The sequence below is a fragment of the Rhea pennata genome, chromosome 1 (assembly GCF_028389875.1).
Source record: "Rhea pennata isolate bPtePen1 chromosome 1, bPtePen1.pri, whole genome shotgun sequence".
NCBI lineage: Eukaryota > Metazoa > Chordata > Aves > Rheiformes > Rheidae > Rhea > Rhea pennata.
This window is the reverse complement of record NC_084663.1, coordinates 186,811,406-186,883,494: the sequence shown is the minus strand read 5'-3', so window position 1 is coordinate 186,883,494 and position 72,089 is coordinate 186,811,406. Positions and strand designations below refer to the sequence as shown.

The following is a 72,089-nucleotide window of genomic DNA, read 5'->3' as shown; positions in this document are numbered from 1 at the left end:
AAAAACAGAGCAAGTCAAGAGATAATAAATTAAAGTGAGATTCTTCTCAGCAATGTAGCACCTTCTTAGCCAGTAGATCTTCTGCGTAAGTGTCCTTGGAGCCTCTTTAGGCTGCTAGTGGAAGGTGACATGCTGCTTGACATCCTTTGTCCTATGGAGCCAAAACAAATAAGAGACTGAAGCAAATTCAAACAAGCTAATGAAACCATAGCAAAGTCAATGGCTTTATACAAGTGTCACTGAGGTTACAGCCTGGAAGCGGCACAGTTCTGCCAGTATAGAACCAACACATTTTAGTACAGTATCTGGCATAAAAGAAGGGGGGGAAAAATGCTGTAATCTAATTTTTACTATCTCAGGGTGAGTTTCATGGACCGCTGATTTTGAAAGCTGTATACATTTGTGAGAAGTGAGTTATGGAGAAGGATGAGTGTGTTCATAACTGAGCACAATAGATAGGTTTTGAGAAACAAAAGATGTGATCCCACAGTGCATGAAGTAGAGCAATTTTAATACATAGAAAGTGTTGGAAGGATAAACCCTAAAGAGAAATGGTTTAGTGAGTTACAATAAAACATTTTCCAAGATTAACTAATTAAAGACTATTATTACAGAAGTTTCGTCTTCTCTACTGTGAAATTTATACCACTTTAACATCTAAAAGGAACAGACGTAGAAAGTAGAAGATGTCTACAACCTGTCAGAGTAATTTTAGCAATTTTAGAAAAATCTGTGCATGTGAGAGGTCCCATTAAAGTTCTAATCAGTCCCTTCAAGCATACATTTTTCTAGTGCATAACACATTTTGTGTGTGGAATGCCAGCACCCAACCCACATTTTTTCCACTCGGTGGGTGTTGCCTGGGAGTATTCTCTCAGGAAGTCTAGCACTGCGGATCCAGCATGTACCAGAAATCCCCTCAATCTCAGTGCCCTACTCGAGCTTCGTGCCTTCCATCCTCTGTTATTGTGTTTCTCCAGTTCTTTGTACTCCTGCGCCTTTATCTTGTTAGCCAACTCACTCTATCTGCCCACGGGATTCTCCATTTGATGAAAACCTCCTGCATGCTGTTTTTTCTGGTCTCAGCGCTCGCCCGCTCTCAGACATGTAGACATAATATGGTCTGAGAAGATCAATTTCTTCTTTGAGGTCCAATCTTATCTCCCAGACAGTGGTTTACACAGTAGATTCCTTGGGGAATTTTCCTCTTCACACATGGAGCCATTCCCTCGGCCAAAAGCTAATGAATATGGAACATCTCCAAACTGCACCATGAAGGCAGACGGGAAGGATGCACTCTTGCATGCTCAAAAATCTACTTTGAAGCAAAGAGAGAAGTGTTATGCTGATGCAGCTTTTCTCCCAATGGGGTGAAATATTCCACTTCCTTGATGAGCACGTTATACAGACACTTTGAACTCTTTTTTGTTCAATATTCAATGATGAAGCAGGGCAATTTATAGCTGAAGTCTGAGGTTCTGTTTCTCCCTCAACAACATCATCCTGTTATCACCAGATCCTTGGCACTGTTCCTGTTGTGGGAGGTGTTAATGACACTTTGACTAGCAGTACCAGAAATACAAGTGAATAATTCACTGGACTCAGGGGAGGAGAAGTGAAGAGGGGATACAATGATTTGGCCTGGCTCGGGGTGGCTTTCTCTGCTCTACCGAGACATCTGCACTTTCTGTTGGCCCCCCTACGCCTTTGGGAGGTCAGTGGTGGTTACCAGACTCCAGTTGCTCATGACTCTTTCCCACATGTCCTTGCAGTTGTACCAGGGAAGCCAGTGCCCAGCGTTTTGCAGAAAGCAGCTTGAGCTAGAAAGTTCAGGCCCAGGCCAGACACAGATCTCTTCCAATTTGGAAACATCCACGTCTGGGATTTGATTAAGGGTCATTTCTTGTTATTAGCCTTCCACAGCTGTACTGATATTTGCTTGGAGATAAGCTGGCTCCCTCCTCCAAGCTGCAGGGCCAGGGGCGCAGCTCACTGATCGGCACACTGGCTCAGCGGTGGTCTCTGCCTGGGTCTGGAGGCCAAAGTGGGCAGATTCTGCTGCTACTGGCACAGTGCTGTCCCACCAAGGACCAGGTAGGTTCTGATGGCACCCAGGGCCATCAGCAGCCCCATCAGGAACCTTCATTGCACATGAACCAGAGCCATTACCTGCCAGCCATATTAGCTTACCTTGCCTGTTTACACAAGCCCTATAGCTGCTTTTCATGCTACACCCTCCTTTTACACTTATGAGCATAAAACCAGCTGTCCTCTCTTCCTGATGTGGAGCTGCTCGGTGGCAGGTGGCTCTCACCATTCCCCACTGGACAGAGATACTGAGACATAACTTGTGCAGCGCTCCAACTTCTAATGCAATTAGCTATTTTTTCATTTCTTCCTCTTCCTACCTATCTCTGCATACCCCACAGCCTGAGCCCCAAATTCTCCCTCAAGCCACTGGAGCTATCCCTCATCCTAGATAATGTGCCTATTTCCCCAAGAGTTCAATTGCAGAGATAATTTTTTCACAGTTTTCCTCTAGAGGGACCCTTACCTTGATTTCAGTTTTATTAATTCTGATTAAAACACATTTAAGTATAAATAAGCCTCACTAAAGACAAACTGCTAACCCTGAAGAGATAGTTGTATACTAACAGTTCCTAGCACAGACTGCGTTAAAATCGAGGGGAGTGCTGGGTCTGTGAGAAGTCAAGATAGGACCACTTTAGTGCAATTACTAAGTTTTACTGAACCATGCAAAGCAAAAATATTAGTGTGTTTAGTCTTAAATGTAATTAAATGTTTCAGTAGCAAATTAAGTGAAGAAAACAAATCAACCACATGTTTTCAGATACTGGGTACATAAATATTAAATAATTATAAAAGGCATATGAAGAGAAAAATGCAAACATTATGCAGATTTTAATTTCCTCAATTATTCCTAATTCCCCCTGAGCCCTACATTAATTCTTAGTGATTGCAGACAGACTAATCACTCAAAGCAGGACACCATTTAATAAGATGCAGCAGCTCAAACACAGAGTTTGTCACTGGCCCCATGCTGGCACTGTCAGTACAACAGCGCTGTCTTCTAGATCAAGATCCTTTTAGCTGCCAAGACCTGTGGTTAAAGACTTGCGTGTACACATGTACGTAGGTGATGTGCTTTTTACGTTCTCTGCTGTCTATCTGAGAAGATCTATCCATCAACATCTGCCTCCTAAAGCCTACAGAGATCTATTTATGTAACTCCCTCTCTGGAGGAAAGGTGCTGGGAAAGCGGCCAACAATAAATGGAGTGGGTGTGGGAAAATGAAAAATAAGCAAGCAGAAATACTACATAAAAGAATGACCATATGGTTTAAGCCACAAGCTATATAAGTCACAGCCATAAAGTTGTGTCTGATAACAGATCTAGCAGAGTAGGTGTGTAGGGCCAGAAGGTCCATGGAAGGGGTACTGGTGGGTGTCAGGTGTGGAGCAAGGATGCAGGCTAGTGCTCTGCTAAGCACTAAAAGAGCCAGAGCCATCCTATAGGCAACTCTGCCTTTTCCATGCCTGCCACAGATCACCTTTGCTGATCACCAGACATCATCCTAAAGCCAGCATCTGCGATGGCATCAGTTCACTGGCCACAGTTCAGAAAAAGAAAACAACTATTCAAACCTATATACTGTTCCACTTCGAGGACTCTACCATTTGAGTAGACCAAAATGTTGAATCTAGATCAGGAAATCATGCACTCTCCTGCCTTGCTCAGGCTCTTCTTAAGACCACTTCAACAATCTCTAAAGCAGCACCACAAGCAGATAAAAAGCAAATCTAGTGTATAACTTCTCCTTAATACTCCCCTCTCATTCCATATCTAATAATACACAAAGTGGCACAGCCTGTAATGGCTACAACTATGTTTCAAAAAGCAAATGACGATCTTTTGTTCGAGAGCTTCAAAGCAGCCTGCTATCTTAGCTCACACCAGCAGGAGACGTGTAGGAAATGCTCCAGCTCACTTCTTACATGGCTCTGCTAGGGTAGACCATACCTAGTGTTTAACATCTGGCATGAGCACTGCATTGCATTTCAGCTGGGTGGAAAATACTCAGTAGAAACTAAAGCAGGAATAAGGGCAGACTGTAGCAATAATATCTGGAGTGGAGATTGGCCAGGGTGGTGCAACCAATCACCTCAGAAAAAGGGTGTATGTTGTCACTTCTCAACCTGCATGCAAAGGAAAGCGTGTGAATTCACTCATTCTTAAACCAGGCACCTTATTTCATTACTTTTAATATGCCAATCCTCTAGCTTGGCAGTGAGAGAAGACTCCACGGATGACAACCTTTAGTCAAGGAAGTCACTTGCTTCTAAGGACAAAGAACTTTTTTTTAGCCAGGACAAGGAGCTGAGATACTATTAAAATCCCCCTGGCCCGCCGGCTGGCAAGGGAGCTCAGATCTAGACACTGCCTCAGGTCAGGATGAATCCCACGTCTTCCTGGCTGAGCACTGCTCCGAAGCTCTCATCCTGTGATGTGGAAAGGCTCCAGTTGTGTGGGCCTCTCTCTCGCACAAGGTATCTTTTTATCATCCCACGCCGCATTACAAAACAAAGCCGCAACACTGCCGTATCCCTCAGCCCACAGAACTGAATCAGAGTTGAAAAAGCCCCTCCAAAAATTCACCTCGACCCACCAGGAGCACTCCGTCCACACAGCTCAAGCAAGAACCTCTGCAGGAACCCCCTGGCTTGGGAGCAGTCATGAAGATGAGAACAAATTTCATCAGATATCCTGGCATGTTTGGGAATAAAGTTTGAAAAGGAGAAAACGGGAGACTTTTTGTTTGCATGTGTTTGTGTGGGGAGGAACAGAATGTATTAGCAAGCCATTTATCCTCCAAAAGCTTCCTATGGCAACTAGCAACCAGATAGTTTGGCAGATGATAACGAAATGCGCACAGGGCAGATAGGACTCAAGGGCACTGTTATATGTACAGCACAGTTCAGTGCTGTCTGCGGAGCGGTACCACGTTGAAAAGGAATGAAGAAGCTGAAGAAATAGCTTGCTGAGCTGAGAAAAGGGGTGACAGGCAAAACAACTGCCGCTTTACAAAAGGCCGTTTTTTCTCCTGCCACACTCACAAGCGAGCTTTATAACTGACTGAAGCAATAGCAGCAATTTTTAAAGCAGGCAGTTTTGCTCCTTGCAAAGATGTATCAGAGGATGAAAGTCTAGGTTTGACACAACAATTATATATGATAGTCAAACCAACACTCCCCAGTGCGTTTTGTGCAAGCCATCTTTTCCTTTCATTTATCCTCTTTTTGCTAGCAGGGAAGACTTACTATATGCAGGATTAAGTGCAATTTTGCAGGATGTTTTTTCAGCAGGAAATGGAAATTTTAGTTACAGTTGTTCTGTTCTGTTTTTCCTCTAAACGAGATTCTTTTTCTTCCAGAAAAAATTTTGAGAAGAAATTCCTTAAACACTAAGCATTTTAGTGTTTTTGGTCCAAATCCAGCTCAAATTCAGTGTGCTCTCAGTACTGTCCTCTCTGAGTAGAGCTACCCTATTTCAAACTACCTCTCCCCTGGTGTGGGGTGGCTCCCTATGTAAGGAGATGCTGAGGCACCCCAGGAGCTGTGGTGTAACTGTGGTGGGTGTCCTACCCCTGGTGGAGAACAGAGATAGCCTCAGCACAATACTTTCAGCAGTACCATAATTCCCATGAGGCACCAATATGCCTTGCTGGAAACCAGATCAGTCCTTTGCAGCTGAAAATATTCACATTTTGATTTTTCACACCTACTGATGTTCTCTAGAGGGGAATAAGGTGCAGGTGGAGAAGAGAAAAAAAACAGCCCTTTTGCAGCTACATCCGTGGACACATCTGCCTGGTGTAATGCAGTGCAATAGTGAAGCTCTTCAAGCCGGAGTGTCTGGAAGCATGGGCTTGTTTTTCTAAGGTCATCTCCAGGAGGGCAGAGGATGATTTGTTCCCAGGGAAGATGTTCCCTGATGACCTCTAGGGTGCTGGGGTAGGAAATGGGTGGTTGTTTGGGACTGGTTGCAAGGGCCACCAGAGAACAACCGAGAAGGACCATCAGCCTTCCCCCTGTTGCAAGATTACCTTTCCCTTCCTCTCCATTTTCCTGTGCTCATCCAATACTCCTGGTGAAAACCTATGTCACCCGGTTGGGATTTCTATGCAGACTGTAGTTGAGGTCCCAGCACACAGCTCGCCTCGAGGGTAAGAGGCTGCAGACAGTTCATTGCTCTGCAAACATACTCTGTTGAATCAGGAGGCACAAGATCAGGACATCTGGCCTAGGGTCCTATCCATGGCAGCTGAGCATTTTACCTTTCCGTCACAAGATTCTGTTTTCTGTGCCAAGACTATGTCAAATGTCATGTCAGGCCTTTAAAACCTCCTTTTAAAGTTTTCCTTTCAAAAAGAAAAAGTGCTGTTTATAGGACGTAGGAAGCTACAGGCTGCTGTCTGGTTTGATGTGTGTGTATTTTAAAAAATGAATGAAAAATGTTCTGGATGGATACAGCGTAACAATATGTAAGCCTGAGGCATCAGATGGTTAGAAAGCTGTATTCAGTGTGTGCACAGATGTAATTCACTGTAAGGAATCTGTGACACTACGCAGCAGTTCAAAGTAGCAGGCTGGTACTAATTACTATGCTCTTAATGACTTCATCCATCAAACCATAACATGTTCTGTAATTATACAGCACAGCCATATGACAACCAAATGCCTAGCCACTATTTCATAGGAGATGGTTACACAGCAAAATTCCCCTTTGATTACAAGCAGAAAACTTGAAAAATACTTGCATTTAAGTCATATGAGCCCCCAAAATTACTTTATTTTACCTTTTATGAGGAGAAAAGGTAAAATACCCTATCAATAGTCTGTGAGCAGTGAAGTTTCGTACAGATAAGGCAGGGAGGATCTGGTGGGATTCACCACTTTTTGTATGGATCTGGATGGAGCATATCTGTCCACATCCCACTTCTCAGACCACTTAAGAAGCTCTGTACTGGGGACATGCCTTGAACTAAGCGAATTGTGCCCTTTCCACGGGGACAGTTCAGTGTTGGGAATAGCATCAAATGGCCATCAGAGGACCTTCCTCATGTGGACAATGGCCTCAGGCAGACAATGGCCTCAGCAATGTTAGAGGCTGCAGTAGGGGTCTGACCTTGTTTGAAGAGAAGGAGCACATATCACAGAGCACATGGCACATTTCGCCAGCCTGTGTCCACCAGCATGGCTCAGGGCTCGAGCAAGAACATCTCCTAGTTAAAGAATAGCTGGCCTAGCGGGAGCAAGCAAGAAGAAAAAACATATGAGAAAGCAAAGGAAAATATTTGGAAGAGTTCACAGCCATGGAAGAGTCCCTGTTACATAAAGGCACGTCTGTAAGATCGATCAAATTCAAGCCTTGTTTTACATGTTATCTTGGAGTCCATGCTGAAGGTTATCGCTTACTTAGCAGCCTCTACAAACAGTTACTGACCATTTCAGTTTTGTCACTTCCTAGCTACAGATAACCCAATGTGTGGTGTTTTGCCTTCATTGCCTCTCAGCAATGCTATATAGCTGGTCATGAAACTGTCAGCATTTAGGGAATGTCAGCAGAACGCAGAAGCAGCTTCTGGGTTTCAGTCCTGATTTTGTTATCCATGGCCTGGGCTTTCTTTTCTAAAGAGGCACCAGAAGCTCTGGGGTGAAGAGCGGGGTTTGCACCCTGCTCTGGGGTACAGCTGTACTCCAACGGCATGTCAGTCTCTAGGACAAGGAGGAAGGTTGCGTGTGAATGAGACCCAACTTCCCCTCAATGCAAGCAGGGTTTTCCTAGGATCTGGGCACTCTCACTAGTCGCATCACCCCCATTCGTGCAGGCAAAGCCCATTTTTAGCTCTTTCTAAGACAAACGCATATACCACATCTACCATCAGCAACTACCCTCCTCCCTCAGCAAAACAGCACACTCCACTGCACACACTTCTCCCCTTGGGGAGAGGGTGTGAGATTAAATTCTGCGGCAGATGTTATTCACACTGCTTTGTGAACTACAGAAAGATTTGCTGGTGCTGGGGCAGACTTGGCATCTGGCCCCAAGTTTTTTCCAGCTTTTTCTTCATTCCCCACCAGAAATCCAGTCCCTTCATCACTTCCACTCACTCTGTGACACCATGTTCAGTGGTATAGTATAAATGGAGTAAATACAGTTTATCAACTTACCATTCAATACTGACTTCACCCATTTCCCATACACATCAAAAAAGGTAAGTTTCCCACGTTTTCATTTACTATTTCAAAGCTGCTTTTTCTTCCAGAATTGCCGCAGAGGGTGTTGCACAGGAACCTGAACAATAAAACTATAGATAAAATAGAACATATCAGGACAAACTATATATTCCCAAGCTAATAAACCGTGAAGCTAACATTGTACAGATATCCTGCAACAGACACCTGCAAGCATTAGAGCTGATTGCTGGCTGGCTGAGTTATGCTGTGGTGGGTCCGGATGCTCGAAGCTTTCCTGGTCCTGAACTGGTTACAGCAAAGCGGAGGTTTCGTTCCCTCTTTGAAAGCCTAACTCGCATACCAAAATTAGGGGGCTAATCTCCCTAGAGTTTCCTTGTAGAGTTGAATGCTCAAAACACCAACTGGCTGAATCTACTACTGGTTTTATGTGCCACTACACGATTGACTGTGGGTATGTTTTGGTGTGTGTGTGCATGTTTGCAAGATGCACAGTGTATCTGGTGAAAAATGCTTTTTACATTGACTTTTACTTAATAGCATGAGAAAACCACAGCTTCAGAAAAAAATGGTCAGAAGCAGACCAGGACGTATCAGACAGGTTCTTATATCCCACCTCAGTGGAAAAATTACTGAACTTTAACGACCAGGTCCTTTCCCTAGTTTGGGAAAGATGCAATGTCTGGGAAGGGCCTGATGCAGCCCCAGTCAGGCAAACTGAATGTATATGCCCTGGAAAGCATTTGAAAATGCTGCTGTCTCGCAGGATTGCTTAGTCTTCAGCAGAATTTATGCCACATGTTAGCAGTGTCCTCCAGCATGACACCACTTCAAGGAATTTTATCAGTGAATTGCCATCTTTGCCAGCCTGCAAGTTTTTACATGGATATTGATGACATTTTAGCAACTTGACCCCAAGACCTGCACTCCTTATTCAGAAATGCAAATTACTTCTCCTACAGAAACAACCAAAACCTCCTAACAGTTTAAAATACAGTTTAAAATAGTGCTTTACTCCAAGAAACAAAAGCAAACATTGTTTTGTTTTAGAGAAGGACAAAACGTACAATGCTTGTTACCATTAGCACTTCCTAACTCTTAAGACTATTTCACAATTCAACTATCGACATAAAACTTGCAGTTTATAAGCATCAAAACAATAATTTTTAAGTGCCTTTTTTCCTAGCTAGTAATGTTAACAGTTTGTCTGAATAAACACCCAGGAAATTCCTTTACTGTGTCCCTACAATGACACCATCCTCGCTGTTATTCGAAAACATTCTCCATTGCCTGTAATAGTCGTTTGTCATTTTCCAGAAGTGCCAACAGCTGAGATTTTTTTGCCGAGTGGAATGAGGTCTAATACTCACCTCTGTGGCATTTCTATGCTGTCTGTAACATAATGCCTTCAGAGGGCTGTTGCCAGGGTTTTTTCTCCTATCTCCAAGCGGCTGCTGGCGGCAAGACCTACAGGGCCCCTCAAAGCATCTTAGAGATGGAGATCTTGATCCCTGTCAGGATGGTTGCACATCCCAGGGCCTCGTCTTCATCTCCTGTTTACCAAGTATTTTCTGTGGTCTCAGGGTGCTCGAGTTCCTGGAATTCAGTTACCAGAAATGGCTCATAACATTTGGGTTTGTTTATAAAGACTAGGGCCACTGTGTGGTTCATTTCTGGCTCCTCTGGGTAAAACACATGGTTCAGAAGGACATGTGGCAACACAGGAATCTCCTGGAGCTGCTGAGAAGGTTTGGTAGTGAAATGCCATCTCACAAATATTTCCTTCTTTTTACCAGATGATTCTCCCCAAGCAGTGCCCTACACGGAACAGGGCATTCCTTGAGCCCCATCTTCTGCTGGGCCATCAAGTGTTCATTTCTTTCTCTAGATGGACATCTGTGTCTCAGCAACTTCTCATCCCTATAGCCACAAAGCTTCCTTACAAGGGACTTCGCCAGCACTTTAAATGACTGAAGGCAGCAGATTTTATCCCTCTATTTGCACATCTGTTGGTTTGCAGAGAAAGGTCAATATATAAGCTCAGAAGGCACCAGGTCCACCTAAAGGAGATAAAGCTGTTAAGAAGCTCCATGGTCTCACTCCGATAAGGCACAAAGAGCTGCCATCTAACACTGGGCCACTAGCTTAGTCACCACAGCAAGGTGCCATGCTGCCACCCAAGGGGACAGCAGCTCTGAAAGGAAAGCAACAAATCATCTTTGCAGTAAATGCATAAGGACTTGAAAAGACAGTGGTAAACACCAGCTTGTAGGAGTAAAGCCTTTGAGAAAACTGCACCAGTTAGTATCTCTAACTTGAAGAAGTTCACTCTCAAACTGGGATTTTTCTCAAGTCTGTCCTCAGCTTACCCCTTTTTGGACTCTACATTTGAACATCAGCAAGCGAGTGCAGGGGTACATTGGCTTAACACAGGATCTCTGCTCTCTGTGGCACCTCAACAGCTCCATTCATCATCCCTGTCAGCTTGCACCAAGTCAGCACAGCCAAGCACCCATTGAAAAAGGACTTGTGCACTCTGGCATGAAAGATGATTGCCAAGACCAAGCCTTCTACTAGTCACTGGGTTGCACTTTGTATTGTGCCATGTGATTTCTTTTTTGCCTGTAAGGCCTTGCCACACTATTCAAAGTTATATTCCACTGCCATCTCTTTTACTGAGCCTGGCTGCATGCATGAGCTGCCTTTTGCATTCCTAGACTTTGTCCCTTGAAGAAAGACCTTGCAGGTTGTTCAAGTGCTCCAGGCTTTTTGGACTGTCTCTGCCAATTGCTCTCTACGGAACCATTTTGTGCCTCCTGCCTTTAACTCAACCAGAATTGTCTGGGCTTCCTTTAAGTCCACTGCAAATCTCATTTTCTAATAAATGAACAGAAAGAGGAAAGTGTTCAGACAAGGTTCCTCTAGATAAACATTCATTATTGCTCCCATTCAGAAAGGTTCAGTTAAAATTAAGAGTTTTTCAGGGTTTTGTTTGATAGGGTTTGGGTTTGTTTATTTTCTAATCATTAATCTAAGATAGTCAGGCCCTCTATCCACAAGCAAAGCAGCACATGACACTCCTGAGACTGCTGCTCTCCACCATAGTTTTCCATCTGAAAACAGGAGACAAAGAGTTTCAAAGAGGAGAATACTGCTGGGAAAGCACTAAGACAAAAAAAAAAGGAGGACAAGGGACAACTGGAAAAAATTACTTCACCCTGGATGCTGCATGTGTCATGTTCTTGGGTCATTGTGGCATTTCCCTATTCCATATAATTACAGCAATGCGGAGGCAGCGCAGAAAGTGGAGGGGGGGGGGGAATAGACAAATCTGTAACATGAGGCGCAAGTGGCACAGATATCGCCATCAGACCAGAGGGCATGGATGACACCTGCCACGGTGGCCAGGGGGCTAGTTCATGCCTGAGGAGCTGACTCCTGTTCCCCTGGATCTGCCTCACTGCCGCTGCCGCTTGGCCTTCACCAGAAGTGGGGCTCCTCTTGTTAGAGAGGCTCAAATAACATCAAGAAACCACCTCACAGCACAGCCCCTTGTTCTCATGGTACTTTACACCCTCATGGGAAGGTCCTGGGACTGGGCACTGGGGGGAGGGAGAGGGGTTGCCAGCCCATATGAGGCCTTAAATGTAAAGGGCTCTGGTGCAGCCCTTGCCCTGAGCTCCTTGGCTTGTGTTAGATTTCCTGCAGGACTAGAGCCAGAAGAAGGCCCTGAGGGGCAAGGGGATGGTCATGTCATGTTATGCCCCTGCACAGGAGAAGGTTGTGCTCTCCAGAAAGCGTGGAGCCCTCCTGGCAGCCACCAAAGTCAGAGACAGGGGTGTGCAGTGCTCCTCAGGAGCTCACCCTTCTTAAGCCTTGTCAGGAGTCATCACACACAAAACCAAATGCACTGAAACATTTTGCTGCTTTCAGAAACTGCAGCCACACCACTGACACGTAACTCACCTCAGACTTGACCTTTTATTTTCTGGCATCAGCAAAGCACCCATTGCAAAAGGACTTGCGTACTCTGGCCTCAGCATGAAAGGTGATTGCCTTTCCACACTAAAAGCCTATGAGGACACACAGTGTTAGGCATCTCTCTCCACTTCCACTGGTTTCCCCAAGGCAGCTGCAAATATTGGCCTTCAGTTGCCCAGGTTCAAAGCAAATGAAAGAAACCTTTGGTCAGCAAAAGAGCCAAAAATGCTGGAGCAAATTGGAAGCCAAAGAACTGGACCACGGGTGTAAAACATGACTCTCTAGTGAAACTGGACTTCACTTTTTTTGCTTCCTAAAACAAAGTGTAATTGAAGTGCTCTTATGCTTATAGTAAGGCTTGCAGAAAAGCATCGTGGTATTATGCCAGCCATAAGATTACTTTGGTTTCAACATCATTACCCAAAGGAAAGTTAAACATACGCAGTAAGAGTGCACCATGGGCAAATCGTCCTTTATAAAAAGTCTGTTCCCTAGCTGTCTGTGTGTTATCTTTCCTGCCCTTTAGTAAAGAAGAAAAGGGACCTTGGCACCAGCCACACTGTCTCTAGCATGACAGACCAATGCGCAGGTGATATTTTACTCCGGTTATAAATAAACTTGGCAATTTGTAATTTTGTCTAACATAGGAGGACATGAAAGTATTTTGGAGGAAGTTCTTGGGACACCAAGCAATGATATCATAGTTTTAGGAGAGGAATGGGTTTAGCTCCTTGCATTTAAATACTAAAAACAGTAGGCTTTTGCTTCACTTGAAGCAGGGCAAGCCTTCAACATCAGATTAACAACAGGCACAATTGCATATATATGCATGTAATTATATAGACTTCACATGCTCACTTGATGGAACAAGCTTGTGCTTAGCGTAATGTAGGTATCAAGGGTTATAACCCTGCATGTCTCCCAGCCTCCACTGAAATTATTTTTTAAAACAGCAAACAAGCACCTCATAGTATTTAGGAAGTTTTGCAGTTCAGTATATGGCTTGGTTAAAGTTTTGCTTATCACCTGTCATAGCTGTATCAATAAGCAGCATGCTGCCACCAGAAGCAATTGGCTCCACGAAACAATATAGCACAGCACATGCAGTTTATGGGGTCAGCTGCTTGAACAAGGCCACGTATCACTCACTTCCCACAGAGCCAAAAGATGAAAACCACGTGGAAGGAAATATACAGGCAGTCCTGTCCAAGCCATGGTGGTCACAAGTCTTGTCTGAGCTGCCAGGTGACAATAAGCACCAGGAGAAGCCAAACCTTCTCCTCACCAGGAGTCAACAGCCAGGAAGCTTCGGGTGGATGATGGTTGTTGCAGATTTGTAAGAAGGGGAAAAGCAAGGCCATGCAGGTACTGGAGGAGCGAGTCTCGCTCTTCAGGCAGCTTGTCCCTACCATGTCACCACCACAGTCTTCCACCCAAAGACCACCACATCCTCCTAACTTTTCTGAAGTAACTGCCATCCATGTCGTGTGCCCACTAAACTAGCAATAGGAGCAAAGAATTATTTTAAACTGGTAATGCTGAAGAACAGGAAATTCAGAAGCTAGACATTGAAATCTGAGGTTGCTGCCCTTTGTAGTCAGTGGTGGGAAACTGATGTATCGCTCTAGATGTGACTTGTCTTAGATATGTACTTATTGGTGAGATGAACACTAGAGCTAGGGTAGATGAATCCTACCCAAGCCTCTGAATACCAGAAGACACTTAGCCACCTCTCTTGCTTCCCATGGCTTGAAGTCTTTCATGCAGTCAGAAGTCATTCTTGGCTCTCGGAACAGTCCCTCTTTCTGTGCCCTCCCAACACACAGGCATCGCCTTTCTGCCCCCTCCTTTGGAGACTCTAAGCTTTTAGCAGTTTTTATAGACCCATGGCTAGAAGGAATTGTTGACCTAGTGTTCCCCATTTCTAAAGGTCCAAACGATATTAAAAGGAACATAATGAGTGTCCTGCATATTAGAAAATGGCTTATTTCAGTGTATTTGTCATGGTAAATGGTATCATCCAGCAGAGAGGAAATGAGGCTGGAGATCAGCAGATTTGAACTCCACAATTAGTTTACTACGTGATCTTTATTGAACACCCTCAACACTGGAGCCCAGTTTCCTTGTCTATAAACTGCAAATCATGACTTCAAGTGTTTAAAATGCTTTGAAAGCTATTAATAAAAGGTGATATAAGGGAAGTGTTATTATTTCCAAATCAACGTCATTTTTTTCTCTAAACAGTTCTTTAACAAATTTGTTGGACTTCATTCAGAATGGGTCACTAGTGAACTAACTATGCAAACCTCTTATCACTGGATAAGAATGCTGCAAGGAACCTATTGCATTAAAATATATCAGGGGAATTTTTTTTTCTGACTCTGTTACTTATGAAAGACCATGGGGTGGGGTGGATCTGAGGAGAAACAAAGATAGAAAGTGATCGTGAAATGATAATATTCTTTCTGAATAGAAGAAGTAGCACTACGGCATTTCACTTATTCTTGGCTCAGGGCAAATGCAGATTCAGAAGAACTGTGAACCACAGGGAGTTGATTTGTTTTTGAAAATTTTAAAACCCTTGCCTGGAAATAACTTTTTTTTTCATTTGGGGTTTTTCTTTTTGGCATTAACTTTGTCTCATATTTAGTGCCAAGATGGAATTTATTACTGATGGATCTCAATTCCGGCTCCTTGTGGTTTACATGTGTAACACCTAAGTGAGGAACTGTGTGCTGTGAATAATGTCTGGTGAATGCCAACTGACTTCAGAAAGGGTGACTTGGAATTTTTCAAGTTCAGTCTTTTCATTCTTTTTACAGTTCTCTGTTCTCATCTCCTCCCCCTCAGCATATTTCCTGTTTCCTCATCCTGTAATAGTTATGTACACTTAAATGGTGGATCAAACACCTTTTGAGCTGTTGTTGTCAAGTTTTATTAACATTTCCCATGTCGTTTCCTGTTTTCATACTGATACCTCAGCAAAGGCCTACATGAGTGAGCAACATGTCTGGTCAATACCTATTCTGAACTGCTGGGAGATCATGCTCTTCACAGAGCATTAACCATCCTAAAGATATTAAAGCAATGTTGTTGCAGCCATAAACTTAGGAGACATTAAAGGAATCATTTAACCTACCAACGGAGTTCAGCCAGCTTTTAGGGAAATGCAATAAACTTTAAATATAGTAAGGCTACAGGGACTTAGGACAGGGAGTAGCAAAGACTGCTACATGTACCTGAAAGTGCAGGGGGATTTGTACCTTGGCAGAAAGTCTTTTCCCAACCCAAGGTAGGCACGATGCATCTCACACTCTGCATTTGTGGAAAATGACATCTCATTACTCCAGGCCACAGGATCCCAGTTCCAAGTCCCATTCCTAAGGTTACGGCTCCAACAATGCCTTGTCCCAAAGCACACTGAAGCACTTCTTTAGGCAGTAAAGAAGTTAGGAAAACAAGTAAAATTGCCATGGATTTCAAAGTAGCAGCAACCGCAGAAGCAAGTCTTCTGCTTGCAGTGTAAAGGTCTATTAATATAATATTTAGTATTCAAGATGCCCTACTCTATAGCAGTATAAAGCTGTAGGAAAACTGAATAATTAAGTCAGTAACAAACAGTGACTTAATGCGAGAGCTGGGAACCTCATCCTGGTCTCTGGAGGTTGCTACAGTGATCTCACATGTAATCTCCCTGATAAATACAGCAATATTTTTCTACCAAAATGTGAATTATGTGTGTCAGCAGGAAGGAAGAGATCAAGTGCTTCATGTTAGCTAGCAATACTAAAAGCAGTGGACGCATCAAGGCACATTCAGAATATATCTGACAGTGATTGAAAGCAGTAGGAGAAAGCGTACATTCTCCCACATCAAGCTTCAACAGGGTTTGAGGGAAAGGACTGGAGCTTTAAATGGTTTAAGGCTTAAAAAGAAGCCAAATCACAAGAGAAGGAGGTTTCAGATCCAGTGTGTCTGCCCTTCTAACCAAATGTCTGTGTGAGAAAGGAACAGAGAACTGTGTTTTTCACAATTGTGTCTTGTGGTGTTTTGCTAACGCAGTTACTTCACAGGATGTTTCATTGTCTTCACTGTGATGATGCACAAAAATACCTTGTAAGCCACTGTGGGCTGCAATATAGTGCTTAGTGGCATGAAACAAATGTTTTTACTTTAAAGACTGGCAGAGTGAAATCAATATCTGAGAGTTTTGCCACCCACTCCCAGCAGGCAGCCTCCTCGGTTCAATAGGATTTTAAAGAAGAAAAAAATATTAAGCCTGCTGCATTCAGGATGGTTTGTTTGACTTCAGGACAAATTTTGAGCCAGATTAGCAGGTGGGGCTGCAGTGTTAGGAAGCAAAAATTCAGCCCCAGGAATTCTCCCTTGCTGTCTACAGCTGTCTAAAAACTCTTAATTTTGGCTCCCCCTTAAGATCTTCTCTGACTTTGTGATATAGTTTGCTTTGAACTTAAAATAATGCCATTCCTAGTCTTTCAAAATTCACAAATCAGGTCTCCTAAATTGTAAGCTTGCTAAAGAAATCCTGGGAGTCAATAATAATCAGGGTCTTTTTTGGTTTCTGCAGTGCTTTCTAAGAGCCTGGGAGGGTAGGAAGAGGACTGCTGGCTTTTCAGGCTCTTCAGGTCAGAAGGCTGTGCTAGAGCCCAGCTACTTTTCCAACAGAGCTGGGGCTGCCATGTAGTCAGGGCTGGGACTGCAAGGGAAAGCAGAAAAGGTTTGGGGGGATAATCATCAAAACACACCCAGAGCTCCACGAAGAGCAGCAACAGCCTTCACTGAAATGAAGATCCAGCATCAGAGGGCAGGAAACTCAGGCCTTGTACTGAAGAGGAAAAGGTTCCTTTGCACTCCCCAACCCGGTGGGCACTAAGATTCATCTGTTCCCCCAGAAACAAGGTCCTGAAACAGTGGTGGCTAGAAATGGGAAAAGGCTGAAGTGCCACAAGCTGGGGCCACATTGCAAGAGGAGGAGCAGACTTGAGGGTTCACATATGTGACCCACCAAGACCTACTTCTACCACCTTTCTGTCTCCACATGTGCAGGGGGTTGTACTTTGGGTCAAAGCAGGCATTTTCTCCGAGGTCACTTTGGAAAGTAAGATTAGAGAGCCCTACTCATGCCAGATTCCCTCTCTAGGCAAAAGCAAAAGGCTCTTGCAGAGGATAGCTTAGCCTGTTGAAGATCCAGAGCTACTTTCAAGGACACATCCTTCTCCCCAGCAACTGGTCCTATGGACGGATGGGTGGATTCCTGCCCACAGCACGCTTGCTGTGCATGACCCTTGTTTACTACAAGGCCTGAGCTGCAGCATCCCCACTTCTTGGAGATCTGTGGAGCTCAGCTGGGGTAGGGTGGGATGCAAGGCAATCTCAGGTCTGAGAGTGAGCTCAAACCTCTGCGTTAATGACCATATCAGCATACTCCACAGCTGCTCTCTTTCAAACGAGCCTGCTGAGAAGAGCCAGCCCTCTTGGAGGAGCAAGGAATGGAGAAGACTGTCCATCACCATCCAGACCCATCCAGATCCATCCACCACCATCGTGACAAATGTGCTTCTCCTGACGCAAATCTGTCATGCAGAAAGCTGCTCTCACAAGCATCCCCATCAGCCCACTGACCCTTTTTTCCACACCATGCCACCAACTCCTGGGGCTTTCTTGGTTCAGGCTGCCCATCTTTGACAGGTCTTTTCCCAGAAGCTGCCCAGCTCAGCACATTCCTGCAGCCACAGGAGCCGGCTCTTGGCCTGGGACAGTACCTCCATGGTGGTGGTGGGGGGGTCACCTCTTGCAGACTTGGGCAGAGCTCTCACTCCTGAGGATTTGAAACTGGGGCAGGGTTTGTCTCAGCTCTCCAATGTCTGCTGCGCTTAGTGTTTTGCAGGGAACCAGTGGTGCGCATCCCAGATTAGCTGCCAGTTTTGCGTGCCTGCCCTTCTCGTCGTTTGTGCCCATGTGTGCTACAGCCTGCTGGAGTTCAGGCCACAAAACGTCCAACCAAACTCTCAGAAAGAGGCAGGATGAGCCCAGGTGCCAAAGTAACACCTGCATGTGAGCAAGCTTGCATTTTTAAGGCAGCTACGCTGTGCAAGGGGAGTCAAAGGTATTGGGGGGGGGGACGCTCTGTGTCCTAAAATGTCAGTAAGTTTTTATACAGCTATTAAAGAGAGACTTTTTGGCTTTGTTACACCTACAGAGTCTTTTACATTGCCTTTTAGGTGACCCAAAAATTCCCCTTAGCACTTTTATCACTCAGCATCACTCCAGAGTTTAGTCAGCCAAACCGTACCCTTTTCCAGTGTTAGATAAACTGCATCTCGAAAACAGCACAGATACACAAATATCACCTCATCCTAGAGCTGAGCCACGTGTAAAATCTCTATGGTGTTTTTCTACAAAGATGAGTAAGATTTTCCTGTGTAATTAATATATAATATCTTTCTGTGTATTTGTGTAAATATTTAGAGCAAAGATACCACTGTAAAGATAACAATTTTCCCAAGCACTTTTTTGCATTCTTTCAAATGTGGTTGTTTTGCTCACAGCTTAATACATTTTAGTCATGTTTTTACATTTGAAGAATATTCACTGAAAATAGAACACTTACTAATAACAGAACCAAACATAAAACTCATAGTAATAAGTAGTAGCATAAAATATCAGGGCTATTATTTATTATTTATTATGCATCAGTACAACATACTATGTAAGAAAATAGAAGGAATTCTCGTACTTATTTATTTATTGCAGTTAAAATGCAAAATTTTGAGTTATTTGTACTTATTTAGCAGTTGCGGAAGATATCATTCACACCTATGACAAATTTTATCACTTCAGGATACGCAGCCCTCTTAAAGACAACAGATCTGTTTCTGCGAGCAAATCTCGCACATTGTGAGGAAGACTGCAAATTCAGGGGCCTCTCTAATAACATGGGGATGAAGAATGATTTGCAAATACGTAAGAAGATAAAGTCCTGCCTGAAAGACGCTTACCTTCCTAACCATTTAAAGCCAGTTTTCTACTGTTCGGTAGCACATTGTCTGCGAGAGCTGCAGAGAGTCAGGAACTCTGTCAGATTTGGATTCAAAGCTTATTTAATAATGCAATAATAACTTATTTAACAATGCAATACTTAGCCCAAAACAATCAGGCAGCCCAAAATATTCAATTTATTGAGCATTTAAAAACTACAAAATATTCAATTTATCAAGCATTTAAAAGCTACAGAGCAAGAAAAGAGTTGGAATACAATAATTTTAAACGCAAGCTCTGGCGGAATAGCGTGCTTTTGAGAAAAAAGCAGAATAAAGTTGCCACTGATCCGTGAACAGCAAACAGGTGGCATAGAAAGACCAGAGTACATAGAAATATGGGTAACCAGCTCGGGCTGTTCCTGCCACTTTTAGGCAGGAGGCCTTCCTCTTCCTCTTCCTCCTCACCACCCGCTTCTTGCCAGCGTCCCCGCTGGAAGTTTTTGCCTTCGAAGCAAGGCTCCTGGCCACCGCAGCAGTGGCAAGGGAAGAAAAACAGCACTGCAGAAAATAAGCATTATCAGGCTAACAGTGCTGGTTTATGTGTGTTTTAGCACGTTTTTAATTAATCCACAGCAGAGCAAAACCTTTCCAGATCTTCCGACCTTGGAAGCAGGGGTTACTCCACCCTTTCCACCACTCTGAGTCTCCTTACCCAGCTCAGGACTGTCCCAACACGAACAAAATGCTTCAAGGAAACCCCAACAGAGTTTAATGGGAAAATCTGCTCGAAGCCAGACCACAATTATTAAACGTTATTATTATCGAGGTCCCTTTTTCGTGTCCCTGAAAATGCACAGAAATGCTCTCCCGATGGGTTGCAGGTGGCGGGGATGAGTCAGGTCAGTAGGTTGGTTTAGGCTCTCTGTAAATTCAGGTTTTACTGCAGATGTGGCGTGTAAATGTTGCTTGTTTATCCTGCAGGCCAGTGGCATCGAATACTAGTTTCTCACGTGTATCCACCGTGCAGCCATCAGCGCCAACAGTTTTGCTTTGCATGGTGCAGGGTACAGCTTTCCATTGCTTTTTTTTTTCCCCTCCAACCAGTACTCACTGGTAATAGTAGCTACTTAAAAATAAGTCTATCATCAGGCGTGGAGTATCCTATCACCTCCAGACCCTGGTTTTCTGTCCAGACACCTCCTGCTGAAATGCTGCTTCACAGCTTCAGAGGAAATGGGAAACTGAACGTGGTCCGTTCTCATCCGAAGCTGAAACACCAGCGGGAAAGGTCTTGTGATGTGAAAAATGATGTTTACAATGCGGTAACAACATTTTCCTGGTGCGAATGGCACCAGTAATCGTAAAAGCAAAGCCCCTCGGCTCGCAGCGCTGGTCCCGGAGGACTATGAGCGCTCAGCGGAGGAACTGGGGTGTAACATATCCCCTGACCTGTACTTGAACCTACCACTTGCTGTTTTCCTCTTATAATCTAAATCTGGAAATGCGCTGTCCGGCCAGTAGCGCGCTACCGAAGCGCTCCGCGAAATGCTCTAGATGCCGTAAAAGCGTGCCCGCGCTCGCCGGCCCGGAGCGAAGCGCCTTGGAAAAAGTAGCGCGGGGCGGCTGGCGGGCGCCCCGGCCGCCGGGGAGCACCCCGGGGTGCCGGCGCACCCCGCGCGGCTTCGGCGCCTGCTGAAGGACGCCGCTAACCTCCCCCCGAAGCTCTCTTGCCGTGCCAGCGGCGAGCGAGGCAGCCGTTTCGCTTTTATTACAAAAAAAAAAAAAAAAAGAGTCCAAATGCCGAGGTTTTCGGGTTTGCCAACAAAATCGGTAGAAAATCTCGGTCCCTGTTACGAGGGTGCAGGGGAGGGCCGGCTCCCGCCGGGAAGGGTGTCAGAAACATGAACCTCTCGAAACGCAGCTTCGCGCTCTAGCTGCGGAACAGCTGTAGCAGCTGGAGCGGCCGCTCAAGGCCCAGGCGCGCCGCTGGGACTTAACTTCGACGGCCGGAGTGCGTGCCCTGACCTAAAGCCTATCGAAATCGGTGTGAGTTTCCCTGTTGGCTTCAGCGATCTCAGGTTGCCTCTCCCAACGAGTAACCGCGGTGCCCGCGGATAAGACAGGTTAGACGCACCCGCGCGGACGTCCGTGATGGTTTAAAGGGCGCTCGCCCGCCTTCGGGCATTTGTGGCTTTCTAGAGAGGGCTGACCCGCTCCACAAGTTGTTGTGGGTTTGCTTCCAGGGTTTTTCCAGTTTCTTAGCAGGAGCCCAACTGGCCATTTTCATTGTCCCAGTAGGAAGGGAGTATTTTTAAGTGTAAAGTTGTTTTTTCTTTTTTTTTTCCCCTCCCCCCAGGCCGTGCATTGCATTGACACTTCAGTAACATCAAACAGCTCCTCATCTCTTTGCAAGTCGTAATGTGTCACTGCAAAAGTTTTCTAGCAGGACCATATCCTCTGCTCACTCTGATGAGAACACTCGATTTTTTAAAGTTATACAGTACACAGGAAAATACAAAGAAGCAAAACCTTCTTTTCCCTTCCCAACGTAACCGTGCATAAACTCAGCTCAGTTTTCCGGGCTTGTCACACGCTCTGGCTTCAGAGCCAGAGCCCTGACCCATTTGGGCACAGGCGGTGGCAGGGTTTGGCACATAGAAATCTAAATTCTCAGGACTATTTTGGGAGTATGCAAAACCCAAATGTAGAGGCCAATTTCAAAAATAGCATCTTCTCTACAATAGTCAATACCGAAACTCCTGATCAAGACAGGGGAATTGCAATGAAACAGATGACTTTTAAGAAGCTGCAGCAGAATACAGAGAATGGCACTTCTGATAGGCTTAATGTCGTTCTTCAGGGGGCTTGTCCAGGCTTCCAGAAGAAGCAAAGAAAGGTGGAAAAATGAACGGGATTTTTTTTTTAATCCTTCTCTGATTATTTCTTTTTAACTTCAGCACATTGCCTGTGGGAACAAATTTGTTCTTTTTCTTTCTTCCCCCCAGTCTAGATGAATGCGCTTCATGTCAGAAGCTGGGAAGAGGTGCAGGTTAGACAGTGGGGATGGTCAAAGAGATGCCCCATGACATCAAAGGGCAGAGACCCATAGGCAGGGATGGCCATCCGGATGGGCAACAGCGAGATGGCTGCCCACCAGAGACCGACCAGGGACGTGCACCTCCTCTGGCAGCACCAGCCTCCCATCAGGCCGGGCAGGAAAGGATGGTAGTCTGGACCGTGCTACAGCAGTTGACTGTACATGGTAGACGCAACCCAACGCCATGTCCAAGAGGCACCAAGTGTCTGCAGGTGAATAAGGACACATCGCGCCAGCTGTGCTCCTGGCAGCAGCCACTGACTGACAAAGGTCCTTTCTCAGCTATGAAGCTGGTATACCTTATGTAAAAAAGGTCTTTTAAAGCAAACTGAAAAGGGGGAAGGAAAATCAAGTTACGTAATGGACTTTTACCCTGAATGCTCCCTTTGACCAAACAGAGAGGAGAGGCAGATAGAAGAGAAAGCAAGTCTAAAAGGAGTCTCAGCAGATGATTTTCTGCTGTCTCAAAACCCCTTGGCATTTCCTGGTACACTGAAGATATCTGAGCACTCATCTCCAGCAGCAGCACGAATACCATGTGTTTCATGCAGGCGTAATGCAAGTGCAGAACGTCGTGATACCAGAGTTGCTCCACCTAGATAATACAAATGATGAGCACTGGTACCCACCCTTCAGAGCAGGTCCTCAGGGCTTGGCAAAGAGGAAACAGGACTTCTGAGGGGACCTGTCTTTTGAAGAAACCAACAAAGAACCATCAGGAGACAAGCAGATCTGCTGTTTTCAGTGAAGCTGAGGGCCAATGCTAGAAGCAAACCTAACTAATAAATCACATACTGTACGAAATTATTAAATCATATACCATACAAAGAACTGTAGATTAAAACATGTCCAGAAACGGTTATTTTCATTACCCACTAAGGACCATCTGTCTAGCAACTGATAGACTTTGAATGTTGTTTCATCAGCACTTGCCAGACTTCTCTTATCAGACCTTTGCTCCTAGGGAACACGAGGCTAAAAGACCCCTCCTATGCTTATGACTTCTTCTTGGATCACAATGAATTCTTTATATTTACAAAATCTTTATTAGCCTCTCGAGGCCCCAGATAAAGACAAAAGACCATAAAAACGTCCATAGGAGGTCAGACCAAAGGTCCCTTTAGCCCAATATCCTGTCTCTAATGTTGGCAATAGCAGATGCCTAGGGAAGAGTACAAGACTAGGGCAAGCATATAATAAAACTGCCCTGATATACTCTTTCAAGCTCCGGTGATTTGCAGGTCAGGGACTTCCTGACCCAGATATGGCATGTTTGTGTTTGAAGATGGAGAAGGATTTGAACCCCCCATCCTAAGCATTTGAACGCTACAGAAAAAATTGCTTAACCCAGCCGAAGGGAGAAATAAATATTCACTATAAACACAAAGCTGGTAGAAGCAAGCTGAAAGAGTGTTTCCCAGCCCGAGACATTGACTCCAAGGGATCAATCAGTGTTCTGGCACTCTGGCGTGTCCTTCTGTCACAGGGACGCCGGGACCGTCCACCCTTCCCGCTCTTCCTGCTCTTCCTTCCAGTTGATCCCCCGTGGGAAAACAGGATGAATAAAGAGCTCTCGGCAACATGTAGGATCAGGGTAGCTTAAAACTTCAACTCAATAATTCAAATAGATATAACAGAATAGTTAAAGGCTCATTTCAGAAGAAGTAGTAGGTGTTTAGTTCGGGCATGAGACCAAAACAGTATCTAATTCTGGAATGTGGTGGGCAAGTAAACTATTTGCTGGCCAGAGTGCACATATCCCTGCTGCCTGAGCAGTAAATGGAAGGAAGTAGTTGTGAGGTTGAAATTAAGGGGTTATCACGGGCCGCCTGACTGCTGGCCAGGGCAACGGGGACGGCCCGTGCACTAGCGAGCGTGCGCTGAATACGAGTCACGCAGCCTCAGCGACATGCTGCTGCACTGCAAGCGGCCGCCTTCGGACCCGGGTTGCGAGGACAGCCACTACAGCCGGGCCCGGTAGCGAGGACAAGAGAAACAAGTCTGGGTCCTCCTACCACAAGAAAGGCTGCACGAACGTCGGCCTGCAACATTTCTGCAGGGGCTCGACATTCGCATAAAAGAGCAACTGCACTTCAGACCTGCTCTGCTCTTCTCTGTCAGCCACCACATCCCCTATTGAAATCATTTCCTGTTTTATTTTTAAGATTGTCACTGTCATAAGCTAATGCTGGCGTGGGGGTGGGGATAGCGGGGTGGTGTCTGCCTGCCTAGCACAAAACCCGTCTGGATGGAGGGGTCAGCCAGCTCCTCGGCCGGCTCCACGGGGAAGGTCACTGGCCAAGAAAACAGAGGTAAGGGTGAAGGGAGGAAGTTGCCGATCCCTTAGTAGCTTCTCTTCATGAAAATCAAGGAAAACCGGGCTGATGGGACACAAGGAGAGAGCCTCATCCAAGGCTTTAATTAAAGCGCTGATGCTTCAGACCCTTGTGGTATCAGCAGATAAATCTGAGGGACGGCAGTACCTGTTTGAGGACGTGGGTCCACGTAAAGGTTATAGAGACACGATATGCAAGTCCACCTTCTAGCAGAAGGAGTCACACCTGAACAGCTGGCCCTTCTCACTACAGTGGGTACAGCAGAAAAAGTCAAAAAAAGGAACTTCAAGATAAAAATGATGCTAAATTATACCAATAATTTAGAACAGTAGCCTTCTTGGTAATATTACTTTTTCCTCTGAGTCCCAGGTTCATGTTCAATTTACATCAGAATAAGCCTGTTGGTCCCTCAGTCTCCCCTGTTTTTTCATTTGCCTTAAAGATGTGAAGCAGGCGGCACGGTTTGACTCAGGTGAGGACGAGATCCAAAGGCAGAACTGAAATGAATAACAAACCAGCTGCTAGAAATGCTTTCTCAGGTTGTGAAGCAAACTCTTCAGTTTCACTAGGGGCCACTGTGCAGCACAGGATCTGCCCTTTCCACAGGCTCTTAAAACAGGCCGGTGTCACGTTGGGTGTAAAACCTGGGGGTTTTATGTTTTGATGCGACAGATTCATTTCCTAAAAGCCAAAGGTTTTCGCTCAAAGAGTCCTTTTCAAAATTCGCCAACAATCTCTTTCCAAAGGCAGAAAAACTGCAAAATTTAGCGCTTTTTTTCTATGCCAGAACTCCAGTAATTTCCATGGCTGCGAATCAGAAATTCTTCATTCTTGTGGCATGTTTTTCACTTTTATGAACACTAATTTCACTGCATTTTTAGAGTGGTGACTTTAGCCACAGCGTGGCTGCTGCCGAGTTCCCACGGCTACCAGTAGGACTTTTATGTGGGAAATCTGTGGGCAGCAGGGAGCCTCCCTGTTTGTATCAATATGAACTTCCCAAGCACATGAGCCTGACATTTTCTCAGCCCAAGAGTCAGAGCACACATGCTCTCACTTAGAGCACTCTTTTCCTGAGCTGAAGGACATGTGTGATCATTTTAGTCTCAACAGTTTTCTAGCAGGCCTCTTGCACACACACACCAAATCCTGAGCAAATGAAAGTTTCTCTTCGGCCAGTCGAAACCCGAGCCCTGCAGACCACCATGTGCCAGCTGTAGGGTGCTGAAGAGCTGAGCAAGCACCAGAAGATGCAAGCTGGGCCCACACTGGCCTGGGCTCTCTCGACTTTGAAGCCCATAGAGGAAACCGAGAATCACAAGGCTGGATCCTCCCTTCCTGATGCCTCAAAGCATCTCTGCATCTGACATACTTTTTGACTTCTGGGGGAGGCCCTGAGCATCCTTCCACCCCACGCTCTCCAAGCAGTGCTGCGGAGGAGCTGGTTTTTCCCTCTCTGCGAGCAGCAGTTGGGCTGTCTGGGCTAGCAGGTCAGCGCCGGCACGGCCGCCTTTCCCAGCCTTTCCTTTGGCAGCTCTGCATTCCAGAGATGGCCAGACACATAAACACATCTTCCGGGCTCACATGCTGGAGCACTTTCTGCAGCTGGATAACAAGGTGAAGAATACATTAAAAACATATATATTGTCTCCTCCAGTTGAAAAAGAAAAAAAAAGATGAATTTTTGTTCTCAGAGCATAAAAATGCAGTGGGAGGGCAACAGACAAATTGTATGGCTTCAGATTTATTAAAGATAATATATTGCAGGGAAAAATCAACTGTGGTGGGACACTGTGTTTATTCAACATTTTGAGGAGACCACATAGCCCACAAAGACGACGAGACCATGCTCAGTGATGGTATCTCACTATAGTTTCCTATTCAAAGAACTGCAACCACAGTAATTGTGAAAAGGCTAAGGTCCATAATCACTAATAATGGACATCCGTACTCAGGAACGTGACACGCTGGGAACCAAGGGGGCAGAAACCCTCATTCAATTGTTTATGAATTCAGTCAAAAAGGCTGATCTCTTTGTCAAGACGCTTAGACTTTGCGACACTAAGCTTCTTGGGAGTCAGGAAACAAATCTGATCATGTATCAGTAAAGGTACAGAGTGAGACAACAGAGATTGTCCTTCAAATTTACCGTGTATAAGGACGAGCACAAACTGGGAAAAAGTGATCAAGGTCACATTTTCTGCCTCAAAAGATGACATTTTCCTAATGGTCAGATGAGTTTGTTCTAGGCCGTTCTTTAGATATTGTGGTTGGAGTAATTTTAAGACACTCAGCTGAAGCCAAAAGAAAGCTCCAGGCCCCGATCCTTCAAAATGCTCAGGGTTCCCCATTTGCGATCCGAAGCATTCGACCCCTTTGTGGACCCGCACTTCAGCAACCCCCGAGCCTTTCACTCCTCTCACCTGACTGCAGGCAGACCCCACGTTACACTTTTCCAGCCATATTCTTCAATGCCATGGGCATGTCACGTGCCTGTGGTGTGAAGAGGAGTATTGTGAGACATACTGCTCTTTGGCCAGCAGTAACAGTGTCAACATTTCGTTTGGAGGGCCTGAAATGGGAAAGGAAATAAAGAGCTGGAGGGACTTCCACTGCTGTCGCAGGAGGACCTGGGCACGCTGAACACCCACAACCAGGGGCAGCAGGAGGTATAGCCTCCTTGGCCACTTGCTAAGTGGCAACTGTAGAAATACCACAATAATACTACACTAGAAACACTGCATTTAGAAATACTACAATACTGCATTGGCTGTAGCCAACGGGACCTTTTAGGTATGGAAATGCTGGAAAGAGTTCAGCAAAACTCAGACACTGTGGGAAGTGCCATAAAGATTTCTCGTGAAGGATGTATGTCCTTCTCTGATGCCAGGGCTATTTTTGACAACTTTTTTATTAAAAGGTGCATTGAAACATCTGAAATCTCCCTCATTCACGTTACATCAGGCACAAAACCAGTAGTAAATCCCAGGCTTGTTCAGTCGTCCGTGTAAGGCAGAAAGAGAAACATAGAGACAGCACAGCTGGAGCAAAAATTCTGCTGAAAATCTCAGCCAGTGGCTAGCGCAAGAACACCAAAATGGTTTCTCTGCAGCTCTAGCTTAGGTGAGTTTTGTGAGGCGGTTTCAGCACCAGTGTGCGAGCGTCTGTGCATTTCCTCTTCTGAAAGCCGTTGAACGCCCTGGCCAACAGGAGCTGAACGTAACAGAGGTCTCAGAGCCACCGGCGAGCCTAAAAGCTGCATGAAAATCATTGACCAAATACAAGAGAAAAAGCCCATATGCAGCCTCTAAAAGAGCAACACTGTAGCGTGAAACTGTGTATTATGCAGGGAGGGGATGTGAGCGGCAGGCTGGGGAGAGGGGCTAAAAAAGCAGAGACCTGCTGGAGCAAAATGGAAAGCAGCCCAAAAAGGGGGAGACGAGAGGATGGAGGGAAGTAGAGGGTCTGCATCTTTAGTTCCCCTCTGCAAAAACGTGCAAAATCTTTTCAGCATAGAGTCATAGGAAGGGAAAGTGGGTGGTTCGAGAGAGACAGTAAAAATGAGATTAGCTCACCTACCAAATTTTCAGTCAGACTCCACTTATAACCGCTGCCAGGAAGTCTGATTAACAAACCTAAATTTAAATAGAACAAAAAAGAGAATACTATATGGTGTGACTAGTCTGTGAGGAAACCATGAATTTGCTCTTTTGATAACTAAAAGTCCCCCAGCAAGTTTTCCAGAGCAATCGTCTCGATTTCTCTGATTTCCAGGGCAACGTGTCTCGGCTACCTGTGCTGCCGGCGGACGGCGAGTGCGCTGCGCTAGCTGCCCGGACAATTGCATTATTTTGTCAGGCTGGATGAAATTACATTTTGTGAGAATGACAAAATAATTTCCCACATGCTGGTTATCTTTCTGCTTTCTTAGAGGAGACACTGTAAAATTGCTCTGTTCATGGAAGAATGGGCGGTTTTTAGTTACCTACTTGGTAGTGTTTTGTGAATTATGGGTGAAAAACGTTGGTTGCCACTGCCAGCGCGGGACAAATGTTTTGCCAGGCCGTAAGACTGGAGCTGACACCGTTCCTACCCCGAGCACCTTACGGTTCAGCCTGGCGCAGGCATCACGTGCTTGTGTGTCCGCTCTTTGCTGCACAGGACACGGATGCTCCCACAACCAAGCTAGCGCTGTGTCCACTCTGACCTTCCCGAATAGGTGGCAGGACTTTTTTTTTTTTTTTTTTTTTTTTTTTTTTTTCCGCCCTTGGGTATTTCGTACCCACTTACTTCACTGAAGCTGCGAAATAAGACCGAGCACCTCGAGGGCTTTCCGCTGCGGCGGCTGAAACCCGGCTCCCGCGGCGCTCGCGTGGAGCAAGGCTGCAGCCCCGGGCCACGGGCCGGCGGGAGCGGGAGCGGGAACCCTCCCGGCGGATGAGCAAAGGCAGCCGAAGCGAGACCGCCGGCGAAACCCGCCGTGAGTCAGGCTCTGCGCCCCGGGCGCCGCGCGAAACCGCGCAGGAGCAGGGCGGGTCGCGCGAGCGAGCGCCGCGAAAAGCCACCCCAGGCACCGGCTCGGCGGCGCTGCCGTCGTCGAAACGGAAAAGGAAGCGGCAGGGAGAGAGGCTGGTTCCTCCAGGCTCGCGGCGTGTGCCCACTCTGCTCGTAAAGCGCCTTTTGGTGCTCCAGGAATCGGCCCCACGCGTAAGGATTATGCTGCTGGGCAAGGAAAAATACATTCTCCGACGGTATCTGTAACTCAGAGGCGTGACTAGAGTCCTAAACCGCGTATCTTTGCTACCGCACCGCTACGCCTGGCAATTTTTTGAGCAGAACTCGACCACGTGTGGCTTCGTCTGCTTCTATACAGAATCTTTACAAGTCTCGTTTCGTATTAAAAATCGGCAGCCTTTGCGTTTTATCAGATAAAGCCAAAGGAAATTATCGCTCTCCTTCTCGCGTTTCAGAACAAAAGTGTGAGCCTTGGAGCTCTGCGCTGGGCGAAGAATCGGCTGCGGCCTGCTAAACAAGCTGTTGGTACCGAAAAGGTTAACTAATTTGGTTTCCCTGATAAGTTTATCTATGATCAGAACTGAGTCATACAGAAAATACTCCTACAAGATTTGACCTTTTACTTGTATCCCACACTGAGATAATATTATACTTAAAATGGATATCAATAAGAACTTTGTTTTAAAAAAGTATATTTAAAATAAATTACTTTTAAATAACAGAAACTGTTTTCAATTAGCCCTGTTAAAGGAAATCAACTAGAAAGTTATGTATGCTTTTTTATTTTCTTTATATAAATTATACCCAGGAGTCCTATGATAGCAGCACTATACAAACTATGCACTACCTTTATATTTATTTCTTATCAAAATAAACTTAACAAATTAGATTTGTTTTTACAGCACTTTATATCCAATAATGACAATGTTGTATTGGTCCCAGGATAAAAACAATGAAAGTAGCAGCTGAATGGTATTTTTATTAAGAGTTAACAAAAATGTCCTGTGCAAACACAATGTATGAAGAAAATTAATTCCATAACTTCTTATGATGACGGCGTCCTCCTCTTTTTTTTCTTTTTTTTCTCACAATATCAATCTCATTTGGAGAGATCATTTGGAGGGGAAAACTCTAATTTCTAGCATGACTTACTCAGCAAAATGATATGGCTGAACTTCAACACTGCTGACTGCTAGGCTTTAATAGTAGGACCTCGCAAATGTTTTGATAACTTAATACTTTTTTAAAAGAAAACTTGTTTGTTACTGAGCTCAGTAGAAATATAATCTAAAAAATAACAGAGCTAAAGATCCAAAGAGATGTTTCTTCTTTTTTTCCCATATTCCCCATTTCCTCTACCTTGAACTGACTCCTCCATCCTTGTATTTTCAGAGGCCCTTTCCATTGGTGGTAGATTCAAATATCTCCAAGAGATTCACCATAGAAGTCAGAAAGAGTGTACGTTTTTCTCTAGCAGTGGAAAAATGGAGAGGCTAATAGTCTGGGGTTTGTTACCAAAAAGGAGTCCTAATACCAAAACAAAACAAAAAAAATATGTTGTTTAGAACGTGTGGTTTGCTGCTATTAAGTTAACAGTGGAAAATCTCATTACTTTTAAAGTTAATTTTATTTTGTGGTGGGATTGTTCTCTAGGCTGAAGCTGATTCTTTCTTAAACAGAGCCTCTAATCCTACCTTGAACTCTTCTGTACAAGAAGTAACTCTTTGCATAGCTTGGTAGATGCATGTTTTAAGCCAAAGTGCTAAATTAAAGGAAAAAAGGGGCTTTTTCCCCCACAACAGGCACCCATGTGCCATCCTCTCCACCTCTTGCTCTGACCAGAGAAGTTTTGCGGAGAAGATCTTGGATCAAGAGTGCTCTTAGTAGAAGACTGTAAAGGTTTCTAGTTCTGATTTGTTGTCAAGTTTTGGATGCACCTAATCTAACTTGTGCCTTTTAGTTGGGGCTTTTTAATGATTTACAATAACAGACAACCAAATCTGGTATCTGAGGTGAAAATAAGCCCAATGCCAGAGCCTAGCTTACAGTCGGTGTGCTATGTATACATATCCTACTTGCAAATTACCATGATGACTCAACTCTGAAAACTCTGCTGGTTCAAAATACCAAGTAAGATTCAGGGTCGTAAGAGATGTGCTTTCCACCAACAGCCCGATGGCTTTTGCTATGATATATGCTCACCCATGATAAATTCAGTTCTTGTGCAGAGCTGGGCCATTATATTGTAAACTCCACTCAAAATACTCCTCATGTAGCTCGGCTTGTGAGCTGTATTTCAAGATACCTTTGAATCTTCAAACTCAGCCCTTCCCTGGCTCTGTAGTTTCCTAGGCACAGATTTTTTAAGAAAATTTGGTATCAGCTTCCTGAATAAGTAAAATATGCGCACACAGGATCACTGATAATCTCATCTTTCATTTTCTTTTCAACATCTAGTGCTTCTCAATAAAGTTGCCGAAGGCTGAGATCTACCCCTAGAAGCTGACTCACTTAGTCCTAGTACTGCTTAGGCCTTGCATTTTCCATCACAGGATAATTTTGGAACCTCAGAGGCTCAGTCTCTCCATGGTTTTTGGAAACTGGGAAAGGAAAGGGATCGACTATTCAGTAAAAGAAGGAACCCTGACCCATCTGAACCCATAAACACTCAGTAATACCCTGCTAAAAGTATCACTGTCTTGGTGTGATCCATGGGTTCATTCCTAGCCAATTCTACTAAAATTTTACAGAAAGGTAAGGCAGAACAGAGGATCATTCAATGCTTCATTTTAAATACGAGCACCTCGGGAGAAAGGGTCTGCTTTTCGCAAACGCCTGAGCACCTGCAGCTCCCAGAGAAGCCAGCAAGGGCAGCAGGTGTTCAGCATCTCTCAAGTATCAGGCCCTGAACTTAAAACACCTGAATCCTCAGATGACCTTCTAGAGGTGGAGTGAGTGACTCTATCACTTTGGGACTAGACGTTGTTGAGAGCATCACTGGAGATTTAGGAAAGGAGTTCAGAGCTGAAGATGATTAAAAAAAAATATGTACTGACTAGGATTTGGGTTAAGACCTAAATCCCTTGTTTCACAGACGAACAAAAGCTAAATGTGGCTAGCCTGGGATAGAGAAAATTTCATCTCTTGACAGGTGTCTTAAAGTATCAGCTGAGAGAAGAGAGAGAGAGAAAAAGAAAGGAAGAGATAGAGATCTTACTCTGACTGGGGTGATGCTTTAGAGCTAGGGAAGTCATCTGTCCATGGGGTAGTGAAACCAGTCCATTTTTGACATCACCCACAAATGTAACTAAGAAGTGAACTTGCAAAAGGGGATTATTTCTAGCGGTGAGTGAAACCAGCTTGTTCAGTCTGCAGAGCTTTTGTGTTAACTTTCTTATGTTTTGCTTTGTACAGCCCTGTACCCCAGGAGTTTTGCTTTGAGTTTTAGCTTCAAACAAAGCAAAACTGACTGTAAACCACTGAATTTTGACTTTTCAGGTTGAAACTAGATATGGCCCACAAATTTTTAAAAGCCAAAGTGCAGAGCACTGGCAGGCTGGAGTTTAGCTCAGGCCGTTTTCAAGCAGCCCAGTTGTCAGACTGTGGGTCAGAGACGAGCTTTCCTGACGCGCCATGATGCTGAGATCTGGCTCTTCTGTGCAGTCTCCTGTCTGCATGAAACCACTCAAAACCACTCAATTTCATATAGTTTCTTCCAGGAATAATAGGTGATGCCATTCCAGCACTGACTGTCAAATTAAACTAAGGTTAAATTATGCCCAGTGAGTAACTGTTGTTTTTAATGGGTTTGCTTCTAGCTAGTTTCACTAAAGTTGTTACAAAAAGGTAAAGAAATCAAGAGGTAGGGTTAGCACTATTTACTGTTAAAGCTAAAGCCATTTGTTTATCTTTATTTTAACAGGCACGGTTTGTCAGAAGCAGCATGTACAGGGTCCAGCAACATCTTCCTAAAGAAAGCTTTGAAAAAAACAGCTTCTTAAACATGCTTTTACCCTTTATTTTATGCAGATATATTTTCTTAGCAGCCCTTCAGCCCAACGGTTGACGCATTGGATTATAACTCTTACTGGCTACACAAGTCATCTCCGTCTAAACTACAACAGCGCTTATTATCATATTTCCATGGTCATCATTTAACCTTCCACTGTATTAATAACTGTTGCCAATTTTATCTAGCAAGCAAGTTACACACTCTAATTTGACAAAAATACTATGTGCTTATTTTTCTTCCTAACCATCAAAGAAGGTGACTACAACTATTCTAGGTATCAGCATTTTTACCGTGTGATTCACTTATATCGAGCAATCTCTCTAGACCTACGTTCTTCCTTTTTTGAATTTTTACTTAACCAACAGGATCAACAGGTCCCCCTCTCTGTGGGTGGTGATAATGTTAGTACGTTATTGCCCAAATAACCTTTCTCTATAGGGAAAAGCTAACATTAAATTCTTTAAATTTAAACCACATGTATTTTGGTCTCAGAAAACTGTACTCTGTATTAACTCTCTTTTGTTATTAATTTGTATCACTTAAAATAAATAAAAAAAAGAAACCTTCATGAAACCAGTTATGTAGACATCTAAAATTGAGGTATGGTCTATAAGACATCAGAAAACTTAAATAGTAACTAAATATTTTCATTGTAAACACTTTTGAAGCATTAATAGTCATATGGTTCTGCATATATTTGGTGTAGATCTAGCGTTCAATAGCTATTCTCTTTAGCCTGTTTCAGTGAATCTGAGCAATTCACCAAGAGGTTTTTGAACGGTTCTTAACAGTTACCTTCATCTTATCCAACAAAAGGTGTCATTTTTAAGTAGGCTACGTGAGATCTCCACTAAGAAGAACAAATTAGGTGTGGGCTGACCACATAAAATTTCTTCCCGGTACTCTCTAGAAGAGGCCCTGCCACTATATATGTTTTTTGCATATATTACCATAGGGTGACCACAAATATGCAGCTGCCAGTGGAGTAAAAATAATGGTATTTGGGACAAACACTTGGGGACTTCTTGTTCAAACAACAAGAACCACAACTGGGACAAAGTGTAACGCTTTCACAAAACGAAATTGTGCCTCAGTAATATTTTTAACAGAACCACAAATATTAAAAAACAAGCATGCAGATTAACTCTTAAACTTTAATGACATTAAAAATTTGAGGGAGTGTTAACTATACCAAATTTTAGAACAGTGTCTCTAACCTCTAGAAAGGAAAATTTTTATTTGCATAATATTTACATATGGCTCTTAGTCATTACTTTAATCATACATTTCATGTTTCATCACACAGATGTGTTATTAAATACGTACAAAATTGTAAACCTTTATGTTGCAGATTATCTTTTGAACTGTATATTCTAAAGCAAGCACCGTCTCCCAAATGCAAATTCACACTGCCAGTGGTTGGGTTTGGTTTTTAATCTGAGCTGCTGTTGCTAGTTTCCTAAACTGAAATTTTGACTGCTAAGAATACGTTTTGCAGTCTCTCCTCAGGCCAAATGAAGAAAAGACACATCTTCTCCCAGTGTGTGTGGGGGGAGGGTAGGGGGAAGCTGGCTGGGAGTGGAAAATCGTATCAAGAATATCAGTCACCTTAGTGGCTCAAGTAACCTGGGAGATGTTCTGTGGGCTTGGTCACAGATTTCAGGGTGCTTGTGTTGTAGGTCTCCAGGGCTTCCTGTAACAAGCATTTTTTCCCATTCTGCAATCTTTCAGTTAATTCACAATCCATAAACTTTTATCATGTGTTGCAGTATTTGGGAAAAGCATTAAAAATCTCGTTTCTTCTCCCAAACAAGCCACTTCAAGTTCTCTGTAGGAGTCGTCTTCTGCCTTTGCTCAGGCTCGGATTGCCAGTGACCAGTGCAATGGATGAAGCGAAAAGGGTGACTCTTCCTTGTTTCAGACAACCACGGCGGCCGTGCCTTGGGGTGCAGCCTAAAAAATACAGATAGAGACTTAAAAAAAAAAAAAAAAAAAGAAAGAAAAAGAAAAGAAAAAAAGAAAAAGAGTAGCTCAAAACAATTTTTCTGCTTTGTCCACAAACAATAGAATAAATGTCATACACTACTAAGATTTTTGATTGCTCTGTAAGTCCCCCTATCTCATATCTTTTCTGTAACAATTTGATTTGTTTAAACTTTTGCAAAACTAGTCCAAATTTCTATAGACCATAACGCTAGCAATGGACAAAAACAGCTCATGGGAAAGTGTTTTCTGCCTATACAATTCTGATAGATGTCTATGGTAAATTGTATCTAGAATTCCCATCTTCCAACAGCTTTAACTTTATTTTGGGATGAGTTATGTATTTTTTATACATATGTGTGTGTATATATATATATATATATATATATATATATAACAAATTGTTCTTGTTACACAAGATCAGTTCACTATTAGTCAACCCAGCATTGTACAATTCATATATAATTACATTAACTAATATATTCAAGGTTTTTAACTTCCCAAGTATTGTGTTCTTAAAGTTTGTCAAAATAAGTGTTTACTTTGGCTTCTCTTATTCAGTAGACTCTGAAGTATGGACCTGATTCACATAGGTTTGTAATTACTCCAAGTATTTCTCTAATTCCCTGTAGCTGAGTTCTCTGGCACCTCCAGTCATCAGTTTCTTCCATGAAATTAGTTTGCCACGTCATGCCCAAAACTGAGGAATTACGCCTACTTTTGCCAAACTCCGAGCAGCTGGAAACATCAGACCACTACATTTCTGGTGAGAAGCCCCAGTTTTCTGGCCACGGCCTAGATGTATTGTTTCAAAGGAAAAATTTAGTTATTCAGTGCCCAAAATAAACAGGCCCTGCAGTATTATTGCCCAGCCTGTCTTCTTGCCGATCACGGTGCCTACCCTGAGGATTAGCAGCTCCGCACTAATGCACAGGTCCGGTTCAACCACCATAATTCAAAACAGGCTCCTGATGGCATTCTGTTAAACATAGTAACTCTGTACGTGTTAGATACTAAATTACTTTTCTGCCTCTATGTCTTGTTAAACTTAAATAAAACACCTTACATGGACTAACCTTCGCAGCTGTGCTATCTTTAATTTTCTTAAACATCTGCTGAGTATATTATCTTTTACAGTGTTTTTCAATGGCAATATCTGAGGGAGAAATTCAGATGCCTGAGCAAGGGCACCTACAGCCAGCTGGAACACCCCAGCATCCCCAAGGTACCTGCACGGGGCTGGCAGATACAAGGCAGGACTTACGGGAAAACCTGCGCTCTGTGATCCAGCAGCCAGAGGCCAGCTGGGATCCCCAGGGGGTCTAAAACAACTTGGGACATCTATGTTTAGGCACCTGCATTTCCTCTAGAATGAATAAAATAAAATAACAAAACAAAGCAAAAAAAAAAAGGAGGAGGAGGAACAAAACTCGATGTGATTTCACTTAACTAAAAACATTAAAAATACATTGTAAAGACTCCAGGGAATACTTTTCCTTTGATGTGTAAGCTAAATCCCGCATACTTTACTGTATAACAATCTGTTGGAGATGATCACTGCTTGTTGTCTAGGTCTCATAAAAATAAAGAGCATAATTAATTAGATGCAGAATGCTTCTACGCTTTTTCACCTCAGTTTTTAAGACAGCTACATTTTCAAAGTTAAATACTCAGAACATCAGAAAACTAATACAGGCTTCATGCAGACCCAAGACTTCTTCTTTTAACTATTTTGGAGCAAAGTCTTTAATTCAAAGTTTATATACAATTTTTTCTCATTCAGCAACTAAGTTCATGAGAAAAGCGTTACAAAATGTGAATGTAATAACTTACTAAAGCAGATATGGCTGTCTAAAATACAATTATTTTACATTACCTCATTGTCATTAGAATTCTGAAAGATGCAAAATTAATTTTCATTTTGCTGTGTTCCTTGCAGCCAAGCTCTGGAGCCTGTCCTGCTGCCTTTCCTCAAGCAAACATCCCCTTGTTTCCAGTAGGAATTTTGGCTGAGCATCATATCAGAGTAGCAAATGATCCTAAATTTATAGCAGCATTTTTGAGAACGGCCGAGGAGATGATAAACCTCGCTGGGCTAGTCAACCGCAAGATGACCGTGATGAAGATCTGAAAAACATGGGCACAGAACATGGATACATCAGATGAAATATTTCTAGCAAGACGTGGAAGTATTAATGATATATGCAAGGTAATAGTGAACAATACACGCTTCTGCTCGCCTGTGTTTAAAGCAGGTAAATTTAAGTTAAAGAAATGTGGAGGGATGGAAAAATAATCTTCTGAAAGAAAGGTAGGTAAATTTTACTGGTCTAGTCTAGGATACTGGGGCTCAGCCTTCGCAGCTGCGCACCCTTTCAGATTGCAGGGAAAGGGGCCACCAGGGCCACCACAGCCTCCCCAGCCCACAGCCTGCTCCTGGGGTAGGTGACCTTCAGGCAAGGTGTGACCTGGCAGGTCATGCACAGCACCCTGGCCAAAGGTTTAGCACCTGGGCCTTGCATAAATAAAGTCTGAAAAAGATCATCATTATCTCTCCAAATACTTTGTTATGGCAAAAACACAAGGGGGGGGGGGAAGCTGTTTAAGATAAAGGGACAACATTGACACAAGGCTTAGAGTGGTTCTAGATAAATTTGGGCTGAAAGTCAGAAAAATATTTGTAATCAACAGAGCAGTGATAGACTGGAAAAAACTCCCAGTAGGAACAGTGGGGGCAAGCCACTTTCTGCACAGATTTCTCAGCAAGCACATTTTTAAAAGGCAGAAGACTAGACTCAGCAGACAAGCAACAAGTCAGTAGGATCTTGGTTCTTCATTATTCAGCCCTAGCTTTCTCAGTGTGTTTATCCAAAATCAAAAGTAATCGCTTCATATTAAAAGAAGTGGCAGCTAATAAACAGATGTACACTGAAGGGAGACTATAAATATCATAATAGACATTAAAATGGTTGGGATTTCTTTCTGCTCAATTGTTGTTTATGACGGTAGAAAGTGAAATCCTACTTTTTGTTACTTCACAGTAAATCCCAAGCAATTCTGCTGATCTCAATTGCATCAATGAGATTACTTCAAGTTTGTCCTGAAGTAAATGAGATCTGAATTCAACGCCTTCATTCTGTGTGTCCTTCGGAGGAAATAAAGCCCAAAGCCCATCATAAAGATTGATGGTTATCACTGCCTTTATAGTCATGGGGCTTAAATTAGGAGTGGTGAAGATGTCACAGGGAGAAGTGAAAGGCAGGAGACAGCTTTAAATGGACATTGGCTTGCCTTGCCTGTCATCTGCATTTTGCTGGTTATATGGCAGGATTACGTGGTGCACACAGTTTCTTAGAAAACATTCTGCTAGGCTGTGTTTCATGCAAACCAACCAATTTTGTCTTGGTTTTTATTTAGAGTAAGCTATCCTTCAAAAACTGTATTTTAAGCAAACATTTTTTTTTCTCTTTTGTCACAGCCAAATTCTCCAGTTCTAGGACTTAACAATATTTTCCTTTTTCCAGAATGACACCTGCTGGTGGGAGAAGCATGGATGAACTGCAGATATTTTATAGGTTTAGCTGCAGCTAAGCAGACACACTTTCTGAGCATGCTCATCGCCTCTCTCCAGACAGACTGTTGATAATAAAGATTTGGAAACTGTAGAGATACCATAAGTAGCACGTGCTATAAGCGATACAGTTTTCCAGTACAATTTAACATTTTCTCTCACTACATCACCAGACTACTAATACATTGTTTCAGTGTTGGAGACAATATTTTGGGAAGCCCACAACATGGCTATGGCAGATTGAGGTGAAAACCATGAGGAAACACTTCCTATCTTATGCAAAAAGCTGCTGTGCTGCTCCAAACCCTTGAGCGCAAGTAAAACCAGTTACTAATGCTACTATTTGTGCCTAACACCCCAAAAGATTAACAGCGCAGAAGAGAAGTATTGCGTACAGGACCCTGATCCTGTATAGCAGGAGGTAGCTAGGAGAGACAGAACAAGCGGTACCTTGGCCAAAATTGTGACAAATACTCCCCAATATGCCAGGCAGCACTGGGTTCTGTAATAGGCTTCCGTATTGGCAGCATTTCTGCCTCTTGGGTCTTCGGTAGTAGGTTCCCCTCCAGCTGAACTGGAGGCAGACTTGAGCTTTTGATCCTTCCAGTGCATTTACAGCAATATTTCCAAAGGTGACTTTCAGTACCAAGAAAATCCTTGCTGGACATACACAACTTTATTTCCTTTTTCTGAGATCCTAACTAGCCACAGTCTTCTATGAAGGCAAGGTGAAGTGCAGATAGTCAGTGCCCTGAAAATAAGACTAAAGTTAGACTCTGGAAAATCTAAACGTCTGAATTACTGAAGCTACCCTGGGATATTCTTGGAAATGAATGTGTGGTAATTTTAATAAATCAGATTTTGAGAACTGCGTTTTAAATATGATTTGTGAATAAATATTTGTCAAAAAATGTCTAGTTAAAAAGAAAACTACTTAAAATTCAATTCAGAGTTAGAATTCAAAGAATTCTTCTGAATTATTTAAAAGAGCACAAGCAAACATACACATTCAAATATGTTTGACTAAATTATTAATATGTGGTATTGCTATGGCATACCTCACTGCAGCATCAGAGGGCAAAATTTCTTCTTAATTAGAGCATCAGACTGCAATTTAAGAGACTTGGCTTCTATTCCTGGATTTGTTACTGGCCTGCTATATAGCTTTCAGCTGGTAATCTCACATCCCTGTTCCTTCAGCTCTCCCATCTGTGAAAAGATGATATTGGTTCATTACGACTAGTTAGATGACTGGTTTCCAAAGATTGTTTTTATTTTGGTAAAAGTAAACATATGAAAAGTGGGTACATTGCTGTAAACTCAGTGAAAAATGCAAGATACTGGAGGCTGTTTGTTTCAACAGATTGGATCTGGAGAGTTTCTTTAACCACATTTTTTGCAATCTTGACCAAGGCTTAAGTTCCACCTATGGCTGTACATGTTTCTGTTATAGAGTCCTTGTTTTTCATGCATGTAATTATGACTATCAAAACTGAAACCTTCTAATAACCTCAATTTACCATTCTGAATCTTCTTAATAAAGCAATGACTATTTCTGAAGAACACAGTTACACCCTTCACGGTGAGCAAGACCTTAGCCCAGGTTAAGCACTTTGCTTAGAAAACTAGTGAAAAAAAAATGATATAACCCCCAAACCTGTGATAACCTGACCACCCAGGCAAGGTTTGAGCTAGCTGAAAAGCTGAGCAAAGGAGCAAAAAATGTGCTCCTTTGAACAGGTCATTTCCAATGACTGACCATGACTGCATCAGTTCTGTGCTAGAATCCAGCAAAAAGACTCTTCTGCTCGCAAAGTAACGGCCTCACTTTTATTCTCAGATTCCTTTCAGAGGTTAATTTTAGTTTTGAGCTCAGGTTACAGCCAAGCCTTAAATACATGGCTGTTCAATTACTAATGCTACATATGTAAAATGAAGTTCATGCACATGATAGAAACAGCCAGGGGTTCAAATAGGCCTCTGCATGGAGGTACGGGCTCTGACTTTGACCAAATTGTTCCACTTTCTCAACTCTATTCATTGAACTCACATTGCATGGAACAACCTTAGCGTTGGAATTGCTTTCACGTTCCTTTCTTTTTATTTCTTTTTATGGATAGGAATGTTTATGCTTAAAGGTTAAGCATAAACTTAACCTTTATGCTTTATTCACTCAATTAAGAATTATATATGATTGCCATAGACTTGGTCCACTTCCTCTCATTAGGCAGTTACCAGGGAACTGCATTTGGATCTGAACATTCCTGCTATAAAATTTCTAAGCATGCTCATTGCTTTTGGTGCTATATCACTTGCATCATTTCCATCAAGTTCCCCTGTCTCTTCCCTCATCTAACAGTTTATGCCCTATAACTAACTAATTTCAGCTCATCCAAACTCCTTTAGCTGCTTAGCCACACTATGTCCCCAAAGTTCCAGCCTGAAGGAATTCTGGTTTCCGGTGACTTCTTCAGAGACAGCCACAGGCTCTGCAAAAGTGATCTCTAACACAATTAAGCATTACAGTAAACTGCACAAGTCATTTATCCAGAACAAGAAATAACCATACATCATGCCTTCATTTAATTTTCTCATTACTTTTGCACGTGTGTTTTTTCATCTGCCTGATGGACATGCTTTTCTTTCTCCTGTAACCAGCTTTCTATAGCTTTGGTTGATTCTATACTCCAAAGAGTACTTTCTTCCCCCAAAAAAATGTCCTTACCTTGCTTTTATTTGTTTCAAGCATTCTCTGTTTGTCTTGCCCACCTCATTTCTATATTTGTAAGAGACTTTATTGGTACTTATCTTTTGGGGGTTTTTTAGAGCAATTGCTCTCCTTCCAAGCTTAGTCCTTTGCAGAGAAGTTGGAGAAAACTGCTTGTCTCTAGGGTGCTGCAAGTTCTTTGGTCTGCACAGACACACTCCACCCCACATCTCAGTGACCAAGTGCTTGTCCCAGAAAGATGAATGACAGATAATGTTATTCTGTTTTCTGAATGTTGCTTACCTAGCATTGGCCTGAAGAGGTCTGGAAGGCATAAGTTTACAGCCGAGGTAGGGTGCACACTTTTTCAGAGCAATAGAGGTCAGTGCATGCTGGAAACCCCTGGTGTGCAACAGGAGTTGGTGCACTGGTGACACTAGGAACTGAACTGAGGTGTGGGTTGCTGGAGTTCCCCAAAACCTCAACCAACCAATTTATCTATCTGCACTTCTGTTTCTGGGACAAGATCTGAACACTGCCACGAGTAAGGGAAGTTCACTACATTCTTTCTGGGGCAGACAGCGTCCCCATACAGACCATGGTGCAGCAGAGTAGGTTTATAATGCTTTTTTCTTCCCATGTCCTTTAGGAATGGTAGTGGAGTTTGAGTGTGAGATGCAATACAGATACAGTACTACAATAGTTCCCTTGCATGGAGGAAGTGAGAAGGTTCCTGAGCTTTGCATATTTTTGTATTTCCACTTCTTTTATCATCCTAACCACTGCAACCAAACAAGCTGCAGGTAACCCCATACCCACTTGACTAAAGAATGGCAACTTCATTCCCCTTCTCCTCCCCACTTCCCTCCCTTTCTACTTCCCTATTTCTCTCGCCCTCCTTCCCAAGGTGGGGAGGGGGGAGAAAAAAAGAAAAAAAAAAGAAAAAGATGTCTTGGAGAAAAAAGCAAGTAGAAAATAGGAACAGAGAGGGATTTGTGGCCAGTGAATCCAGTCCTACCTGTCCCTGGCAGCCTGTTCATAAACCAATGAGCTCCGTGTTGCTTCTCTGCAACTGCTCTGACAGAGCAGAAAAACAGTCTAATTTCCAACCTAACCTTACTTACGACCAATTTGTTCATGTGCCAACCTTATCACTTAGTGCAAATGGTATTCTCCATCCTTACTGCTTACCCCTTGCTGTATTTATAGAGAACGCACCCCTTCTCAGCTCTCCTCCTGGTTAGTCAAGAATCTTTGCATCCTTTCTTAACAGTCTCTCCACCCTCCCAGTCATCTCAGTAGCTCTTTTCTGTCCCACTTCACTTTCTTAATTCTTCTTTCCTGAAGACAGGTAGCCAGGACTGCACACAATATTCCAAAGAGGTTTCTCCAATGCCTTGAGCAGGTCCTTGTTTCTACTGAAAATAACTCTTCCTAGGATCACAGTTGAGTTTTGATTGCCACATAAAGCTGGTGGCTCATTTCCGCTCCTCAGTAATTTCCAACCAAAGATCCCCAAGTTTGTAGACTGCAGACTGAGGCTAATTGTGTAAGAGTGCACAGCTCTCTGTTACCACATTTTATCTCACGCATGTTCTTACGTTAATGACTTACGTCTACAAGATCATCCAATTCTTTCTGCAAGATATTCAAAGGGGGGAGTTTATTGGTTATATCATCCAACTTTGTTTCACTGAGAAGTCTCTTTAGGGCACTCCAACTTCTTCTGTGAAGGTCTTTAATGAAAATATTTAATTAAATCAGATCCAGGTCTAGTAGAATTTTACTAGTAGCCTCCTTCTTATAGCTCTTTTCCCTTTCAGCACAACACACTAGTATCTGCTCTTTAACCATACACTTATAGTTCTTGTGTTAATCCCCATTTCTCCAATTAAACTAATATCAAATACTTTGCTATACGATAGCAAATTCTTCACTGATATCCAGAGAGATTAGCTTTACAATACGTCCTTTTCTCAGTAAACTAAAGTATGAGATTTGCCCAGCATGATCAAGTATTTTTTTTCAAATTTGATGATTTGAATGTAATTATCTGTTTAGTCTATATACAATTCTTTCTTTCAAAATTTGATGAATAGGCATCTTCTTGTCCATTTGATTTTTGCCTTACCTTCTTACCTTGCGTTTTAGTCATACACTAGCTTTCTCCATACGAGACATTCAAGAATGCAGTCTGACATACCTGTTCTGTCTGAATTCTGAAACAAGTTACCTAACTCCCTCTTAATTGCTTTGAGGTTTGCATCTGCACTGGTTGTAGTAATTTCCTTTTCCATACCTCCAGAAAGCATCCTGACTTTGCCCTGTTCATAGATCTTCATCAGGTTACCCCAGAGGTCTAATATCTTTAATCTTTAATCTTGATCCTCTCTTCACTGCACAGGAGCTTTTCTCTGGACTTCTGAAGAACTTTTTGCTATTTCTTTCAAGCTCCTTTTGGTGATTCTTATTTTACCCCTACGTGCTCAGCCTTCTGAAACACTGCTTTCTTTGCTGGTTCCTCTTTTTCTTCTGTTCTTGTACTGTCTACAGATATCCTTTCTGTGCTGATTACCCACAAAATCAGATCTGGCATCCTTCCCTACTATTTTTTCTTTTGCTTGGGATACAAATTCTCATTAGCTTTTCCATCTGAGAGTTAAAAAAAAATAATCTAAGCCTTCTCCATATTTTAACCTGTTGGCCCCTCAGCCTAGATGACTTACTTCAATAACTAATTCATATAGTTGATCAAAATTTTCCTCTTCAAAATCAGGAACCTCAACTACAGTCCCACTTCTGTTTATTCTTCTGCTTAATGTGAACACACTAGATCTGTGAATAATTGTTTCAAAGTTTTTTTTTTTTTTTTTTATCTTTACTCTTCTATAACAGCCAGAGCACTCATCAAAAGCTAAGTCTAAAGTAAGAGCTGGCACTTGTGGAGTCATTTGGTGAAGAAATAGTCCATCTATCCTGTGTAGGAGGGCCTTTGAGAAATAAGCCTCTACATCTGTACATCTTCCTCCAACTTGTATCTAGGAATCTTAAGTCTCTTATAAAGACATAATTCTTATTTATCACAGAATCACAGAATCGTTGAGGTTGGAAGGGACCTCTGGAGATCATCTAGGCCAACCTCCCTGCTCAGCAGGGTCACCTAGAGCATGTTAGACAGGCTTGCGTCCAGGCGGGCCTTGAAGATCTCCAGAGAAGGAGACTCCACAACCTCTCCGGGAAACCTGGTCCAGTGCTCCGTCACTCTCACAGGGAAGAAATTCCCCCTCACAGTCAGGCGGAACTTCCTGTGCTTCAATTTCTGCCCATTGCCTCTTGTCCTGTCACATGGAACAACTGAAAAGAGTTTAGACCCATCCCCTTGACACCCTCCCTTTAGGTACTTATAGACATTGATAAGATCTCCCCTCAGCCTTCTCTCCTCCAGGCTAAATAGGCCCAGAAGAAATTATTCTTATATTTTCTTATTCTTATATTTATTATTATTATTATTTCTTATAATTTCTTATTTATAAATATTTATTTATCTAATTATTTTTCAGAGATCTATGTTCATGTCTATATGATAAAACTGGACTGAGGTCTACAGCAGCCATCTGTACAGCAGAATCTGTACAGCTCTACAGATTCTCTTTTAACTAACTTTGGGGGAAGTAATACTGACACGGACAAATCTTGTCCTATGCCAGGAATAAATACCAAAACTCTACTTCTTTCTGAGGGAGAATCTGTAATAAACTTTTTTTTTTCTTTTGAGAAAACCAGTATATTAAAATTCCAGCTCACTCCCAAAGCAATTGCCTCACTAGACTGCACAAACTTGAGCTGCTGGACTCCTGGCTGCCAAAATAGCCGGAGAGCTCAAAAAGGCAGCTGCCCAGAAATCAGGAAGCCTAGGAGTTCTGGTTTCCATCTCTGAAGGAAACCAGAAAGGTATGAGCCTCCGCCAGCGTAGCAGAAGGACAGAGGAGGAACCTGGAGAGCCTACTAGTCCACTGCATGGACAAGAAGGGAGCTGGCTAGGCCAACTGGTGAGATGAGCTTACCTACTTTCTTATTTATTACTGCACTGTTTGTCTGAGTGTCTCAGCAGCTTGGTCACCGGAGACCTCAGCAGCTGGCTGGTGGGTGGGCTGCTAGGGACCGAAGCAGCCAGGCTCTCCGCTTGAGTTCCCTCTAAAGTTTCAATGGGGCTGACACATTCCCGGGGAATGGCTAACCCCAGGGAACTGGCATTTTCCAGTCGAACATTGCTCCATCCAAAAATTTTTGCTGAGCTCTTCTTTGTAGTGCAGTAGCATCTCTAGTTACCAACAAAATAGCTAAATCTTTGAAAACATTTGAAATGTGAAACGAGACCAGCATTTCAGCCATCAAATGAGTATTACCTCCAAAGTAGACTCAACAAGAAGTTTGAGGGAATTTTTGTCTCATATAGTTTACTACTACAAATGGTTTATCAGACTTAGTCTGTTCAGACTGCTGTGCTTGTTACATTAACAGAAAAAAAGTTTAATTCTAACAGCATTTTTTTCGTTCGCTATACTCTTACTCACTTCCACTAACACAATATGAAAATGATGAGGGGTTTACAGTAGCATGCTGGAAACTTTCTACTACATTTCAGTCAACCCTAAGGGAAAACACGAACATATACACTACAAATATTACTTGTATTTCCAGGAACACTGTCAAAACTGATCACAAGAAAAATATATGAGCACTAGGAATAAAACTGCTTCATCAACTTCTTCCATTACTCATACCATGGGACAGATGAAAGATCAAAATGAAATGCATAATTTTCAAGAGCCTTTTAAAAATTTGGCTAGAATTCCTGCCTTGTCACTTCTGTGAGCCACACAGAGTGGCACATGGTCCTTCCAGAAGCAAAACAACACTGCCTAAAGCAAAGTAGCAAAACGGTTCAGGATTAAGCCGAAAGACTGAATTGTTTAATCAAGAGCAAACCACATCATTGTACTTTGCTTATACATCTGCAAACAGAATAGTAAATGGTGAAACAGAAAACTCTCCTTGTGGTTTTGTGTATATCATCCTTGCACTTTCATAATTAGAGGACAGAGGCCACCATTAAAGTCAATTGCAAGGTTCCCATTGATTTCAGTAGATGTAAACCAGGCGTTACTGTTATTCTTTTCAGTTTTCTTGAGGTTTAAACACCTCATAAAATAAATTTACAGATGAACTAGTAAATGTACCCTTACAAAGAAACCTCCTAAGGAGTCCCTGAAGCCATATTTCTTAATGCTGCTATTCATTCAGTTTTTATCAGACAGATTAAGGGACTGTCAAACAAGGGTGCCTAGATCAAGAACTCCAATAATAAGTGCTGAAAATATCTTCCAAAGTATAATTCCAAAAATATTGTGACATATTTGATAAAAATGGACTTAGAAGCCAGTTTTATATTATGCAACATATTTCATGACCTCAAAAAAAATCCTATCTATTCATTTATCTGTCTCTCCATTTTGTTGATCTGTAAATGAAAACATGTATAGTATATCCAGTAAGCTTTTTTCCAGGAATCCTTTCAAAACTACTCGCATAAAAACATGTGTAAAGCTAACTGAGAAAGAGAGAAAGAGACTAGCTGACAAGAAGTCAGAAAATACTACCCTCCAGAGCTGACATTTTCTTCTGTAGAACTATGTGCCCATTGGGCATAATTTTTGATCTTGCAGACTTTCCAGATGTAAAATTCCATTTGACCTCAGTGCAAATGAATGAACTTCAGGATTTAATTAATTTAATCAATTAATTTGAAAAACAATCTCATATGCTGCCTGAACATTTCCATGAATTTAAGTGACTTTCAAGATAGTCTGTCTAATTCATTGCCAAATAATCATTTATAAATACTTACAAGTATAATGTGTAAATATAAATAGGTGAGCATTAGTTGATAAACAGACACAAAGAATTAACAACAATTTAAACTTGCTTAATGAAGGCTTTATCAAATGCAATGTTATACAAGACAGTACTAAATGAAGAGTAGCAATTTTATGCAATCACCTCATTCAGTACTACCAGCAAGAGCAGACAGGCTCTGTTGGTGATTAGTAACCACCTGGGAAATGCTTGTTAAGCAATTAGTCCAGTACCATACAGGAGCACTGTGGAAGAGACAGGGATATGGTCCAGCCCTTCAGAGCAGAATTCAGTTGCCTTAACCAAAAGACCCCGTTTCCTCTTCCTACCATGCCTTGCTTCATTCAGTAAGTGCCTTGCACCTTCTCAACAAATGAGCAGGAGTTCTGCAGTTACATCCACAAGTTCTGCCCGGTACTGATTACTCTACAGAGTATATCCATGCTATATGTAGTAGGACTGAAGTCACGTGAGAAAAAAACAGTGTAATCACAAAAATAGAGCCAGTATTGTAATGCAAATACCTATGCCAATGTCACTCCAGTCTTCAGGAAGGGCAATAAGGAGGACCCAGGCAACTCTAGGCCAGTCAGCCTCACCTCCATCCCTGGAAACGTGATGGAACAGCTCATTCTGGATGTCATCTCCAGGCATATGGAGGACAAGAAGGTGATCAGGAGTAGCCAGCACGGATTCACCAAGGGGAAATCCTGCTTAACCAATCTGATAGCCTTCTGGGATGGAATGACTGGCTGGGGAGATGAGGGCAGAGCAGTGGATGTTGTGTACCTTGACTTCAGCAAGGCTTTTGACACTGTCTCCCATAACATCCTCCTAGAGAAGCTCAGGAAGTGTGGGTTAGACGAGTGGACGGTGAGGTGGATTGAGAACTGTCTGAAAGACAGAGCTCAGAGGGTCGTCATCAGTGGCGTGGAGTCTAGTTGGAGGCCTGTGGCTAGTGGCATCCCCCAGGGCTCAGTACTGGGTCCGATCCTGTTCAACTTCTTCATCAATGACCTGGATGAGGGGACAGAGTGCCTCCTCAGCAAGTTTACGGATGATACCAAGCTGGGAGGAGTGGCTGATACACCTGAGGGCTGGGCTGCCATTCGGAGAGACCTGGACAGGCTGGAGAGCTGAGCGGAGAGGAACCTCCTGAGGTTCAACAAGGGCAAGTGCAGAGTCCTGCACCTAGGGAAGAATAACCCTAGGCACCAGTACAAGCTGGGGGCTGACTTTGTGGAGAGCAGCTTTGCAGAGAAGGACCTGGGAGTGCTGGTGGACGACAGGTTGACTATGAGCCAGCAATGTGCCCTTGTGGCCTGGAAGGCCAATGGTCTCCTGGGGTGCATTAGGAAGAGTGTTGGCAGCAGGTGGAGGGAGGTGATCCTGCCGCTCTCCTCAGCCCTGAGGAGGCCTCATCTCGGGTACTGTGTCCAGTTCTGGGCTCCCCAGGGCAAGAGAGACATGGAGCTAATGGAGAGAGTCCAGCGTAGGGCTACGAAGATGATCAGAGGTCTGGAGCACCTGCCACATGAGGAACGGCTGCATGAGCTGGGCCTCTTCAGCCTGGGGAAGAGAAGACTGAGGGGGGATCTTACCAATGTCTATAAGTACCTAAAGGGAGGGTGTCAAGGGGACAGGGACAAACTCTTTTCAGTTGTCCCATGTGACAGGACAAGAGGCAATGGGCAGAAACTGAAGCACAGGAAGTTCTGCCTGAGCGTGAGGGGGAATTTCTTCCCTGTGAGAGTGACGGAGCACTGGAACAGGTTTCCCGGAGAGGTTGTGGAGATCTTCAAGGCCCACCTGGATGCAACCGTGTCTACCATGCTGTAGGTGACCCTGCTGAGCAGGGAGGTTGGCCTAGATGATCTCCAGAGGTCCCTTCCAACCTTACTGATTCTATGATTCAAGTGTACTGCGGCTCACAAATAATTCTTCACATATCATTATTCTTAATTTTAGGATACTTGCCCTTACAGCCAATATTATCTTAATGTGGAGTTTTGTATATACCTACAGGTTTAAAAACAAACTAGTAAAGACTGTTTCCAGTATGTGGCATCATACTAATACCAACAGATACCATCAACTAGGATGGTGTCTTCAGACCCAGGCAAACTTCTGCTACACAGACTAAGAGAAACCCATGGCAGAGACTCACAGAATCGTGGAATAACTTAGGCTGGGAAAGACCTCAGGAGGTCATGTTGTCTAACCCCCCGCTTAAAGCAGGGTTAATTTCAACATTAAGTCAGGTTGCTCAGGGCCTTGTTGGGGTAGACCCTCCCCTACACACATTCAGGCTAGCGGCAAAGAGAAGCTCTGCCAGAGGCTCGCTGACAGCTCGTGAATGGTAAGATTTAGGAGCCCTGGGTTTCAGCGCAGGTCAGGAGACAGGCTCCTTGCTCCCCCTTCTACTACTGAGCCTCCCTGCAGCTTAGAGTAATACCCAGGGACAACATTAAAGAGCACCCACCTAGCGACTCTTCAGCCCTCCTGTGAGGACACTGCACGGAAAATCTGATCACGTGACAGAGCTGTGCGAGGTGCAGAAGATGAAATCTCTGGAAATATTTGCTGTTAAGCTTTAGTAAATCTCTATGGAATATTTGGTAACCATGTTTTTTTCCATGTCTTGAAACAGTTGACCAAATTAGAATGGTTTTGTGAGGATGGCAAAAATACCTGATTCAAAGGCAGGGAAAGGCCTGTCTTTGCTCCAAAACCCTTTAGATCAGATTTTTTTTTTTTTTACATAAGCAGCCAAACTAGCCCTCTTCTTACAAATTGTTCAATCACTTTAATCTCAAATTAAAAAAAAAAAAAAAAGAAAGAAAAAAGAAAAGCTAGAGTTTGATGTTCAATATAAGTAATTTTGACCCAAATCCGTAAAGTTCGGCAAAGTTCTAAACAACCTAAAACAGGATTTTATAAGAGCAGTGTTAGGAAGCCTCCACGGGCAGAGCTGCCCGTCCAGCCGCAGTATTGCTTGTTAAGCGCTTCGGAGCCCTTCGGAACGAACAGACCCGCAGAGCCGGAGCTGCCGGATTGCCTTTCTCCGCTCCCCAGTTCCGAAAACGCTGCTGCAATATCTTACTGTTAATTATTGTTATAAACCGCAGCTGGCTAGTGGGAGCACCAGTCAAGTATGTTTTCCTCTGGAACTAAACTCCAGGAAAAGAAAAAATTCGGACTATGCATTGCATCAGGATTAAAGGCAAATTTTCAAGTTAGCTTCCAGGGAGAAACGCTGGTGCATTCAGACCCTATTAGCGTGCAGGGGAGGGAGAGCCAAAGGACGGGAGCACTCCACAAATACAGCTGTGGTTCCATGAAGTCAGAGCAAGCAGCTCCTAGCCCACAAGATGAGGTAAGGCCGGGAGGTAGTTGAACACAAACGGATCCTGCAGCTCAAACCAGCTGGGCCATGAGGCCCCAAAACTAATAATATTCAGCGTATTGCACTTTTGTATTCAGCCTGGATTTTAGTTGTGGTTAAACCTTTGACAGTTCTAAACCTTGATAATTTTTTTAATGTATTTTCTTTACTATTGTTGTTATTAAGGGGTTTGGGTTGTTTCTTTTTTTTATCTCCTGAGCTGCCAGTGTGCAACGTCACTGGGTGGTAAGGAATCGCCGATGAACTCCTGATCCTGTCATCCCCAGCAGAAAGCTCACTACTGATTTCAGAGGAGCAAAACGTCTATCCCACAGGAAATCAAGGTAAGTGGGAAATAGTGCTCATTTCATCCCATTAAATAGTAAAGCTCACACGTTTTCAGGGTCTCAGTCCACAGACATTTCCTTTTTCTGTCAGGAAAATACAGTTGGGAGGATATGTAACATAAAGTACAAAAAAGGTGCTGTAACACAGAGTGGGACAAGGGGGCCAAAGCTGTAAATTCCTTCCATCGACATGGTAATCTGTATTTGTAAAAGGCCAATATTGAGCAGGCAGTGAAAACAGAAATGCATAACCACATCACATCATTCCACTGCCAGAAACATTCATACTAATTTCCACCATCAAACACACAGTATGATTACTTAAAGGTTTTTTTTTTTAACCAATCCTACTTATAAAAACAAAATCCTCAAGATGGTATAACTTCACATTTTCATATTCTGTAACATGAATATACATCAAATTGGCAACAATCTGTACCTTGTGTACAAGCCTTCTTCAGGGTCATTAACACGGAATCAACTCCTTGCAGTAAGTAAACACTCCTTTTTCTTGGTTTTTATGTTAAAAAATGAAAATTAATCTTGCGAGTCATTTTGAACCAGCAAAACAGAGCTGACAAAGCAAGCACTGTAGTCTGATATCTTTTATTAGGCCAACTTAGAGTTCAAAAATATGCAAGTCTCCTTGACCACACACAAGTTCATGTATGCAGAACTCCAAGCTGGACCCATAAAATGTATTAAACTACTTGCTCTGTCACTACATATATACTATATATATATATGTATATATATATAATGCATACACATGTACATTTGAAAGGCCTCAGGATAAACTGTTCGTTGATACAAGTTTAAAACAACAACTCTGAAGGACTTGTGTGGGTTGGCATGTAACTTTGCTATAGATCAATGGGTTTAATAAAGAAAATTCAGCAGCACACAAACCAAATCCTCCTTCTGATTTCTAATGAGGTCTAATTCCTATGAAAAAAATCATGACTCTTAGTAATAGTAGTGGCAACCATATGTTCTTGGCTGCTCATAATAATAATAACAACGAGAATACCTGGCAAAGATATAGCAGTGTCTTTCACGTGAAGTGTTTTACAACTATGTAATCTTAAAACAACTATGATTCCTCAGGATGTTCTGTGCAATTAAAATCCACTCTAAATGTGTATATATATATATATATATATATATGTATATATATATCTTCTACGTAAGAATGTAAATGGTTTTAATAGATTTGTGCATAACAAGTTGCATACATATCCTGCTCACCTCTGCTTTTCCTCTCGCAAGTATGTAAACAGATCACCAGCCAGTTCTTCAGCCATCCCCCAGCCCAGATGACAAGACCTCCACCTGTGGAATGGAGGGGCCCTTGTGGGAGCTACAGACAATGAATGTAACAAAGAATTACAGTAACAAAGGTAACCACTCTTCTTTCTTCAAGTTTACTGGTGTTTAATTAGGACTTCAGTCCTATATGAGTAAGTGCTAGTTATTCACTGGAATGAAGATTGAAGAAACAGTCTCTTTCTGCAGTGTCAAGCCTTTATGCTACCTCCAATGAGTAGTGTTTGGTTAGTGTGATGCCATCATCACTAAGTCATCACTAAGTCATCGCCTGGCTTCTTAGATACTGACCACAGGGCTTCTTGGATAGTAGACCTCTGCCAGGGATGCTGTGGAGAGAGCTTGTGCTCTACTTGTATATGTCTTGGTATGCTTTGGTGGCTTCAGTCTAATCTGGTAACACTGAATGAGGCTCTAATGCAATCTGCTACCTCATTCTGAATGAGCTTGAAGATGGTACTTTAGGGTTTGTTCATAAGCAGCAAAGGCTGCTTGAGACCAAAGAGCACCATAGACTTGCAGAAGAGCTATGTCTAGCCTAGGTAATATATTAATGGTCTCCTAACATTCAAGAAGGATCAACATCTTTATCCTCCTGCCAGTGAACTTAGTCCTGGGACAAAATATTGGTAAGTGGATATATTGATTAATAAGAAATCTGAAATCATCTTCAGAATAAATTTAAAATGTGGCCTCAGTGTTACCGTATCCACTTGAAAATAATATGGAGGATTAGACATGAAAGCTAGGACTTTATTTATCCTTGAGTTTAGTAATGGCTACTAAAAATGTGGATGTCATTGATAGATGACTTACTGAACATGATGACAACAGCTCAAACATGGCTCCATAAAATATAAAAGTAAAATGCTTAAATCCCTCCTCATGAGGAGAGATTTTCTTCTTATTGGTAGAATGTATGTCAACCCCTTTAGAAATCTAGAAACCACATAATGAGCAAATTAAAAAGAATCAGCATGTATAAGTATCTGACTGAAATTTCCTCTAAATTGACTTTGATAGATCACTCTTTCCTGACAACAGAGAGACCAGAAGGATTGTCTAGACTGTAATTCTTCACTGCAACCTATGATGAAAAATAATTGATCTAGCGAAATGGAAAGCCAAGGAAAGGACTTGCTCCCCAGAAGTATGATTTTCTGCACTGCTAGAGTAAACCTGGTCCAGAGATATCATCTGAGAATCAAAATTAGGGATGCTTTTCTTTCCGAGAGTTCAACCCCCACTGCCTGTTGCAGCGCAAACTTCAAGACACTAACTCTGTTTGCCTCAGTGTTTTGCAGCCTTTTCTTGTTTGGTATCAGTGCAGGGGGCTGGAAAGCTAAGTGCTGTCCTCCCTTCTTCTGGGGGCTTCAATAACAGCTGACTGCTGCTGCAATAGAGGTATTCTGGAAACAGTGGTCTTAGGTGCAGCTGATGACAGTGGGTAGTCTCTTTTTGCCCCACTAGCATCACCTCCTTCATCAATGGGACACTAGAAGTGGAATTCACTTAGTCCCTGGAGAGAAACGAGTACTTTCAATAGGTGATTCTTCTTACCATAAGCCAATGTGAAAAACAGGTCAATGAATAATTCCCCAGAAATAACTACTACTCTCCATTGACTATAGAAGTTATCTACGGTGATGTTCTTAGATATATGCAAATATTCACACTGCAAACATCTGCATTTAGATAGTTGAATCCCACTCTAGCTATCTGTATTTTGGAAGAGAAAAATACTGATGCCTTAAGACATAAGAGGTGATATTACCCTCACAGTCTTCCAAATTACAAAGATTGACAATTGTGACTTCCAAATCTTCTCCAGGCATTCATAAGGAATGACAAACTGCACATCTGGAAGGAAAAAGCCTTTTTCTCAAGAGTAGAGCATTGATTATGTCCAACATGTCATACTTCCTTAAGATACAGCCTAATGCATGGAAATTCGAGTCTGTCATGAAGCTGACCAGTAAAACAAGTTGTATATACATTAACTTGCCAACAAACTCAGAGAAACCCTTAACATAATAAAAAAAATATAGCAGCTATGAAGTACAGTAGTAACAAACTATCCCTAACTAAGAAATCCAAGTAAACACCTGGTCTAGTTCTTTGCCAAGGAACCATTAGGAGAAGCTCTGTGCAATTTGAGGCTGCTCTTCACCCTTGGATGGAGTCCTGCATGAAGAAAGCATACGCTCTGTGTCTTGACAGACTCAAAGGAAAGTAATAAACTTTTATCTTGTTTTCTAGCAAGATACCTCTACAACATTTTCATGAAGAAAAATTAGGAGTGGACAGGTGAGAAGCAGAGCTGTTCCATGTGAACAAAAAGATGAGAGAGGAAGGGATAATTGAGGATCCTACTTCCAGCTCCTACTACTCAAGCTATAAAATTGCAATGTCTTTCTCAGGGAGCTTTTCTTATGCTATTTCATACCGTCTTCTAAGCAAGAGCAAGCCTAGAAATCTGCTTTGAAATGTTTACACTGAATTAACTTTAAATAATGATGAAGGGCAGAATGAATGATCTGTTCAGCTGACCATAGGTAGATATATACTTAAGAGTGAGATGAACTGTCTCAGCTCCACATCAGCTAGCTCTTCTTTGACTTAATCAGCAGTTAGAAACCTAGCTCACACATGGACACCTAAATTTACCCCAAAGATAAACATCTAAAATCCATCCAGCTTTTATTGGGAGATAGAATAATATTCTAGAGCAGTTTAGTAATAAACTAAATGATCTTAACAAAATGGAGAAACGGTCTGAGAAAACAGGAGGCAATTCTACTGAGACAAGAATAAAGCTCTACACTTAGGCAACAGATAGAAAATGAGGGATGATAGGCTAAGTAGCAGTTCTGAAAAAATACCCTAGGATTACAGCTGACCATAAGCTATCAACAGTGTCACGTTGCTATGAAAAAAGCAGTCATAATACTAGGATGTATGACTCGAAGTATAGCCTATAAGACATACGAAGCAATCTTTCCATCCTGTTTGGCACTGGTTACATTGCATCCAGTTTTGGGCACTGCACATCAGGGAAGATGTGCAATGAAAGTAAAGTTGCAAGCATAACTGGACAGTCAAGAAAAAATAAGTTAATCTCAAGCCATTGCAAACAAAGAGGCAAAAGAGGCAGCAACTGAGATTAACTTGCAGCAAATGAGTTTTGGGTTATAGATCAGGCTTGCACATGTGTTTTTTACATGTCAAAGAGGAAAGTTTTTTAAAAAATTATTAAACACTGAAGTATCATTTTTGAATCTCCATTCTTGGAGATCATGGAAAGCAGGTTAGTCAAATATCTGTCAGGGAGAACGTAAATATATTTAATACTGCCTTGGCTGGAGCAAAGAAGTAGAAAATCTCAGGTCTCTTACATCACTGGTTTCTATAATTCTGTGATAACACCCATTTTAGAAATATGGAAGCTAAAATATGGCTTGGCTTAGCCTACAACCATGTGGTATAGCCAGAGTCAGAACACTCTGGCTTACCTCAGTCCTCCAAATAACACTAGCTAGTAATATTTTACCTGCTCTTAAAACAAGCAAAATTCGTTTTTAAGAGACACATTTTAAAAATAACAACTACTTTCAAATTTAAAACACATACACAACTACAATGTTACGTTGTTGAATCTGTGCATATAAACTGTGCAATTTTGTCATTTTAATGCATAAAAAATCAGGCTTATATTTCTAGCCATACCAATTACTCAGCATAATAAATGTGTATATATCACACAGCAAATAGCAGTGCAAAGCTGTGTGTACAGTTTCATGTACTATTTTAGTTACCTGTACAGTTTCTGACACAAAGATACCAGAAAAGGCTTCCAAAGATGAAAGAATGCAACAGTATCACTTGTCTAGCATATGTAAAGATCACTTTCATTTTTCTTAATGACTTCCCTGCAGAATGATGTTAACATAGCCCTAAAAGTGTGATTTTACTCTTTGGCCTTTTCAAAACAGATGGGTTAGGAGATCACTGTGAAAACAGCAACTTCTTCATCTTCTATCCTAACTGTAAAGATCAAGTACCTTCTTAGAAACTTTGCCAATCATTAGCACGGAGTTAAGCCAATTTTCTGACATTATATTTAACTGATCTTGTGCCCAGTGTCCAAAAAAAATCTTGCTATTTGTTCTAGATAGCGCAAGCATACACCTATTACTTCTGTGAGGCCCAGTGGCAATACTGTGGATCCTTCTAGCAAATCAAGGTTTGAGAGATATCGCAATTAACATTTCAAAGACTTCAAGTGTCTAAATTTTAAAGATTTAAAAGTGTTCTTTTAATTTTTTGTGGGCTTCGCTTGCCTATGTTTCTTCCTTTCTGCAACTAATTATCATGTTAGCACTTCTGTTATCTAGTTCTTAAGAGTTTTTACCTTCTTTTAGAAAATAAAACCCACTCCAATTCAGTTTCAGGACAGAACTAGAAACTAGAGTTTCAGCTCTAAACTGTAGCACAGAGCTTTGCGAAAAAAGTCTGGCGTAGGTGGTGTGCCTTGTGTTTGGCATAACCCTAGGACTGGGTACACAGAACTGCTCTTCTATGTGCCTTGGGAAAATCCTCTTCAAAATCACGTTAGGCTTTTAGATGCCAAGCCTGAAAGAATAGCCACACATGTCGCCAGGATTTAATAATATTTGTGACCTTATAAATTAACAAGGTCTTCAGACGTATCAGATTACAATAAAATTCTCATGCCATTTTTGGCTTCCGTAACCCTCAAATAGTAATGCGGGAGCCAGCGGCTCCAGGACACTATCTCCTAGACCTCCAGCAGTGACACTCACCATCTGGACGCACAGATGCAGCACAGATCAGCTCTGTTCCCTCGCTCTGCCATCGCTTCAAAGACACACTCAGGATCCGTCTGCACAAGCTGCTTCAAGAAAATTAATCTGGATTAACGAAGGGGAGTAAACGATACCAGCTTTAAACTCTGAGTATCTGCACAGATGTATACTCTCTGACTGGAAAGGAGTGCGATGCGACACAGAGCGCACACTGTATGCCTCTAAATATAAATTATGTGAAAGTGTATCAAGTTTTCTATTAGCCTGATATTTGTTTCATCTTGGCATGCCCAGCTAAGGATGATCACGTTAACGATTGTACAGTTCACATCTCCAGATTAATGGATCCAGAGATCCAATCATTTTCTTTTTCTTTAGATAAAAATAGTATTTCAGTATCGCTTGACTCAGACACTAGTGTTTTAAGATATCATACACATCTGTAGAAAAGATGGATGGAAAAGACTCTGGGATAGTGTCTGACATAAGACAGCTCTAGCAGCCCTTCTACCCAGGCTGTGACCTTGCCAGACGTACTTCAGCTTGGGATCCCCATTTCTCCAAGATGATCTCAGTCAGGCTGGTGGCTCCGCTTGTAGCCATAGTTTGGGAACGACTACTCTAGGCCTTATAAAGGCTTGAATTACATATATACATCTGGTCTTTTTTTGAATGAGATGGTTATATATTAATATATAATAGATGCATTATATAATAGATAGATGTAATATAATACATATATTAATATACAATAGATGGTTATATATTAACCTAATTTCTTTCTGCAACAGGGTAACAGACAGGCAAAGAGGGAGGTGTCATTTCTTGGCTGTTTGTGACACTAACACATGTTATTCCTCTACCCAAGACAGAGAAACATGATATAGAGGAATAGGACAAGTACAAACTGGCTAGGAAGTTACTAAAGCATTTATCAGCGGTTAATTATTGGAAGGATGTATAGACTAAGATTCCTCAGGAGTCTGTGCTGAGTTTGGGGCTTTTCAATATTTGCGTTAACAACCTAAATGATGGAAGAGAGAATATGGTTATTCGTCAATGCAGATAACCCCAAGCTAATAGATACTGCCAGCTCACTGGAGGATAAGAATGAAATTCAAGTTATTTTTACAAATCAGAGAAATAATCTTAAAAAAATAGGTGGCAATTCAATAGGGACATATGCAAGGTTCTGTACTTACACACTGCACAAATACAGGACGCGCAGGACTTCGTGAAACAACAGCTGTGTGGAAAGGGGGCTAAGGGAGCATGGCCAGAATACAATCCACTGTGCTGCTGCAAAAAAAGGCAAATCTTATACTGGGATATATAAAAAGGAAGACAGCCCTTAGGAGACTTGACTTGTCTGCTCCTTCAGCAGTGGAGGAGCTAAGGTCTTTCCAGCTAAGGTCTTAGCTGGAAAACTATGTCTAGTTTGTAACACAATACAAGAAAGATTGGACAGAGTTCAGAAAAGAGAGATGAGAATGATCAGAGGTCCAGAAAATATGACCCCTAAGAAGAAAAAACAAAAGAATTTGCATGGTTTAGTCTACAGATGATTAAGGAAAACATGCCAGGAAAAGCCTTCTAACATGAAGGATGGTTAAACACTGGAATAGAGCACATCGGGAGGCTGTGAAATCTCTGGTTTTGGATGTCTTTAGGAACAGGTTAGGCAAACATCTGTCAGAAAAAAAGGGGGGGGATAGCAGGTCTTTGGGACACTGGGAGAGGCTCAATGACCTCTGAGATCCCTTCCAACACTATTTTCTAGGACACAGTCATTCTGCATCTTCTAAATTTTTTGTTATACTTTGGAATAATTGTACAAAGAACAGCATTTCTCATTCTGCATCCTTTGAGTTGAATGCATCTGAGCTTTGATACTTGCTATCAATTCACTAAGAAGTCTGCTAGTTCTCAGAGTTCACTGCACTAAAGTGAAGGCAGTTAGACAGCCTGCTTTTATAGTGCTTTCATTGAATAAATTTGCAAAGCTGCTACCTAGAGTCTACAGTTTTGCTCTGCACCACTTTGTTAATTTGGAATCCAGATCTGGTGACTGATTTAGGAAAACAGTTCAGCTAATCCCTAGTGAATAGAAATCCTCAGCCTAAGACTGTATGGCTCACCAGATTCCCACACGTGCAAATGCAGCAGCTGCCTTGCAAAGGGAAGTTAAAATATCAAGTACTAACTTCAGGGGGTTTTCACATGATGGGTTTATTTTCCTTCGTCGGAGTTTTAGGGCTCCAGGTTTGAAGCATGGAGTAGAGACAACCACGGACTGCACAAACCTACAAACCTTTCATCCTATCTAATTTTTGTAGTAACGTGGCAAGTGCCCAGATGTGTTCTGGAAAGCTCTGTGCAGGGCAATACCAGCAGGAAAATATGCAGAGCTACTAGTGTTAAAGAACACACTTCTGCTAATTACCCTTGGCTCGTTTCTTCAGTCAGTCAATACGAACAGCTCGTATACCCACAGGATATCAGTAATGTCTATCTTTTTAAACGTTTTCATGCAACTGCCTTCTGCACTGTAAAGCAGAAATTCAGAAAGTATTGTGAAAAATAATTACTCGGTGCTTCTGGAAGCACATTTTTTCTTATGGGAAGGTCTCTATGCAGATTGTTTCCTACCTTACAGGAGGCCCGTGTTTGACCCAAAATCTTTTCAGCTTTGGGAGACCAAACAAGGCCCATCTCTTCACTCAAATTTGGTATGAAGTTGGTATCTAGCTGGTCTTCCTGGGATATTGAGATAGGCCAGTCAATTACACATATGTTACAAACTGTACCTGCTCCTGGAATAACAGTCAAAATTTAGAAATAAATTAATAATTATTTTTAAAATATTTTAATTATGGCAGCAATGAAAAGTCAATTATTGGAATTATTATAGAGACATAATAACTGCTTTCAAAGAAGTTCTTCTGGGTGATACTGTATTAGTGAACAACTCTTGTGCAGTTGAAACTAGTTTCCACTAAAGCCAAGTGCAAAATCCACTTACCCACAATACAAGAATATCAAAACCCCCTCTGTTCTTTTTATTGTCACACTGTTTACGGTATAAGTTTTGAGATTATATAGTTATATATTGGTTTATATATGACCCCAGTTATATATTGGTTTATATATGACCCCAGATGTCTCAGATGCATGTCCCTCTTCTCATCCTTGCTATAAGCTTCCACTCTACCCTTAACACACACTTTTTTCCACTGTTTCTCAGGAGCTTTTTTTGTTTTTTTTTTTTTTTTTTTCTAACTGGAGAAATCTGTGTGAGATTAACCCTGGAAGGTGTAAGTATCTTTTTAAAAGACTGATGCTTCTTGCCTTCTCTCAGAAGCTAAAAAAATTATTTTTACAATACTCTTATCTCCTGTCAATTCAAAAATGGAACTCACTTCTCTGGCAGGGCAGTGCAAGGCACTAATACTTGTCCACAACAGCTGAAATCCCTTCCTTATCGTTACCCCTTCAACATCCCTTCCCTTAGAAACAGGGGGAACCTACAATAGGTACGTTCTAGTAGATGAACATTTACACGTGCAATGGAAGGTATCTGAGACAACGCCTAAGGAAAATAAAGCAAGTCCCAAAATCTACAGGTACTTGGATACCCCTCTCAGACTAACCAAAGAGAAATTACGAAATGGGAGTCTGATGCCCAAGGATCCAAGAGGACATTTGAGGACCCAGGCCTGTGGTGAAGTTGGCCAAAGTTTCTCCACTAAACATACTTCCATGCAGCGTATTAGGAGCTGTTGGTCTGTTCCCTGAAATCTCTATCGGAGATAGCTGATGTATACTACATGTAGTTACAGATCACACAGAGAAAGCAAGGACAGAACTATACAAAGATCTACTGGTTTTGAGAACTTAGTAACAGCTTTTGTGGTGTCAGGCGTAGTGCGGCCACTCACTTGAACTGTAGTAACAGGCAGGCTGTATTTGCCAAAATGAAGTCACTATTTTGTGATGAGTAATTAAAAACTTTCTGAATACACTTTTATCCTGGCATTCTTTTAATAACTAACAAGACTCTTTTTTTTCGTATGACATTTTATAAATGTTATCTGTCTTGTTTATATCCTTAGGCCATCACGGCTATGACATAACTACCACATTTTATAAACATGCTGCAGCTGTCCATAATCCTTATAAATTAATATATTGCATTGCTACAGTGATTTAGACGGTTTCTGGACTCCCCAAAAATGATCTTGCCCAAATAAGCTTATAAGCCAAATAGGCAACAAGAACAGTGTGTAACAGCTGATAAAAAGTAAAAAAAAATCTGATCAGACTGAAGAAATGCTGATCCTGAGCACACGCACTTTTCCTCCAGATGTTTTCCCTTACACCCATTTGTTTCTTAAGGGGGGAAGAATGACTGCATTATAAGGAGAAAGGACATAACTAATACAGCACCTACAAGTCTGATGTTTCTATATCTGGGCTTCAGGGACCTAGCCCCTAAGATAAGATACAAAACCCCAAATCAAGTGCCTCAGTTCCCTGTGGAATACATGAGAAAAAATCTGGAATCCCAGAGGAATGATAAAAACATATTTGCACACTAGGTCATGTAGAACTAGCTGATACAAAAGGCTGGCAACATGAAGCTGCTGAAATCTCTTTTCTCTCTAGTTCGAATACACTGATGTGTACTTGATATGCAGAATAAATACAGCCTGTAGGCTGGAACCTAGTATCGCTCTTAAGTACCGAGTACTGCTGCTACGATTAAGCCCTTCATACATTGCACTTGCGCACTGCAGATTAGCCCAGCACAAATGCAAACTTTTCGTTATCCAAACTACTTGCATTTCTAGCCATGCATATGAGTATCACAGATATTTAATAGTTTCTCCATACATGCGCCCTTTAGTACATTAATCATTTTGGTTACTCTTCCCTGAATTCCCCCTAGAGCACTTATTACCTTATGGGAGAGAAGTAATATTAATTAGTCTATTAAATGGAGGAAATACTAATTCAGATGTATGCAGAGAAAATTTTCTTCTGTATTTACTCTTAATTTACATCTTGATGAGGCAAATCCCCAATGTTACTTCGCCAAGTTAAATAAAATTTCACTGGTGATTAAAGCTGTCCTATGGGACTGTAGGAAATACATGTCTTAATGAATTTGGTCCACTAACAGGATATGGCCAAGAGTAAATTACATTTAATATCTTCAAGCAAAAGTAATCAAGAAAACATTTTTTTCAGAGCTGCTGGCACTTCTGAGTGCAATTTATTTTCAATTGAAATAGATGACTATTGATATGCGTAACATAACTCTATATAAGAAGTTTGATTACCCCTTGGGAACTGCTGTCCCACACTTGTACTCTCTCCAAATGCACAAAGCGCTCCGGCAGCTTTCGGCTCATTTGGGAGCTCTGAAGTGCCACTGCTGAAATGCAAACATGACATATGTTATCCAAAAAAAAAAAAAAAAAAAAAAAAAAAAAAATTGTGGTAGTTTTTATGTTTATCTTTGCTACTTAGATTTCAGATTACAAGGGCCCAATTCCACCACAACAAATGGAATAGCAGAATGAGACCTACGAGCACCAATAGTTCAGGGTTCTCCTGAGCAGAGGAAAGAAAGTGGTGGGGTCGGGTCCTGTGCCCGGGCCTCCAAGAGCGGTGAGCGGTGTCCGCTCCCAGGCCCTGGCCGGCTCAGAGGTCCCAGGCCGCGGCCGAGAGCTGAAGACGGTGCCAGGGCGAGGGGCGCGAAGGCGCAGTGGGGCCGAGGGCTCCCGGGGCAGCGGTTGGGTGTTTCAGGGCAGAGGGAGAGGTTAAAGAAAAGCCGGGGAGGGAACCGCGAGGTGCCGCCAGGGCCGCTGCGGAGAAGAGCAGAAGGGGGTCGGGGAGGGTGTTACCAAGGGCGCCTTCGAGCCGCATCGGAGATCGCTTCTTGAACACCACCGCGGCCCTGTGTGTCTGCGTAAGGGCCAAGGGGAGACGGCGGCTCCCCGGGAGCTAACGGGCCGCCGAGGGCTGCGCCGAGAGTGCACACGCGTGGGCTCAGGGCCGGGCGGGGCGGAGCGGGGCGGGCGCGCTCGCAGCCCCCCGCAGCCCCCCGGCAGCGGAGACGCCGCGCTCGGGCTCCGCGGCCCCGGCGCCGCCGCTCCGCCGCCCTCGCTGCTGCCCGCCGCCGCCGCCGCGTCCGGCACGGCACGGCACGGCACGGCTGGCTGCCCTCTGCCAGCCCGGCCCCGACTATCCCAGACTGCCCCAGCGCTCTCCCAGACTGTCCCACTCTGTCCCAGCACTGTCCCAAACTGTTCCAGTGCTGCCTCAGCTCTGTCCCAGCGCTATCCCAGACTGTCCCAGCACTGTCCCAAACTGTCTCAGTGCTGCCCCAGCACTGTCCCAGCGCTGTCCCAGACTGTCCCAGACTGTCCCAGCACTGTCCCAGCACTGTCCCAGTGCTGCCTCAGCTCTGTCCCAGCGCTATCCCAGACTGTCCCAGCACTATCCCAGCACTGTCCCAGCGCTATCCCAGACTGTCCCAGCCCTGTCCCAGTGCTGTCCCAAACTGTCCCAGCAATATCCCAGCACTGTCCCCGTGCAGCCCCAGCAGTGCCCCAGCACTATCCCAGACTGTCCCAGCAATATCCCAGACTGCCCTAGACTGTCCCAGCGCTGTCCCAGTCTGTCCCAGCACTGTCCCAGCACTGTCACAGTCTGTCCCAGCGCTGTCCCAGCACCGCGCGGGCACAGTCGCAGCTCCTGGGCGGGACGCCCCCGGCCCCAGGTGCCCGCGGGTCCCGGGGCAGAGGCTCCCCCGCGCACGGCCGCGCCGCCCCGCGCTCCCCGGCTGCCCCAGCGCCCCCGCCGCGCTGGGTCGCGCCGCAGGAGCGCTCCGGCCGCTGCCACCCGGCAGGAGCGACTTGTCTACTCCGCCGGGGAGGGGGGCAGCAGGGGCTCTGCCGAAGACGACCCGCGCGTTACTGGGACGCTCGGACGCGCTGTTCGCCGTGTCACCATTTCACGGGAAACGCCAGCTGTGTTTCAGCTCGGCCCGGAGAGCGGAGCACGGACAAACCTGCAGCTCGCCGCTGTCAACTTTGCGGAAAACGGCCGAGCGCAAATTTCTTCTCGCATTTCCCTCCCAGAAGAAGCTGAACCCGGGAGATAAATAACTGTCTCGTGGTAAATACTGACCAACAGCAGCAGCTGGAGACGAATCACCCCAACACCGGCGTTTTAACTGCAGCCTTTGGAGGAGAGGGGGAGAAAAGGGAGAGCTCCGAGCAGCCGCAGCCGCCAGCACACCCATTGGTTTCACTGGTTCCAGCGTCTGCGAGGAAAAGATAAGAGGCTGGTGCAAAATAAATAACTAAATAAAAATGAATGAACGAACGAATAAAAGTAAGCAGCACTAATCACTCAAAAGTAGGTGCAGCTCCGCAAAGCGGCTAATCCCGGCTGGGCAGCGGGCTGGCCGCGACGGAGCGCAGCGCCCGTGGCCGGGGGGCGGTGGGGGCTCTGGGAGCCCCCCGGCCCCGGCGCGGCTCCCTCCGCACGGCCGCCGCCCGCAGGGGCCGGTAGCCCGAGGCCGCGGAGAGCGCGGGGCGCGGAGAGGCGCGGGGCGGCGGGGCCAGCGCGGAGCGGCGCTGCGGCTCCCTCGGCGGCGGGCGGCGACTCCGCGGCATCGGTTAACCGCAGGAAAGGCGGCAGCTTAGCTGACAGCTCGCCGCCCCTGAGCGCGAAGGGTGATCAGAACTGAAAGTCTGAAGCAGCCCCCAGCCCCAGCCGTGCTGGTTTCGGGGCAGCGGGGCGGAAACGAGCGCAGCTATCGACGCAATCCGCCACCAGCCTGAAAGCTAGGCTTGCTTTCCCAGGAGTCAGAAATTACTTTTCGCGTTCCTGTTGCTATCTTTTCTGTCTTTATCTAAACGCCCAAGACACCAGAAAGTTTCTGCGGGAGAAATTGTAACATTATACAGTATCTGCTCATTTTCCCGGAAGCGCAAGCCAGTCGGGGAAGCAGATCTGCAGACACAAGCTGCGAACTGCTCTCGGCTCCGCTTCGCCTGATGCAGTTCCGTGCAGAAAAGTGTAGTTCACCGCCAGGACCCCTCTCTCGCACCCTCATGCTGCCACAATTTCACTTCCCGGGGAACAGAATCGGGCCCCGGTGAGCACTCCTGCTTGGCTGCCCCAGGCTCCCTATATAACCGAGGAGAGGAAATCATCTACATCAAAGTTCAAAAGCGGGCTAACTTTTTTTAAAAAATTGTTGTTGTTTTCTACAGTGATAGTCCAGCTTTTTCTGACCCTCTGGACTTTTTGGCTGAATTGCACCGTCTGCCTCGCTGCTGAAAGGAGGCAATCCTCCGCTTCTTTTTTACGTGCTGAGTAACTCCCTGTGCGCCGGGAGAAACGGGAATACCAGCAGACGCCCAAGACCCCGAGCGTTTGCACTTGCTGCTCGTGATGAGGGCAGCTGGATGGAGACAGGGCACGGCGGCGAGGCAGCGCGGCCACCTGCGGAGCCGAGCCTGCTCGAAGGGGAACCGCCGCGCAGATTTGCGCCAGGTTTGCCAAGGAGGAGAAACGGGCGGGCAGCCCGGGGGAAAGGCGGAGAAGAGGCGGAAAACTAGGCGCTTGGGGCACTCAGCCTGCCAGGCACACACCAATTTGGTTGCTGGCATCAGCGAAGCGTCGGACTGGGGAGCGCCGAGGGGCGACGGGCTGCGCGGGCGGTGCGCGGTGCGCAGTGCGCGGCCGGGCCCCGGCCGCCCCCTGCCCTGCGCGGCACCGGCGGCACCGCGCCAGCGACACCCCCGCTCTTGGCCATGGCTCTGAAGCAATTAAAATAATAATAATAACAAAAACCAAACAAAAAACAGGAGCAGAGAAGTCGTCGGTGGGAAACCGCTACCCAAACTCCGAGTTATCCTATTTTTTTCGCTAAGAGTTGTCATTATTTGCTGTGTATATCCTCCCTCCGGTCAATCGTGATGGCACGTTTTAAACCTTCCACTAATTTACACAGAGCAGAGACTACGAACGACACTTTCCAGTTGCATTAGTGGAAAAAAAACAACAAAAACAAACAAAAAAAAAAAAACCCAAAACACCTCAACTCAATTAAAAATAACGATTTTCTTCCTGGACAGCAACCAATGTTTTGCCTTTACCTTCCCGGGACTTCCATTTAACCTCTCTAATATCCTGAAAGGCTCTAATCGTTTTGCATACATGGTATCGTACCTTTTCGCTGCTGCAATACAGAACAGTAAAGGGCTGACCACAGACTGCTCAAATAGCTAGTTTGCTCAGTAAAAAAGAAAAAAGTAAGAAAGAAAGAAAAAGTAAAGAAGTGATGAGGCGCACAGGGTTAATTAAATCATGCAGAGATTCAGTTGTATGAGCAAAAATCATTCAGTCTTTAACAATTTGGTAGCACACGCTGCATACGTACAACGATGTCTGAAATAATAACTACGAAATTACACAGCTCTAGATACACAAGAAGTTTCCAGACCATACCCCCCCCCAAAAAAAAAAAAAAAGAAAAAAAAAAAGAAAAAGAAAAAAAGAAAAACCTCTCGGTAGGGCTGACTCGCGTTAACCGAGGCTGCCGCTCCTGCAGCTTCCCCTTGCCGCGCAGATCACGTCCAGCTCCTCCCCGGCGTTGCCCCGCTCCCGCTTCTGGAGCCCGCTCTGCGGGCTCGGCTGTAGGGGAGGCAGGGCAGCGACCTGGGGGAGCGGAGGGGCTCGAGCGCCCGCCCTCGCCAGCCCTTCCCGAGGGTTTTCCAGCGAGGAGCGGGGGCAGGTCCCCGCGTCCCGCCGTGCCCGGGTCCCCGCCTGCAGCGCCCGAGGGCGCCTCGGGGCTCTCCCAGAGCTGCCATCCCGAGGCGAGCAGAGCGCCGAGATCCTGCAGACCCTCCTATTTCGCTGGAAACGGAGAGGCACCGTGGCAGGCTCTGCCGGCACCGGCGCTGCGGGGACCCTTCCCGCCGCCCCTCGCCCGCTCCCTCGAGCTCTTCTCGTCTTTGCACAAATCTGCTCTTTTTTTTTTCCCCCAAGCGCAAGCCGTCCCCGCAATACCTTCTCAGCTGCATTTGACATTTGCGAAAAAAGCCGAGCTCTGTAGCTGTGGTTGCCACCAGTAACTTTCCGTGACACCACAGGGGAATTTTTATTTCTCTGCAAATTGCGCGGGCGAACCCATTCAATTTATTTGATGATCGCTGGCAAACACGTGTAGCACCCAAGAGAAGCTGGATGTGCAAGCGTGGTTCATCTGCACTACGAGACAGTGGGGCTACCCCTCTAACCAGGCTACAGCCTGCTAGGTAAGGCAGGCGCTGGGAAATGGTGCTTGCAAACTTGCCATTTCCCCACCAAAAACCACCCCTTCCCCGATCCCCAAAGGCAGAAGTGACATTTTCCTATTCTCCCCGCCGCTTAGGTACATATGGAGCTGCTTTCGATTGCTCTCTAAAAAGCTCGCTGATTTCGTAAGAAAGAGAGAGTGAAATAAAACCATTTCAGAAAACACAGAGCTGCTAAAAGTTATTAGTAAAGAGTATCAAATCCAATCCCGATCACGGTTGTGAAGGGACTTTTCGAAAAAGGAAAGCAAATCTAATTCGATCTCTCTGTCCCATTCTGAAATCTAGGAAGCTACCGTACTTCGCCAATAAAATCCTAAAAGTCTGCAAAAAGCTATCATAAAAAAAAAAAAAAAAAAAAATCTTGGGAGGGATGTGCAAACACGGTTAGCGCCTGACCGGAAAATCCAGGCATCTGGAAGTGAATTTTGTCGTTTCTATCTGACTGCTGGTGTCAACGGCATGTTGATAAATAATAACTGAGACTTGAGGGGGAGCGGCAGGGGGTAAGGAGGGGCAGAAAGCTAAGTTTTCCAAAAGGTGGAGTTTTGGAGGTCATTTCAGCTAGACTCTTTCGTCATTTGGAATATAAAAGTCAGCTGAGTGGCTGATTTCCTTAGTCCCTCGCCTGACTTGGATGATGCAGTAACATCGCGTATAGATTACTTTAACCGAGAAGTTAAAACACGCTTGTTCTGCCCCTGATGTCCGGCTGAGCGGTTAGTAAAAGGTCGGTATAACCGTCCGAGCTCGATGAAAACCGGATTAAACTATTAGCTTTGCGAATAGGGACACTGGGAACATAATGGTGGCTGCGTTTGTGTTATATTACAGAAAGCATACGGAAAGCTGTTTGGTAAGCAAGAACTTTTTGAGAGGAACTTCAGGGTTTCCTCATCTGTCTTAAAAGGGAAACAGTATGCACCATGTAGTAACTTTTCCCTATAAGGCATCTACTGTCCGGTGCAGTAAACAACCGGTGTCCCTTCCGAAAACGAAGGACGCTTCTCCCACCGGCCTCTCAAAAACTTGGAGAAAAACCCTTTCCACGCCGCTGAAACCAGCTTTCCCCCCTCGCAAAGCAGCTGGCAAAGTAACACGGAGGAGGGCGAGCCGCGCTGCGGCTCCTGCCCGTCCGAAAGCCGGCGAACCCAGAGGCGCTCTCGCCCTCAGAAGTGAAACCGGGCGGATGGAGCCGCGCTGCTGTGCGCGCCGGCGGGGAGCGAGGGGGCGGCGGGGCTGCGGGCAGCCGCCGCCGGAGCCGGAGCCGCCGCCGCGGGGCTGGAGCGCCCGGGGCGCCGCTCGCTCGCCGCTCGCTCGGGCAAGCAACGCAGGTCGTAACGGGTTGCCTCAGGTTACCCACGTTTGGACAATTAAGCTTTTCTTCGGAGACTTCGAAAGCGCTGTTGCAACACTGCAAAGCGCCGTGGCTTGCGCTGAAACTCAGCCCCCATCTGAGCAATTACGCTGCGGCTAACCAGACCGCGCTTGGAGGCTGCGTGCCTGCTTCTCGCCGCTCGCCCATTTCACCTCTCGCTTTTATCTCCCTTCGCCAATTTCCAGCACAACGCCACTTTTATATATATTTATATATATAATAATCTTCTGTCTCAGGGACGTGGGTTTTTTTTTTAAGTGCCAGTGTATCATGTCCCATTTTCTTCTAAAATTTCGGGAAATAAGAAAGTGAATTGCCTACCTGCTCTCTGTTCACTTTTGAACTCTTTTCAGAAAAGCTTATTCGTACTTTATAATATAGATCTATTCTTTATTATTACTATTCACTGATTCATAGGATCTTTACATCAGCAGTTAAGGGGCTATTAAAAGAGTTTCACTTTTGCCAACGGTTTTAACACTATGCACAAAAGACGATCCGTCTTTTGAGTGACGCTGAGCACTGTCCGTCTTCGAACTGGGCAATTTTCGTTATGTTATTTGTTTCTTTCTTTTTTACCATAGCAGAGAAGAAGAAGAATAGCCATAGTCCCTACAGAGAGCTCAGCAGAGATGAGCAAGCATCGTGCTCTGCCTCGAAAGCAGCGAAGTGGGACGGAGATCTCGCTGCGAAGCACAAAATCGTAAAGAAGAGGGGAAAAAGCAGGATTAGGAGACAATTCAAGAAAATAACCACAGTAACTGATTTTATTTTATTCATTCAAAGCTTTGGGTAACCGTTCCGTTACCTGTGATCCACTTCCCAGACCCCGGCGCCTTTCTGCAGCAAGTTGAGCGTGTGCCGGGGCCGGGGCAGGAGGGTGGGGAGGATTTCGAGGGGATTCGGCGACTTTTCGAGAAAGGCATAATCGCAAAGGAATCCGCTGTCACGAACTATAACTAGCAGGGGAGACCATCTGCCCCTAAGATTTCGCGAAAGCAAAGAGGGGAGGGAGGAAAATGCAAACGTCGCCCGCTCCGACCGCCGTGTTTCTGTTCGGCGGCGCGCACCGCTCGCACGTCCCTTACGGGGCTTTTTTGGGGCGGTCACCCAGCTCGCTTCGCCGTCCCGTACCCCGTTAGCCTTCCTCCTCCCCTCCAGTTCCTCCCTAACGGCGCAGGAGAGCCCAGCCGGCGTGGGAGCTGGCAAGCAAGGGTTTCCCCTCCTAAACTTAGAAGGTTGCCACCAGAGCGAGAGCCCCGTGGACGTCCGGCCGCGGAAAGGCACCGCAGCAGCGGCGGCCCCGCGGAGCGCCGAGGCCGCGCACAGGCTGCGGCAAGCCCGCGGCCCGCCCGCCGGGCCCCGGCCGGCCGCCAGGGGCGAGCACTCGCCCTCCGAAAGCCGAGCTCCAAGCGCGTCCCTTTTCCTCCAGTTTTCCGTTTCTGCAGCTTGCCCCGCGCGCCGCCAGCGCCCGCCGAAAGCGGCGCGGGCGGGAGCCCAGGCCGGCCGGCGGCGGCCCCCGGCCCGCGGGGGCCCCGGGGCGGCCCGGCCCGCCGGGAGGCCACCAGCGCTCGGGACCGGCGCGGCCGCCCTGGCGGCGCGGCCGGGCCCTCCGCTTGTGTTCGCAGCTCCCTTTGTTTACATTCGGTTCGGAAACATTGGCCTCGGGCCAGAAAAGTGCAGTTTCGTTCCCTGGATGGCGGAGGACTCTCGTAGCTCCACGAGCAGCTAAGGCAGGGCTGAACGCACTCCCCTTAACCCTTCCTCGCCGGCCGCCCTCGCCTCCCCTCGGGCCCGCCGGGGCTGCCGAGCAGCAGCCGCGGCCGCGCTGCACCTGCGAGAGGAGCCGCGCTCCCGCCGCGGCCGCAACAAGTTTCGCCGCGCGCCGCCTGCAGCCTCGGGGGGCAGCGCCGAGCCGAGCCGAGCCGAGCCGAGCCGCGCCGCGCCGCGCCGCGCCGCGCCGCGCCGTGCCGTGCCGTGCCGCGGCAGGCGGCGGGGAGCTGGCGCGGCTCTGCCCGCCGCGGCCGCGCGTGGCACGGCAGCGCCGCTCGCACGCGGTGCGCGGCCCCGGGGCCGGGGGGTCGGGGCCGGGGGCGCGGCCCCGGGGGAGGGGGGGGGGGGCGGCGGCGCGGCCCCGGGTCCTTCAGGTCGCCTGTGTGCGCTGCGCTTCTCCCCCCCCAGCCCCGGCACCCCCCCCGCCGCCGCGGAGTAAGTGCCACCGCTCCGCCTTCTCCTTTTCGCAATGTTGACGCAATCTATAAATAGTGGAACAAAAGGACCAACTTCCTCGCAGCTTTGCTGAAACTGCACAAAAAAGGCAACGGGGGGGGCGGTTATTTTGATTTTTTTTTTTTCTGGTTAAAAGACGAATCCCCTCCCGCTCCCCCCTCCCCGCTCCTCTCTCGCTACTGGAAGATTTTTTTTCCTCGCTGTCTCCTATGCTGGCAACGTCCTGCAAGTGGCTATTTTGCTCTGCACTGAGAGAAGGGCTCCCCCCCTCTTCTGACAGTAAGTGCTATTTGGATATTGCCTTTTCTATGGGGAAGGGAAGGGTCCCGCTTGCCTACCTGCTCCATTGGGAAGCGGGAGGCACGCGGGAGAAATACAGGGATTCGGGTATTTTTTCTTTTTTTAAGGCGCTTTGCCGCGAGGGCTTGTCACCGAGCGGGAGGCATGCGAGCGCGCACGGCTCTGCGGCCGGGCATGCGTGTGCACGGCGGCGGCGAGCGCGGAGAGGGCTGACGGCGACGGGGACAGCGACTGCCGCCTCCCCGGCAGGAGCTGACGCACGATATCCAGGGAGCTTTTGTTAGGGGGCAGCGCGTGTGCATGTGCGTGCGTGCGCCCGGCGGGGGCGGCCGGGGGAGCTGCCTGCAGCAAGTTGCCGCGCCGGGAAGCGCTGCCTCGGACTTGTTTACCGCCGCCGCTCGCCGGCGTGTGCGCCGTGCCCGCCGAGGGCGCCGGGCTCGGCGGCGCAGCGCGGCTGGCGGCGGGGAGAGGGCGGGGGGGCGCTGCCCTCCCCCGCGCGGCCCCGCACGCTCACGCGATGCTG

The 72,089-nt window shown here is 44.6% G+C and overlaps 1 long non-coding RNA gene across 1 annotated transcript; it reads right to left on the bottom strand.

Annotated features, from left to right (window-relative positions):
• Positions 1-34,353: 34,353 nt before the first annotated feature.
• LOC134135554 (uncharacterized) lies at positions 34,354-52,483 on the bottom strand. Its single transcript, XR_009957308.1, has 5 exons — positions 52,377-52,483; positions 39,832-39,982; positions 39,224-39,524; positions 37,079-37,329; positions 34,354-35,172 (listed from the first exon to the last, which is right to left on the bottom strand). It is a non-coding gene; the product is annotated as an uncharacterized LOC134135554 (long non-coding RNA).
• Positions 52,484-72,089: the final 19,606 nt, after the last annotated feature.